Raw genomic sequence first — 71489 nt, 5'->3', positions numbered from 1 at the left:
ACTCAAGATGAAGGAATAACATTACATTTATTTATGGACCAATGCTTTTTTCTCTAACATCATTTTGTTTTTCACCAAAAAGAATATTAAAGTAACTCCTGTTTCATTTTTCTATTTATGTGCATTTATGTCCTCAATGCAACGGGAGAATTTAGTTGATGCATTTTTTTACCTTTATAAATAAAATATTTGTCTTCATTTGAACTGTCAGTATGCCATATTATTCAACCCTGTCTTTTCTCTGTTTCAAACTGAAACTTAATTAATCTTGTCATGTTTAGTTATGTCTTTTTCATTGTCTTCACTTTAATTTTGAGCATTGCAACCAAAAGTCTCCCATTTATTTTTATTATATTAGGGTATTTTTTCAATTCAGCTCAATTCAGCTTGCTTATACAGCAAATGTCACCTCAACACAAATTCAATTTAATTTGATAAGGCCACATATCCAGAAATATGTGCTCAAATCATATGCAATTCAAGATCCATTTATTACAGAAGATGCCAGGTGTTTTGTTTAAGAAGAAAACTGTCACTTTTACAACCAAACTGGTTCTTTGATTCGTCTTTTCTTTGTTTGTTTTCACTATCTGAGATAGATCTTATCACCAGCTGTGTATTAGCATTCTGTGTAGAATAAGTGTGAAAACAGCGACTTAGAATATTGTTTGCTTTAGAGTCAGGAGATTTTCACTAACTCTATGTAAAGATTTTAGGATCTTCTTACCTCCAAACATCTGTTTATGGTTTGAAACATTTGTAGAAACTGGTCTTACAAGCACCCATATATTAACACATGCAGATATAGTGAATATGTGACACAAAAGATGTCAAAACTTAATATTATAGCCATGAGATCTCGGATGTCAATGAGTTTCCAAAAAGATTTCTTCTCAAACATACATCAGCCTTCTGTTAAAGTAACATAAATTAAAAGTTACAAACTGATTAAAGATGTGGAGCGTAACTGAAGCCCAAAACAGCAGCTGAACCTGTAAAAAAGTGATATATTATTTAAGCATAAGGAAAAGGAGTACGCTTGGGAGCACCCTGTGCCCTCTCTGTCTCCAGCTAGTCTACTCCAACATCTGGAGCTCACATCAGTTCTCTTCAGAGACTGGCACTGCTGGAGTCGAGGATAAGAGAAACGAAAGAGAAGCAGCACCTTCTAAACAAGAAAAAAGAAGAAGAACAGAGCAGTTTAGTGTTGTTTTCATCAGATTACTGGTGTTTTTTCATCCAAAAAGAAACGTAACTTTACAAATTAAGCATGAATTCAACAGCAGGCTGAACAGTAACTGTGTTTGTGTTCATGCAGCTGTGTGTGTGATGTGTTTGCTGTGCTGATGATTTTCCAGTGATCAGCTTCACTGCAGAGCAAAGAGCACATGAAGGCTGGTTAACTTCTGTGGTGAAACACGCAGCATGGCAGGAAACAGAACAACCTGTGATCTCTGCAAAAAACGCTAATGGAAAACCTCGCTCAGATAGACAACACTGGTGTGTGTGTGTGTGTGCGTGCGTGCGTGCGTGCGTGTGTGTGTGTGTGTGTGTGTGTGTGTGTGAGAGAGAGAGAGAGAGAGTGCATGATAGCACAAGCTTAAGTGAGTGAGCTTCAAAAATTCAATCAAATGAATTGAATTTTAATTTAATTGATGCTTCCCCAAGGGAAATTAGATGATGGAGGAGTTTTCATTATCAAAGTTTCTTCAAGGGGTAAATGATGGACGTTTGAAGCTGTTCGGAGGGAGACACCGATTTTTAAAAACATGTTTCATAGACTGCTCCTACCATGTGTCTCTTAAGCTGTCTAAAAATGAGATTGGACACAAAGTGAAGCTGCTTTTACAGCATTTCATGTGTGAACCACAGCCTTTCCTTTACAGATAACAAGTGAGGCTGTGCAAACTGCGCAGGCTTGGTTGCAAACCCTAACCTTTAAATAACATTTTAGTGGGAGTTGAAGAAAAAAAAGAGACGAGACGCCTCATGCCACTGTTTACACAGCGTGTTGCAAAAATATTCACACTCCTTGAACTTCTTCTAATTTTTGCCGTGTTACAACTTCTGAGACAGTTTGTTTTGTTGGGATTTTATGTGACAGAGCAAGACAAGTTGTGCATCATTGTGAAGATGAACGTAGTTTTTTTTTTGCTACTTAAAATTCAGAAAAGTGTGGAGTGCATGTCTCTACCCCATTTTAATATAAATAAAACACTAGAAAAAAAAACAAGTTTCTAGTGCAAAAATCTTATTACAGTTTAATTAAGACAAAACTAACTTGCGAGTAACTTTTCAGGATGATATTTACTTGTTTTAAGTAAATAATTCCTTAATATTGTTGAGAAAATACTGGATCTACTGGCAGATTATGAAGATATTTTAAGTGAAATAATCTACCAGTGGAACCAGTACTGTATCAATCAACTCAAATCAGTTTTTCTTTGTATAGTGAAAATGATATCCAATTTTAAGAAGCTATAAAATTGTAACCGTTTCATAGTTAGTTTTATTAATACTCTCCACCACTTTGAGAACATTCATGATCCTGGTGTAGCCAGAAATTAAAATAATCCCCATTCTAATCCCTGATAACACAGTAAACAAATCAGGGCTGTTAAAAGCTATGTTTTCATTAAAATCCCGATTTCTGCTCAGTTTGTTTTTTACTCTCCTTAAAGTGAATCCTGTCTTCTTTACGCTCCTTTACTGCCATCGCTGCATCATCTGAGACAAGATGTTTTCTGGTGTTCAAACAATCACAGGAAACACTTCAGCTTATCACCAGTAACACAAATATTCAAAAATGTTGCCCTGAGATATGAGTAGACATTCTTTTCTTTCTTTTTATTTTTTTTACCATGGTTATTATATTAAGTGCAAGATAACTTTTTTATATGAATTAACTTCTGCTCACTAGTGTTGGTGTCAGAGCGTTCACAGGAACTGATCTGACATTTTTTGTCATTTTGCTAAATTGAAAATAATTTTTAATAACTGAATGTCTACAGCCACAGCCTGACTGACTTATTTGTCTTTCCTTAGAGTTTTAGTTGGGTCAGCAGTTAAAATATCACGCTCATATGTACTAATCTAGCCATGTAAGCGGTGGCAGTATGTGAATGCCTGGGTGTGTGTGTGTGTGTGTGTGTGTGTGTGTGTGTGTGTGTGTGTGTGTGTGTGTGTGTGTGTGTGTGTGTGTGTGTGTGTGTGTGTGTGTGTGTGTGTGTGTGTGTGTACAGGGGTGGGAGGTCACAGGGATGTTCTTGACTGTGTCATCTCCAGCAGCTGTTTCCCTCAAACCCTGCCTCGCCCACTCCTCCCCCTCCTACTCCATCGTCTCACAATGAAACCAATACAAAGGGACAGGAAGTGCCTCCCGTTAACTGGGGCCCAATCAAAGCCATCATTATTCCTGTGTCAGAATTTTTACAGGAAATAGCTTCTCAGAAAATATGCCAGCTGTGCAGAGAGTGTGGGATTATTGTCTTTTAGGTCTTCTCTGTTTTTTGTTTTTTTTCTCCTCATCTCCTCAGTCAGTGCTAACAAAAGGACACATAGGCCTGCAGGAACCACGTGCACGGCACACTGCCACAGTGTGCGCTCGCTCCGGCACCAGGTTCTCCGGGCCGGGTGGGTATTGTGCGCCGTGTGAAAAGGGCTTCCCTGCGGTGCACGCTCAAACTTCTCTGGTTCCTAATTGTCTCTCGATGCTCTTGAAAAAGCAGACAGCAGAACCTTTGCAGGCAGGCAGACATGCATGATCACACACAAACACACACATACACACACACTGGAACGCGCACGCCTTGTCGAGCCGCATCTGTAAGCGTCCTGCTCAGGTTACAGCGTAAACGGCGGGTTCAGGTGAAGCCTAACATTTGCCAGATGCTGCGGTTAAGTCACCAGGAGGTTAGCCCAACATTGGGGTGTTGTTGTTGGTAGGGGAGGGGGCGGGGGATTATCTGCCTCCCCAACCGGAGGGGCACACATCTGGCATGAAAAGAAACTAAACAGAGTGTGGATGATAATGATATAAAAATCACACTAGTAGCTCCGAGGGCATGTGTGATGTAGAAAATATTATATCACAAATAATGTGTAATCCTTTGAGATAGAAGGGCATTTTATTCTAGTATGTATTTATTTGACACAATATATCTAAATTAACATCTTAGTTCTATTTCTGTCACATTGAGAACATTTTCTGAATGACAAATTGTCCCAAAAATTATTGCAATAAGCAATAATATTGTCGTTTTGATACCAGCTTCAACTGATATAATGGTGATGGTATAATTTATGCACGTTTGACCTCCCAAAGACAAAGGTTGTGTTCAGACTGCAGCCTGACCCCAATCAGACTTTTTTGACTTATTGTGACCTGTATCTGATCTTTTCAGTCTGAAAAACACGAGCCAGGCTGCTTATCTGATCTTTTAAAATGTGACCTGCGTCTGTGCGGCCAGGATGTCACTGATACTCGACAAATGCCACAATTCTGCATCCTGGTGCACTGAAGCAAGAACAAAACAACAACAATTACGTTTGTAATGTGCTGGATCCAGTTGGACAACAACTTTAACAGAAATGCTCCACCTTTAGCATCCATGTTTACTTCTGTTAACGCTGAGCTGAGCGCACTCACTACGCTGAAACTGTGTCCTCTACTGCGCACGCGTGAGACTTTCAGGTTTTTTGCAGTTCGCACAAGAGATCACACACACCTTGCATACAATTGGAAATGTGAACGCAAGGTGAATGTAGCCTAATAAACTTTAACTTTTTACAGAACACTCATTGCAGGAACTGGAAGACATTTTAAATATCCAAAGCAAACAATAAATAAAACTGAAAAACCACCTACAACTACACCCACAAAAATGGATTATGAAGTCTTTTCAAACTAAATTCACCTTTAAAAAATATTATTAATCACAGTGGAAATAACTGAGGTCATTTTAATTCATAATGTGTATAACTGATTATTTACTTACTGCAGTAGGCTTACATATGAGGATAGTTCTTTGATGTCTTCTTTCTTGAATGAATGATGTGAAACATTTGTTTTCATGCTAGTCTGCTAGTCTAGACAGATAACTGTTTGTCCCAGCCTTGGTTACATTGAACTCAGTCTGTATGAAACTCCCGGCCTGGATTATTGTCCCGGTCCGCCCCTGGTGATGGCAGTGATGCTCCTGCTGATGAGCCTGAGACTGAGAAGAGCGAGCTTCTCTGTTTATCTCCTCCTCGGTTTGTCTTCTGTAATCTCTCTGTCTCTCTGAGGAATTGCAGACGTCTGGAGGCCAATAATTAACTCACTCAACACGTTGACACAGGTGAGCTCTACTCCACTTGTTAAACAGTCATTATGAGGGCTGTTGTGATGTGAATGTACACACACACACGCACGCGTGCACACACACACAAATTGAATGACCTCCAACGTTATCATCGCTTGTCTGTCACGTTAGGCTGAATCCCATTCAGTTACAAAATGCCACTGTTTTCAGTCCTTGCACTGATTAGATAAAGGTGAGTTTCCATCAGCCACAAACCTTTAAAGCTCTTATCCTCTCCTGGCATTCAGGAGAAGAGCTTCAAGCTCCTGTGAATACAATCCAGAGACGGGGATGTTCACTCATGCCGCGTAAACCGGGCCTGTCGAGCCTATCTCCTGTTTTGACCTGAGGAGCTGCTCTGTGTCCTTCACAGAGAAGATTATCTGCTGTGTTTGAAGCGCCTGTCCTTATCTGAGAGCTCTGTGTTGAGGTCATCGGCCTGGATACCTTCCCCGCGCATCCGTCCTTTCTCCATTTAATCTTAGAAAATGTGGGCTAATTCAGTTCAGCAACAAATTGCGACAAATGGCGTCTCAAGATACAAAGAATATCTGGTCGAAATTCAAGCAAGCCAGTTCATTTGAATACAGCCCAAATGTATTCTCTGTATCAAAATGCAGATCTGATTCTAAGTGCAGTATGCAATCAAGCTCAATTAGCATTTAATCTCAATTTAGATCTAAATATTTATTTTACATTAATTTTAATGTTCTTTTATATGAAATATGCTGCTTTTTTATTGCAAACATACTTATGGATTCAATGTAATTCTCTAGAAAAATACTTTATCCCAAAGGAAAGCTAAATGGTTTCATAACTCCCGTCATTTATGGTCAAAGAGTCAATTAGATGGTGATGCTGTGGGCAGAGAGGATTTCTGTTAGCAGTCAGTCATGCAATGAAACTGAAGAAACCTTTGGCTGAAAGCTGTTGCTGTATGACTGTCTCCTGTCTGTCACAACATGCTAACGTCTCAATATCCAGCCAGCAGAGAAAATATTTCACAGCAACATATCCTGGATGACACCATCAGTTGTTGGCAAATACTGCTAATCCACCTCGCTTGCTTTTGCCGCTCCTCTTTAAGTCTCTGTCTGGCGCTGGAGTCAAGGATATGATCATAATTCATGTGTTATTTGAGCTTTTGAGATGCTAGTTATTAGCTCACGTTTGTAAAAACAACACCTTGCTGCCACGGTTACGCATAAAAACAACTGTCCAAAAGTTTTAAAAAAATATATGAGAGCAACAATCATTCCAGCAACAACAAAACAGACAAATCAGAATTGATGTTGTTTACTATCTTTATTCTTACGTGGAAAGAAAAGGCATTCATTTTCACAGACATGAAAACTAAACTAACTTTTTAAATAAAATGATAAAAATGTTAAAAATTAGAGCAACTTAGGCTCACAGACGATCAGCTGAAGCAACAAAAGGAAATTCTTTTTGCTTGTTAAGTTTTAAGCGTTCTTGTTAAAGGAAATTTGGTCATGACTATGTTCCTGACCTTTGACCTCATCCAGAAATCAGAAGTGGACCTTTGAACATGGAGTTCATGAATCTGCAATCTACAGAATGAAAGCAAAGAGTTCAACAGCGATAATAGCAGCAGCAGCAACTATAGACAGAAAAAAAGAGTGAGAGCATAAAGTTAACAGGAGGAATGGTTCAGTCAAAGTCTCAATCCAAAAACGAGAGGCGTAAACACAGAAAGCACAAAGTGTAGCTTCTAAAGAGGGAGAAAAACAGACAGATCAAAACAAAAGCAAGGAAGTGATCTTCACTTGCCAAATGTTTCCTGAGTTTAGAGATGTGTGGGTGTTCCCAAGCCAAACCCAAAAGGTTGTAGGTGTCATGTGGTTGATGAAACTGAAAATAGCTCTATGTTTTTAAAAAAAAAAGTTTAAAAGTAGCTGCTATATCGGTGTGGTGTTATACGCAAGTTATGAGAGAAATAAATATGGTCCTAGCATTCAAGTTAAATCTGCACATCGTTATAATGTGGTCAGAATCCTGAAAAAAAAATAGCTGACTGAAGGTTTTTCCTGTTGCTGTGAATACACACTCAAAAAAGTGAACTATTGTTGAATTACATAAATGGAGCCAAAATAACTTAAATATTTGACTTGTTAAGGAACACATTGCGAATGCTCAGAAGCTCACTCTGTGAAGTAACTTAAGTGTACAACCACACTTTTATGGACAATTTTGGTGCAGACGTACTTGTGGCTTGTAACTGAAACGTTGAAATTGTAGAGAAAAATCCCATAGTTTAGGGTTGCAAGCCTTGCCACTGAAGGTCAGGGTACCATACTTGTTTCTGGGGAGTAGAAGAAGATCAGAGAGAATGGCTTTATGACCCTTAAAAACTTATTTTTAGGGCCACACATAGATATGTGCTCAGTGACATATATCTTAACACCAGATGCAATAATAAGTTTATTATCACATTATAAAAGACAGCAAATACTGAATATAAACCATCACAGCGATCATTTTGGTGTGTAGTTCACTGCATACCAGAGATTTATGATTGATTTTCAGCTCTTCTCAACAAGGAAAACAACTGAAGAAAAAAAGCTTCATATATCTGAAAATAAAACCCGATCTCTGAGAACTTGCTTCCATTGGTCATTTTTCTATTTTGGCCTCTTTGAGAGACCAGAGGAAGGAGTTTTTTTAGACTTCTTGAGTGGCTTGAGCTTCACTGGAGAAAGGATATTTTCAGTAATTACAGAGTAACCAGGGAATGTTAGCAGGAAATGTCCGTAGTACAATGTGCAGGCCAAGCGTGGTCCAGCAGATAGAACTTCCTGCTGGTTTTCCTCTCTTTGGGGGCGACTCTTGCTTGTGTTTCTATTTTTCTCTGGAATCATAATGGAGATTTTGAGGCAATTTTCTTTTCATTTACAAGAAACTGATACACCAAAGCTTGAGGATTAAAGCAGACTTACCCAAGTCTGGTCTTTGAGAGCTGCCACCCTGCAGAGGCCAAGTAACAAACAGCTAATTTGATTCAGGTGTGTTCGAGCAGAAACGCTTCTAAAAGTCTCTGAAGGAATATGGACTTGGACACTTTTGGACTAAAAAGTGGAAGGAAGATCTGTCAAATTCTGAGATGACATCCAGAACATTGTTCTTATTTTGACACATCACTAGAACAAATTTAAAGTGTATTGGGATTTATGCAGTATATCAACACACATGGAACTTTATGAGGAGGAAGGAAAAGGATTTTCCAGAAAAGTGAATTTATCCATTATTAGCTAGACAAGGTTATGTTTTTATGATGTAAAAAAAAACATTCTAAACATTAGAATGCAGAAGTCCAGCAGATAACATTAGAAATGATTAATTCATTTTATAAAACATTCTCAGAGCAAATAAATCTCTCCCAGTGGAGAAAAACACAGACTTTGAAGTGTATATATGAGAATGATGAGAGTCCAGCAGGAAGCACGGAGTGTGTTTCAGTGTGTGACTCGTCTCAGAGCTTCGTCATGAGTAGACGGGCTTTTATTCAGGTCACCTCTTTGCTGTCACTCTGCCCTCTTCGTCTGGAGGGGTGACCAAGACGGACACTGCTGACCCAGATTAACAAAGGGTAAGTGTGTGTGTGTGTGTGTGTGTGTGTGTGTGTGTGTGTGTGTGTGTGTGTGTGTGTGTGTGTGTGTGTGTGTGTGTGTGTGTGTGTGTGTGTGTAAATGTGTGTGTGTGGGAGAGGTGGGGGGATATCAGCTGTGTATCATGTCTCAGTCTACACCATTTTAATTCATTAGCAGCATAAGGAACAGACAAGAGAGATGGGAGAGTGTGTGTGTAGGGGTGAGCATGGGTGTGTGTGTATGCGTGTCTGAGCGTGTGTGTGTGTGTGTGTGTGTTGGGGGTTGGGGGCAAGAAAAGAAGAATACAATGTCAGTGACAGACGGAGAAAGTCACTCGGTTTCTGGGATGTACTTGACCTAGAAAGCTTTGACACAGACACACACAGGTGCACGAATACTCACCAGGGACTTAGCAGCCCCCGTGTGTGTGTGTGTGTGAAGTCCGACCAGCTGATCCCCTCGCAGCAGCCACCACCGTGGCAGACCCCCTCTGCAGTTTTCTTCCCTTCAACCCGTCTCTTTATTCTGTCACTGTCCGTGCGTTACTTTCTCCCCTCTGATGCCAGACGCACAGCATCAGATTCAGACATTTTCCACCTCAGTTTTCTTTGCTCTGGTCTCTTCGAGATCATTTCCACCTACTGAAATTTACATCCACTTATTGAGGCACATGCATGGTCTTGTGTGTGAGAAAACACAGATGTATATTTGGCTTTGTCTTCGAAAATGGCAGCTCTGGACTCTCTAACTTTTTCACCACACATCTTGGACTGCAACATGATATGTTGTCGGACCAAATGAAAAATAGTGGGATTAGTTTGTTTCCATTTTAGTTACCCATACATGTATCTTCTCCAACTTGGATGTCTTGAAGCAAGCAGATCCAGCTGTGTTTTAAAAGCCATTGGAACGTCCAGGATCAGATCTGGATGGCAAATTCAAAGACTCGTTATTAACAACCCGCAGTGTGTGGGATTCCAGTGTGCAAGCTTATCCTAAAAGCAGGGTCAAAAATCTAGCTTAGAGGAGTTTAAAGTGTTTTCACCGCAAAGCAAAAGCTTTGCAAATCTGCAGAAGGAGCTGCCGTGACACAAGAGCGTCTGTTACAAAAAAAATAATTACATGGCCATCATCTGGTTGTAATCTGCAAAATGTTTCATCCATCGTGATTTTGGTTGAAGTTGAGAATGCAGCTCCACAACAAATGAGACCAAAAAACGAGCTGTGGAGAAAACAGTTGGCCACTCTGTCCTGTCTGGAGGCCCAGTTCTAAGAGCAGGGAAGCTGCTTTAGGGGACGATTTCAGGCCAGCAGTTCAACCCATTTTCTGATGATCGTCTAATTATTGGTGCGGTAATTCAGTTCACGGCATGCTGGAGCCGAAGGATCCAGCTTTCTTTCTATGAACCGATAAAAAGTTCTTGTCCAAAATGACCAAATGAAATTCAGAGTTTTCTCCAAGCTGCACCAGTGGAATGATAGAAGGCGTTGTGACTGATCAGCTCACGCTCTCCTACATTTAGTGAAGTGCCAGCTACCACAATAACCATGTCTAGCCTTCCTTGCACAACCCCAGATGTTTGTCCTTTTCAGATGGCCACAGCACAGACCAACTGTTCCAGTAAGTTGACGAAAACGACAAAACAATGGTGTGACCAGCACCTGGCGTCCTCTGTCTCCTGAACAGTAAATTCAGCTTGTTTTGCCCCTATGTGGCACCTGTGGGCTTTATGACTTTCTGTGGGTCGTTTTCCACCTGCTCACACAGAGAGAGAGAGGGAGAGAGAGAGGGAGAGAGAGAGAGAGAGAGAGAGAGAGAGAGAGAGAGAGAGAGAGAGAGAGAAAGGCGGGTAAAATCTTCACTTCAAGGATATAGATGGGCCACCTCAAAATCAGAAAGATTAGGGGCTTAATCTGTCAAATATCAAATTTTAAAGATAAAGTTTCATGTTTCTGTGCTGTAATTGCTGCCTATTTATCTAAAAGTATCATTTGTATTTTATTCTTTTAATATTTTATCATGTTACAGCTGGAGCAATTTTTATGTATTCAATGGGTCTTCACTTGATGGACCCAAACAAAGCAGTCCATTATTATATTTGCATTCAGGTATCCTCAGTCAATACTCGTAGAAGAGACTTTTTCTCTACAATTAGAGCTGCAGTATTTGGCTCTAAAACTTTTTACTTTGTAAAACACCTCAAGCTCACTCGGATTCGATGGTGGGAATCTGTTAAAGTCAATCTTCTACTAGATTGTTCGGTTTTTAGCTTTATTTAAGATTTATTTTCTGTCTCATGAAATCCCAATTAATTGGCTTGTTCACAGATTCTCCCACCTGAGCTGCTAATTTCTGCTGCTCCTCCAGACTTCACATGAATCTTTTCACAGATGATAGACTAAACAACATTTAGGATACTGTTTTAGAACCTAATCCTGCTTTAATCTTCACAACCTCTGCTGTGTCCCTTTGTCTTCTTGATGCTGCTTGTTCATTAACATTCTCTAAAGATCCTCTGAGGCCCTCAGAGAACGGCTAAATTTACTGAGATTAAATATCTGCAGAGTTAAGGGGACTGGACACTTTCCCAAATAAATTTAAAACATTTCTTCACATGCACTATTGTACTTTAGACTACCACATGAAATCCCAGTGAAAAACACTGAGCGCTGTGGTTTTTACATGGATGTAAGTCATTTTGCAAGACATTGCATATAATAAGACGCTTAATGTCATAACTTCCCAGAAAAGTCTCCATGATTAGATGGAAAAGGAAATCTTTGTGAATAAATTCCCCCCCACAGCTCCTCTCAGCCACATAGGTCACAGAGTGGGTTGCTCTTGGACTGAATGAAATAATGTGATACACAACAGTTAATTTCCTCAGAGATTAGGTGCTCTCTTTCTCCCATTCTCTGTCTTTCTTTCTCTCTCTCATCTAAAATTCCTGCAAAATCACCGTCATGCATAAACTTGAACAAGAGACTAAGGCTCTTAACAAGCGGCCGATACAAGACGACAATGTGCAGAAAATGTCATGTCACCGCTCGGGTCACAAGGGAGAAAAGCTGGGGATGTGTAGGCCGTTCAAAGCCGGCGAAGAAGACTGAAGAGTCTTTGATGAAGCACAGACAGAAAACCCTGAGCAGAGGATGACAAGGAATCCTGCATGACACACACAAAGCACACTTCACACTCGAAAAGTGTAAGTTTTGGTACCTTTCTTGCCTCCTAATTATCCAACAACAGTACAATATAGCAGTACATTAGACACGCCTTTTAATCTGATCTCACAAGATGACTCCCATTTCTCTACACTCTTTCCTGTTGAGTAAAAAGAGACACTCTGTTTGTCTTGAAACACGCTGTTTGGGTCATAAAGATGAACGGTGAGAATATGAGCAGCTCAGCAGCTGTGGAAACACCTACATTCATGAGTTCCTCTCTTGTTCAAGGAATATCACTGTTTTCTTTTTCTCTTTGAAGTAAGTGGTAATAAATAAAATACAATGGTCTGAAATTTAATTGAGAGGCAGATAAAGAGTGAGATAAAAGGGAGGGGAGGGGGAGGGGGGGCTAATTATGCGTGACGATTGTTGATGGCTTGATTGTCTGCGTCCAGCTGCACAGAGGAGCAGGGAGAGGCGAGGGGAGGGAGAGGGAGAGGCAGACTCACTGACGCCGGCCTCGGAATTCTCCCATCCATTGAAAGAGAGACCCGATTGTGTCCGCTGCCTTTCCAGCAAGCACCTGATCTTTGCCCAGACACACTGCTGCGTGTGTGAGTGTGTGCTTCCCACAGATGTACCCAGACTCTTGCAATGGGCAGGCAGGGGTATGCAAAAAAAAAAAAAAGAGAGAGAGAGAGAGAGGGGGGCAGGGGGAAAAACAAACAGAAAAAAGTTTGGTCTTTCTAAATAAAATGACCGCAATTTGATGAATTGACCTCAGACCAGATCGTTTCCTTGGTAGCTTCATTCCCTGAATTCACCTCCAGCGGTTATTTTCCCATCAGATCTGGGAAATGTGAAGCGATATCCCCCCCTCTCCACCCACCGCTTCTCTCTTGACATATTTAAGAAAGCTATTTAAGGTCAAAGTTTTGTTTGCACAACCAGCGCCGCTCACATGATGCCTCTTTAAAACAGCGCCCGGATCGAAGTCTTGTCTCACGGTTCAATATTATGGTTTGCTCTGAAGTGAGGTCGTTGAGTGACTTGTCACAGAGGGTCAGTGGTTGTGAGGAGGGGGAGCAGGAGGAAGGCAGTTTTAGCTTTAACATCTGGAGGGATATCTCCAACCGTGGGTTTTTACGCACACATGCGAGTCTGAAGATAAGAGGTTAATGATCTTCTTAATCGCCCATTCCCATCTCCTCATCCAATAACAAGTTCTTTGAATGATTATCATTACTGTTATAGCTAGAAAAAATCTTGAAGAACGTGTTATTGTGCGTGATTTCCAAAAATAGTGATAATAAAATTAATAACAACAACAAGCAGAGTGTTACACTTATTAAACGATGCCACTTTTCTTATTTATTGTGTTTACTTACATCTTATAAACCTAATTGTCTTAAAGTTCTACCACGTAATTCAGCTGAATACAACTTCAGATCCAAAGAAGAAGAGTGTGGAGCGGCGGTTCCATCCAGGACTGGCAGCTCCTCTCAGCCAATCAGATCTCTGAGCGCCTCTTCGCCTCTCCGCTCCGATGGGTTCTTGAGGGAGGGCGGGCCGTCTGCCAGAGAGGGGAGTGTGCGTCGGGGTGAATGGATGACGTCGGGAGGCTGGCGCCAGCATGTCTGGGACTGGCGCGTTAGATCAACACAGCTGGGCCGGGATAGGACACACAGCTGGCTCAGGCCTGCATTCCTCCACAAAACAGGATTGTGAGAAAAGGGGAAAATAAGACCCAAATAGGAGCAGAACGGGACGTGCTTCGGTGTAAACTTAAAGGGGGCAACATATAAATCTGCTCCAAAGCAACATTTATGACAGTTTCACTCAGAGGGTGACAGACTTTATCATCTCAAAAGTCCTGATAATATATGGAAATGAATTCTTAATAAGCAACAAGAAGGCAGAAGATGCTTATGATGCAAGATCATAACGGGAAACCAACTGAAACTGATTGCTTCTTCCAAATTACATAACTTGATTTGTGTTGAAACATTCTGGTTTCACTGACCCTTTCCCCATATTACATCAGTTTGGGGTCACACAGTCCAAATATCTTTTAAAACAATTTTGAATGTGATGTGCACAATATCTATCTATCTATAGATAGACCATATCTATCTATCTATAGATAGATAGATTTGGTCTATCTATCTATCTATCTATCTATCTATCTATCTATCTATCTATCTATCTATCTATCTATCTATCTATCTATCTATCTATCTATCTATCTATCTATCTATCTATCTATCTATCTATGCAGTAAACCTTCAGGCAGCTCTACATTTGTTGAAACTAGTCAGAAGCAGGGATCGTGTTATTTACTTTGTAATTTTATCCGTATCAAATAAAGAAAGCACCTGAAGAAGATCGCTAACACACACAGAGTGACAAACCCCTTCAGGCATCTCATCCAAATTTCCTCATTCCTGCTTCTCCATCCACTAGGTACGATCAACCAATCAGCGCGCACCTCTTTTTCTCGCTCTCCAATCACAACGCGATGCGAAAAGTGGGCGGTCCGTAGATGTCCGAGACGTATAAAAACCTAACTGTACGCCGCTGTCACGTCTTTGTAGCTGATCCGAACGCGAACCCGAAGGAAAGTACCCGAAACTCACAGCAAGGACAAGCAGCCGCGGAGTCTCCCCATCGCTCTATCGTCCAGCATGAAGGCCATCAGTCCCGTCCGCTCGGTGAGGAGCTGCTACAAGGCCGTGTGCTGCATCTCGGAGCAGAGCCTGGCCATCGGCCGGAATAAACACCCGTACGTGGATGAGTCTGTGAGCGCGCTGTGCGACATGAACGACTGCTACTCCAAGCTGAAGGAGCTGGTGTGCATCCCGCAGAACAAGTCGGTGAGCCAGGTGGAGATCCTCCAGCACGTCATCGACTACATCTTCGACCTGCAGATCGCGCTGGAGGCGGAGGACGCGTCTGCGCCGGAGATGGTTTTATCCATAAAGGTGAGGGTTAGACGGAGTAGATGGTGGGCTGCAGGGTGGGCTTCTCATTCAACATCCCCAACAAAACGCACATGGAGCCTCAGTGTGGAGCTTAAGCTTCTGTTTGCACAGGATGGAGCTTTTCTCTGCTTCTGCTCTATTTTAAACTGTTTGTGGTCCAGAGGCTGATAGTGATCTTTTGTGATTACACCTCATCTCTAACATCTAAGCTATTCTTGTATCAATTTGTCACGTGCTGTCAGCTGCTAAAACTCTTTGTTTTCTTTCTGCTTCTCATTCAGGCTGCAGATATTACTCGCAATTTCTCCAAAGAAGAAGAACGATTGTGCCATTAGGATGTGGATGGAACAATACTGGTACGCATCATACATCTCCATAAAGAAACTTGTTTTAAATAAATCAGTCATAGGGGAGCACAAGTTGTGATTTTAATGCAAAAGGAAATAAATCCAGCTCAAACTGTGTGCTAAATCTGTACATTCAATGTGCAGCCAATTAAACAGGCCAGTGAACGTGGAGTGGATTCATTGCTATCTGCCTGGGGTTAATGAAAGTTCCATGCTAGGCGCCAGTCTGTCTGCTCCCCTCTGCAGGGAGGGAGGGAGGCAGAGATCTGACTTCACTTTTCTTCCTTTCTCTCCATGCAGGTGCAGGGAAACACATGTCTCCACTTCACTCCGGGCAAGAGGACAAGAGGGGCAGAAAAAAAAGAAAGAAAAAGGAAAGGGGGGGGTAGGTATTTGGAAGAGAGGGAGAAGACAGAAGAGGAGGCGGAGGATTTAAAGACAGAGGAAAGAAAGAAGAAAACATTGAACTGTTTCTGGGATGAGTGGGGATCAACAGCAGCAGTGCATGAGCGAGAAAACAGAGACTCATTCTTTGGCTCCTGGACAGACAGAATCAACACACCAAAGCAGAGGAATTGGAAACTGAAAGCGATGTGTATGTCTTCCCTTCATAAATGCAGTTTCTTTTAGAAGAACTGAAAAATTTATCCTCTTTTTTTTGTTTTACATTTTTAATGCATTCCAAGCATCACTTCCCATCTGAAATAATCTGCACCAAGTCCTCACCTCATTTAAGAACCCCCTCCCTCAACTTCCAAAACAGATTGTCTGTTAAAGCATGTGTACATATCTGCTGTGGGTTTGTAAGACGTGAGTCATTTTGGATGTTTTTTTTGTTTGTTGTTGTTTTATTTTTTAACGGGACTTTTAGCTGATATATTCTAAACTCTATACTAGAGTTTATTATAAACGTTTGTAGGGATTGTCTTATTTCTACAGACAACATGCTGTGAGTTTCATAAACTCTTTATTTTAAAATTTAATTTGTATCTATGTTATGAAATAAAAAAAAACATGATGTGAAACACTTTGTGTGGTGAATTTACCATTTAAAAAATGAATGAGTCGTCTCTTTCGTGACTTCTGGGCTTTGAATGACAACGAAGGGCTGATACAACAGGATGTGTTCAGATGAATCTTGAGGTTGGGTGGTTGGAAATCAAGCAAAGGGAGTTTCCTGTGAATGCTTTTTATTTTTCCATTGAAGGAGTAACGGCCAGCGTCAGCAGCTTCTAACGCGGTGAAGATCACAACTGAGCTCCTTACGCCAAAAAAAAAAAAAACATAAAAAGAGTGCCCCCTTTTGTGACCTTGCAGGTGTAAAACAGGTTTCATCCATGACAACAAAAAAGTGTGGTGAGAACTTTATTTCTTGCAATAAATGCTTAAGGTTTTATTTAAAAAAAAAAGAGATAATTTTGTGCACATTGTCCTATAAATTATCACTTCATGTGAGATTTCTAATATATCTCTAGGTCTTAGCAGCGTAATGATCTGACTTTGAAAACAACTGAATTTGAAAATGGAGGCTCTGACCTCAGTGGAACCTCTGAATAATTACACAGAAGAGTAGATTTTATGTTTATACTATTTTTACGCGCTTACAAACCTACGAAAAAGACAAATATTTGTTGTACTGAAAACATGAACACGGTGACCTACTTCTTACCTTTACTCTACTTGCCGTTAGAAAAGTTACAGCTCCCTCTAGTGGTAATTAGAAGTTATTGTCTAGAATCTTTGTCAAGCAAGTCAACATTTCTGCTACATGGATAAATATATATATATATTTATATATACTGTATATACAGATGTTTTGCAGAGATTATCAGAATAAAATATATAAGAGATTTTTTATATAAGAGTTTTATAAAGTATATTTATAAAGTACATACATAAAGTACATTTAAAGAAAACCAGGTTTGAATACATTTAAATTAAATTTAAGTGAAACTATATCAGTTGATTACTTCAAATAAGACTGAATTGGATAAAATAATAATAATAATAATAATAATAATTTCAATCAGGAGAGACTCAGATGAGAATGAAAGCGATTAGAAAAGTTAGTTAAGTCTTTGGCGCTCGGGCCCCGGCTAAGGACATCGAGCTGACGCGATAAGCTCGGATGAGCGTTCCCGATGCTGATAGGAATGACATCCCCCCGGGACCGGCCTGGTGGTGGAGGTCAGTGAATGAGTATGCCTGGGAGCCTGGACGATGGAGGTGGAGAAGGGGTGGAGGTGGGCTGAGCGCAGACTCGGGAGCGTCTGATGGGGAAGGAAGGGTCGAGAACACGGCAAAGCAGCTGTACGCAAGGAATCACCAAGAAAGGGATCCGCTGGGATGGTTTGCTGGGAAGCTGGGACGTGCGACTGAACGTGTTGAGCGCAGCAGCGAAACGGGAGGCACTTTGGATGGACGTCCTTATGAACTGAGGCGTGGTCGGTGATTGGCTGCGATATGGCTAAGTCTAGCGATGATAGGTCGTCAGTGATTAGCGGGAAGCGCCTATTGAAAGCTGCGTGAGGGGCTAAAGAGTCTTCCAGATTGAATTTACGCCTAGGCTTCATAATAATAATAATAATAATAATAATAATAATAATAACTTTTGACAATTCTATATTAGTTAGATGTATAAATGTATATATAAATCTTGAATTTATAAATTACATTTTGTTACTTGTATTTATATGGTTAGTTATTTAATTATTCCTGTCACATAGTTTATGGTCAAAATGAATCAAACTGTCACTGTGGCTCATGAAAAACATCCCAGCATTTTATTGTTATTCAGAACAGACGGTTCATTTCTGATCCATGATATTGAAAAAAGCGATGGTCCCACACATACTGACAGATCAGAAAGGGTTCAATGGAATGAGTTTGTGATAAATTCAACTCCCCAAATTCACTACATAAATAGGAAAATACTCGCAGATGCTTTTAGTATATGAAATGGGCATTTAAATTATCATAAGCATTAAATTATACATGTACCTATTTTACCATTTTATTAACATATTTAAGCCATGATTTGATGTTTATTATCACAAAATATATGTATATGTATATTGATTCAAAACATTCTTTTTTCTTGTATTTTCAGTGCAAATGGTAAAAAAAAGGTGTTTCTAAATATCTTGTAATAGTTTCATAATCATGAGAAACTTTTCATCACCCAAAGAAAGCAATTCATCAAAAGCAAACTAGGGGGAGCAGTGACACAATCTTTGGCTGCAGTTTACTTAGTGAATGAAAATGAAGACAGGATTTTTTTATGTACTTCTCAGTTCTTTAGCAGTCAGTAAAAACCTGTGGTAAAAGTTTACAGCACAAGATGGGGGTGTTGGACAAGAATGCACCAAAATGAGTACAAGTAAATATATCAAAAAATAATTTTTTCCTGCCTATTGAACAGTTTTACCACACAAAAGAAGCAAAGAGATTCTTCTACATTTGTCAGGGTTAAGATTTAATAGCGATAAACAGCAAAGTTAAGATTTAAATCACTGATTATAAATAAATCCTGTTTGTAATAAACAAAACTAAGAATTTATTTTACTATTTTATTTTACTAAACACTAATGTTTATCTGCAAATGATTAAACGTGCAAAACTATTGATAAAAGGGAGAATGGCTGCGATTAAGTTCTACAAAGGCCTGCTAATGATCTACTGATTTGACACATCCAACCATCCAGGACTACAGTTTGAGACTCCTGGTTTAGATGCACATAGCAAAGCAGACAATGCAAACAAAAACATTTATTCCCACCAAACATGAAAGTTTAATCAGATATATTTCAGTTGGGAAAGATGCATGATAAAAAATATATTTTATATTCTTTACTTTTTCTCGGTCTGCTACTTTCTTCTTCTCCAGTTATTGCTTTTTTGCAGTTATTTCAAGTGTTAACTTTGTTTCCACTCAGTTCTTTTTAAAGATCTTTCTGAATAAGATCATTCATGTAAGAGAAACTTTGACGTACACTGAGGTTCTCAGACAAACCCTGAAAGCATAACAATGTCAAAGCAATAACCTACTCTTGTAGGTTATGTCTTTGTGTATATATTCTATATATTAGTAGTTAAAAGTTTATTTGAAGTTTAATTCAAGTCACCCAAGCCCAGATATAATTTAACAACATGTGTGTATGCCCTCCTTTATTTGCTGGATCACTCCAGTTTATGCAATCTGTAAAAGAAAGTGAAATCCCACATCTGCACATTTCACAACATAGGATCTTTGCACCAGTTTGCCTCATTAAAGATGAAGAAACAGAAAGTGGAGATAAAATAAGATCTAGTTATAATCTCTTTATTTTATACAGTTTATGATTCCTTTTTACTGTTGTAAGTGTTTCATGCATTGGACAGTGGACAGCTATCTAAAAGCCATGTTCTTGTGCTTCTTGTAGATTTGTATGTTATAAATACACACAGACCACTGAAATGGACACTAATCATCATAAAATACACTATCAACTACTGGCCATCAGCTGCAAATGCAAGAAATTATTTTTGTTAAATCCAATATGGCCGACAGACAAAAAAGCATGACAACAGACCCCGTTCCTCCTTCTACTGTAGACGACTCTTGTAGGTAAAATAAATATTGTGACATCAGATAACCCCTAAAGAACAATATTACTGATGCATTTTTCAAATAACAACATTTTATTTGGAGAAAATTACAATTGATCACCTAAAATTATTTTCCCTACCTTTTTTTTAATGCCTTAAAATAAAAATAAAATAAAAATAATAAATTCATGCATGAAAGGGTTAAATTCCCTAATAAGCTAAACACACAAAACATATTTCTGAAAACTTTCACAAACATATTTTTTCTAAAATTCAGCCCTGATCCAGTCATGACAATAGTCTTGCTGTGATAATGAGTTTACTTTGTCTAGGCCAGTGGGGGTCAGGTCATGTGGCTTGGGTTTGGTCGCTGTGAATGGGGGCGGGCTGTTTTCTTTCAATATCTCTTGTGAGCCAATAAGCAAGAGTTCAGCTGACTGAGTTATCATTTACAGACTTCCCTCTGCATCTCTGAGCCACACCCACTAGGCACTTTATCACAGGGAAACGAGAAGTACAGTATAAAGAATATTTAAAAAAACACATGATGGAAGACATCCTCATTCAAAAAAAAAGAATTTAAAAATTGCAATATATATAAGAATGAGAAGAGAAATAAATTAAACTGTAAATATGTTATTACAACATATTACAACATGTTATTCCCACTTTTTCTTCTATCAAAGATAATAATAAGCGGTCATGTGAAGCAAAATAACTCAACACAGTCCAGGGAACAATTAGAAATCTTTTCCTTTCACCAGGAATTAGGTTATTTCCATAATTCATAATAATAAATTTCCAATCTTTAAATCTTTGAGTCTTTATACACCGTTATAAAGATGTTTTTCTTAAATGCTCGTTTATCATAGCTTTAAAGATGTACATATAGTTAACCTAACACACTTCTATTGTCTTCATCCAGCCCAGCAATAAACAACCTGATGTCAAACTGAGCTACTGTCCCTTTAAGGGCTCCAGTTCCAGCCCTGCACAAACTGTTTCATACAAAAGTGACAAGCCGAGCGTGCCGCCAGCCAATCAGAGGCGAGATCTAACCGCGGGAGATCTGAATTTCGCGGGATCGAGTTTGGCGCTAAAAAGACTCTTCTTCTGTTGTATGGAGAGAGCTGCTCTGCTCCGCGCTGTACGGACAGTAGGCTTGGATTGGTTCCGACTCCGTTTCAGAGGCAGACTCTCTAACCTGGATCCAAACTCATAGAACCCGAACTACATTTGTTCCCCTTTTTACTGCTGGACATTTAAATGTTTGTTTAGGGAGCCGCTTTTAGTGACCGGTAAGGGAACTTTTCTTTAAACTATCCTGCAGAACAAAGGATCATAACACTGAGTGCAATCTGAATATCCTAATAATATATTAAAAAGAACGTATTCTGCATGTTTACGTTTTCTATTGATCATATTGTAGGTTAATTGCATTGTTGTTCAGCATTTAATTTCTGTGCTCGGCTCACGACAAGCTTCTCCCTCCGCTGCACCAATCCGGTTAAATTTAGTTTACTCAGGAAAATGATGCGGATGCCCAGAGGCGTCTCTCCCGCACCGGCCCGGCCGGCCGCGGGGCTCTCCTGCGCCCCGCACAAGATGAAGGTTTTATCCGGCGGCGGAGGGAAGACCGAGCTGTTCAGCAGCGGACTGTCCAGCCCGCCGATGAGCTCGGTACCGATCGGATACTTCACCCAGATCGGCAACACGACAGCGGCCGAACAAAGAGCCCACAGTCTGTACTCGACCCCCCACGGACCGGACGCGAAGCCCATCAGATCATCCTCCGGGCGCCTGCCGGTACGCATTCGCACTTTCTCCGCGAACACAATGTTTCACTCACGGTTCGATAGTTGCTGCTGTGGGAGGAATAATTCTTAATTTGCATTGGCATCCATGTTTTAAGCAGGGCGCCCTCGGTTATGTTCTGACGCGATAAGCCACAGAGGGGCCTTTATGCTGCTGCACTGCTGCTGCTGCTGTGCATGAATGTTTGCTCTCTTTCCTGTAAAGATTGGGGACATCTTTCCACCAGTGACCCAGCTGTAGCTGGAGGATACCAGACGCCATGCTTGCATTGATGCTTTGGATGAGAAAGAGGAAAGGGGGGGGGAGGTTGTTGGTAGGATTTTGGGCCTCTTTTCTTGTGGTAAAAGTAGGATGAGTGGCCCCCTCTGTGATGCACAGACAGTGCAGAGAGGGGTGTTGGAACCCAAAACAGTTTTTGAACACTTGGTTTTGGTGATTCTGCCCAGAGACAGCTGCTCCATCTGCTCCACTCATTAGGCGACACGCAACCTGTAGAACCTGTTCATGCAACTGAAGCTGGTGGAGGTCATAACTGAACAACTGCTGTCCTGGAGGAAGACATTTTCTGTTTCCATATTGGGAAAAGGTAGAAATGAGATTCCCATGGTATGATTGGAGGATGAATATCACACATTCGCTGTATTTAAATGACCTGAAACAAAAATGTCTGACATGGTCTTTGCTGTTTAAAATAGAAAAACATACCGAGCTACTTAATATTTTTATCTAAATTTCAGTTTTTGATAACAGAGAAACAAACAAACCTGACAGTATGACTGGAAATGTTATTTTTACAATTTTCTCTCATGTCTGTTGATGCTTCATGGAGCATTCATAGACATCAGTAAATTAAAAAAATATGATTAAATATGTGTGCAAGTTAGTGATATAAATCACACGTTTTCAAGCGAGTTGTGTCTTGAAGCCCATTTCAAATAGATTTCTGTTTGGGTAGCTGTGAATGCTATGTCTTGCAACCACAGACGTACAGTTACCAAAAAATAAAAGTACAAATCATTGGCCCCGACCTGAACTACTATCTATTCGTCAGCAACAGGTGGGGGAGGGGTCAGTGCATCACTCTATGCTCCAAAGTGCAATTTTTATGCCTTGATAAAGCTGCCCCATCCCTAACCTGCACATAAAAGTAGTGTGTTAATATAGAAAAAATATTGATGATAGTTATTATAATATCTGCTTTTAACTGTTGGATTGTTTTGCTTCACTGAGGTTGGGGGTTAAAGTGTGAGCAGGCTCTTTAAATCTCATTTAACCCCCCTGCCTCCTCTAATATTCCTTACAAGAGGATTATAAGGATGGTGGGAGACAAACTACCACCTGGCTCGTCATACGCCCGCGTTCGTAGATTTGTGCATCACATTGCAGAAATTTTACGCCTCCTTCTCTAATCCGATATTAGAACCGGGTCATGTGACAGATATTTTAATTTAAACCAACCGTGGATGCAATGTGTGGACACACAATAATCCACACGCAGAAACGAGGAGACAAGAATCTAATGTCTGCACACATTATGTTCCTGAAGTATAATATGGACGAAGCTTTGTATCACAATATTTTGATGTATTTATTAACAGTAACAATAAAAAGTTTTTAATTTTTTAAAAAGTTAAAAACAAAGCCTCGTAGGCATATTTTAAAATAAAAGTATTATCAGCACGTCACAAAAGCCTCATCTACTATAAATTTGTAGTGCAGCTCTGAAGCTGAACCGTATTGCACTCAGTTATATTTTAAAATGTTAATACAGCAACAATATAACAAGAAGTTCAAACAACAAAGCTAGAAAGTCCTGAATCGTACCATCAGTTTATAGATTTCACAAATATGATTGTTTAAGAGTTTAAAGTTATTATAAAAAGATGTCTAATTCTCCTGGTTAAAGGATCTAAAGATAGTTTTTTGTTGTTGTTAAATTGTCTTCTGCCCTCTTTAGTAAAGTGAGAAAACACTATTTGTCGAAGGAAAAGCACCTTGGCATTTAACCCTAACCCTACCCTAACCCTAACCCCACGTTTGGGTGGGGCATGGACCGAAACATGTCTGACTTGTTCATGGTGGTACGGCCTGACTAAACACCACATTCCTTAAAATGGATGTGAAATGTATCCAAACATAAAACACATTTGTCAATTTAAAGTATATTTCAGTTGGAGTTTATGTATTTTATTGTTGTTCTCAAAGGCAGTTTTGCGAGATCACAGACTCTCTGATTTTGCAGCTTTTATGGTTGTTGATGATTACAGGAAATGTTGCCTATTGGTGCTCGGCTCACTTCCTTTAACTTAAACAACAGAATAACCACTGCTTTTTAAGTTTCAGGGCAGGTAAAACCGGATGCTAAAGCAAGGCAAACATGTCTGCAAACTGTATGAAGTTGACATAAAGCTTGTTCTTGAGAACAGGTTGGTTTTTAATCCTTCACCTGTAGCTGCAGAGATCTCAGGTTTACTTATTAGTCATGTTGACTGGAGTAAAAGGCAGCAATCAGTGGCGAGCACGTGAGGTTAAAACCTGGGTGTGTTGACTGTTGATAATGTTGGGACATGCTGTGAATGTGTTACAGTGTTCATGCTTTCAGAGTTCAGGGGCGTCCGTTTGCCATCCACTTAACTGCACAATTCAGAGTAGGGGGTTTCTTATGAGGACTTGCCCCTGTGGTTAACTCCATATTCAGAGTGATGCCTGAGTGTGACATTTACCATCCTACCACCTGTATGCATTGCGCTCTTCCGATCATTTGCTTTGTCTTACCACACCCTGAGGCAAACCCTGGAGCTTTCTGCTCTCTGTAGGGGGAGCTTTGCATTTCAAAGCAGCCTTCTCCCCCACCCCTATTAGCAACCCAAATGGGAAGACTCACCCTTTACCTGTTAGAGATTATGTTGACGATAAACAGAAGGATTTATTCCTCTTCCACTTTACGGCATTTGAGGCTCCACACAGATAGTAGATATTTTCAGCCGTACTGTAACTCACCTTTGAATAAGTTGGAATCTGAGTCCTGTGCAGCCTGGGTTTGTTGACTTGAGGCCTTCACGTCACTAGATTAGTTTGGGAATTTCACAACATCAGTGGGAACTCAGTGCCTGGGTGCTTCTAGAGTAAGGTTATAGCAAAAGAGTCAGAAGATATGGCAGTCAACAAGGAGATAACACTGAGCCAATAAAACAAGTCAAACAAGTAAGTACATTTTATTTACAGAGCTACTTTCAAGATAAAGTCCACATGGTGCCTTGTGGTAAAAAACAGAAAGGAGGCAAAGATAAATATGTCAAGTTAAGATAAAGTTGATAAAAAGCAAAATAAACTGTAAAATTGGGAAAAGAAAGTGATTTTAAGAGGCTACTACTGCAAGGGCTCTGTCGCTTTTAGCCTTTATTAAGGGTTAGAAAACTGGCCCCGATCAACGTAAGTTTGGATTCTAGTGGTGAAATAGGGCCAGAGAACATTGGAAATGTATGAAGGAGTGTCATCGTGCTATGGTTTATAAGTCCAAACCAGAACTAAAGTATATTCTGCCTTTTAAGATATTAGTATGAAGGTAAATAAGGCACAAATAAAATGGGACTGAGAGCTGAACCCTGTGGAGCTCCTTTTGCAAAAATAACTGGGGATGATTTGAAGTTAAAACTTTCGTAACAGCAATACTTGTTAATAAATTCCAGGGTCACTGTGTGAAATTATGAATTTGTTATCTGAATTAGAGTGGCTTCTACCTGCATCCACTTAAAAAAATATCTGGAGAACATCCTTTGAGCGTGTTTTTCAGAAAAGACTGACCAGCAGGTTGAGCAGGAGTAAACCAGGAATAGTGTCAAACATCAGTTTTGCACACCATCATTTGTTGAGAACCATCATAGAGAAATAATTAGCTCATACATTCTTAACAATCTGTCAAAAAAAAAAAAACTGTCAGAGAAACAAGTTGATTTCCACAAAGAGAAAAAGCTGCCACAGAGAAATGAAATGTCAAAATTAAAATGCAAGAACTGGAACACTCACAGTTAAAGTGTAAATTAAATAAAGCACAACAGTGATCAGAAAAACAAATAGCAGTGAAAGTAGCTTGTGACACATTTAAAGTGGCTTTCTTGTAACAGTCCACATGCAGTATTTTCTGAGGTACGATAACCAATACCTCGTTTCTGAGCGGTACGCCACGGGTTGGTGTGATTCGGTACGCCTTTTGGTCTGACTCCTCATAGAACCGACCTGTACAGCACCATTCCAGGACCCGCTTCAGTTATCGGTCCAAAGGACAATGGTACCGTATGGCTCTGGTGAACCTGCTGGTGTGTCATCCGCTTTTTTTAAAGTCGCAGTGCTTGCGTCATTGTCCCTCGAGCTTGACGCAAGCATGAAGTATAGTAGTGTGTTACGTTTGTCATCATATGAGTGCGATGATATGATGGCCATTTGGGTTAGTGAGGACCCAAACGGTCCTCACTAACCGTTAGTTAGTTCTACAGTACCGAAGCGCACTGACCCATGCTGAACTGCTCATTGGAAACAAGCATGAGGGACTGAGCTAACACATTTCCCCCACATGAAATGTAAAGTGTGTCATAGAGACGAGTCACCAGAAAAATCCCTCATGCAAAAAAGGAGGTTCTAATTTCCCCATCCTTACACAGGCACACTCACACACACACATGCCGATACGCATCCACACACACACACGCCGATACGCATCCACACACACACACACACACTCTCACAGCTGCAGTGTGAAACCGTTGGTCCCTTTCCTACAACACGTCAGGGTGTCTGTCTTTGACTGGAACTGTTGCATTTTTTAAAAACTTGGTGTGGTTGGATTCACACAGAGAGTCACAAGCAGGTTGAGCAGGAGTAAAGCAGGAATTTATCAACTTACATAAATCTTACATAAAAGTTTTTCTTCGTTTGGTTCTGGTTGGCTGTGTGATTCAGAGATTTGAGGTCACCCTTCAGCGGCGCCTTCGCTGGCTGCCCCGCTCCAGATGTCGCCAGGCGACAGGTGGACACATCGGGGAAGCGCGTCTGAACAACGGCGCGCTCTGTTGTCTCATCTCTCACATGAGCACAGCCGCCCACACGTGGTAGAGGACTCACATTCTGTCATATATGAAAAAAGATGTTGTCCAGTTATATTCTACTACCAAAATCAGTGTGTATTGTGGTGACAGAGAGATCTTCGTCGTTGGTAGGTAGGTGGGAGAGTAAACAGTTAGGTGAAGACCCAGACAGTTGGAACAGATTAACTCGTGGTTTCAGGGACTGAGCTGAAGTCCCACACCTCACCAGTTTTGTCCCTTCTGTTTTCTGTGAGGCTGCACAGTGTGACTGGGCCAATGATTACTGATTGACACACATCCACATCCACAGTGAAGGTTTATTGGTCTCCTTTATTCTCATTTAGTTGTGTGTGGCTCAGAAGTAATACTCCAATAAAGTTTAGTCGAGGTTAAGATTACAAAGTAGAGATGCACCAGGTGATCAGTCAGCGATTTGATTCAAACTGTTTGACTCTGATTAGTGACCAGCTGGTCAAATCCAGGAACAGCTGGAAAATATTCAATTTTGATACTTTTGCTGAAAATTTCATTGCAGATTCTTCCTACCACTCAACATGAACTCTAGCATCTCGGTCACTAAATACACAGAGTCTGTGTTGCTGGTAAGGGCAGTTAAAGTTTATCCAATTTGGCAAATTTAGTATCAACATGCACAACATGAGTTATGGCTGCGCAATATAATGTAATATCGTTGCAACAAACTGGAGTGCAGTAAATGTTGGTTAATATATTCCAAATGTTATAAACCTCCATTTTTCATGCTAACGTAATATTTGTCCATTCAAAAAATGTTTATAACTGTATTTCAGTAGTTCATAACAACAAATATGCATTTATACACTGTCTTAACAGAAAGAATATCTACAGTCTTTATCATCAACTTTGCAAACATCAACCAATAATGTTCAAAGTGACATTGTACCAAAGCATTCCAGCTTCCCAAACTGCATTTTTGTTTCTATATATTAGAGATGCTCTGGAAAAAGCAGCAAATAGGCAATTTTCCACATACTTTTATTTACCTTTACATACTTTCATTTTGAAGGCTTTTTAGTAAGCTTTACGTAGAAAAAAAACAAATTATAAATGCAAAAATGAAGGAACTGAACAAGGAAAAGTATGATCATAAAAAAACAAAACAGATTAGATTTATTTGAAAGATTGAAGACAAATTTGTGTTGATGGTGAGCTGGTGATGCTTGAGACAGACCAGTGTAACAAATAGTAGAAAAGGAGCAAAAAATGAAAATAAGCTATTAAAATTGAAGTTAGCTTTAACTTAAATTTAACTTAAACAACTTATATGCAATTTTAAAAATACAAACATAGTATGTATTTTTTAAAATTGCCATTAAAGAGCAGGAAGACTGTAAATATATTTAATTGTTGGTAAAGGTAAACTGGAATTAAATAATCTTAATATTTAACATTCCCTTCATACAGACTTTGTGGTTGAGGAAACAGTAAAGATATTAGGAAGTATGAACGAGGTTTAAAAGTCAGCTTGCTAAGCAACAATTATAGTTTTTAGTGTTGATTTGGACTAAAAATCTGAATCTGAAGAAATGTTTGATGGGTTCATATCTATTCCAAAGAAATGCGTGATTCTGATTCAAACTCGATTCTTTGGCATGTTTGTACATCCTGTGTGTGAGCAGAGGGTTTGTGCAGCGTCAGGCTGAGGGGAGGGGCTTGGCGAGAGCCTGGGAGGTCAGTGAGGGTTTCCAGAGACCTGCTGGCACTTAGGAGGAGTTGGGTCAAGAAGCAATCACCCCTCCCCAAAGCTTTTTTGACCTCCACACAATGGGCCCCTCTTCATGCTTGGGATTGTGTGAGGGGAGCACTTTGTTGGTGCTGCTGAGGGCTGTTGGCACATTTATGACTCTTAACAAAACCGTATTTAGTCCCTTTTCTTTGCATTTGTTTCATGGTTTAGAGCTACTCATTACATCTGAATAAGCCAAATATTAAACATTTAAAATGGGGAATTTTTCTCCCCAGATGACCTTTCCAGCTGAAACTAGAACTCTTTAAGAGTTTTGTTGTGTTAAATTTTATTTTCTAATGTGCACAAAATCTTTTCTGTGCAGGCGAAAAGGAAGCTGGACCTGGAGGACCCTCTTTACCTGCCAGAGTTTTGCACACCTAAAGGGAAATGCAACGTTGCAGCAGGCCTGCAGAGCCCACGAAGTGAGTCAACCTCATGGTGCAAATCAGGACAGAGTGCTGCTCATATCAGCAGTAGGTTCATTTAGACTTGATCAGTTCGTTGGACTGGTTTTTTTGTATAATTTTTGATTGAATAATGTCTTCTTATTCTTAATAGTTTGTATTTAAACCAATCAAGGCGGGAAAGTTTCAATTCGCATGCAGAACTAATCACTAGCCAAATTTCCTGTGTCTCTGTGCAAACGGCAGAATGAGCCACATCAAGGCATAAATAATAATCAGCTGCACATTTATGTAGCACCCTATAGCTCCATGTTGGCTAAATCAGCAATCCGTTAAATAAAAAAGTAACTGATGGACATAAATGAGCTAAGAGAAGCTCGAAGGATCTGGTGAAAATGTCATATTCTGGTTTTCTAAATGGTAATTATTTTATATGAATTCTTTAAGCTCCAAAGTCTCCAGGCGAGCGGACGCGGTACGACACTTCGTTGGGCCTGCTGACAAAGAAGTTTGTGGGACTCATCGCAGAATCTGCTGATGGAGTTCTGGACCTTAACTGGGCCACTGAAGTTCTGGAGGTCCAGAAGAGGCGGATCTATGACATCACCAACGTCCTGGAAGGCGTGCAGCTCATCCGAAAGAAGTCCAAAAACAACATCCAGTGGCTGTAAGTGTGAATGCAGAGCTGAAAAATATATGTTTTTTTTTTGTTGTTGTTGTAGAAATGTGTCATCATGTGACGTTCTTCACAAATATCCAGTTTTCTGAAAGACCAAAGTATTTTATTGGGATTTTATACAAATAATGCTGAGGACAAATTCTAAGTGTTTTTTGTTTGTTTTTTTACCAATAAAAAAATCCTTAAAATGTTGTTTTTATTTGTATTCAGTACCATAAAAAGTCTCTGCAGAGAACGTTGTTCTGTCTCTCAGAGCTGCAAGAATGAAATTACTTTACTCTGTTTTTACAGCTTGTTCTTTACACTGTTTTCTGACAACTGTTACATAAATGGTGCAGTGGGAAAGACACATTTATGGAGTTCTGCACTTCAGTTTTTATGAAGCAGAAAATGTCCTCGCCTGAAAAAAACTTGGGTCTTTTCTTGCCGCCTTGAAAAAAACATCAAATTTCTCTGTTCCTATAAAGTACATATTGGCCTTTACTGTGAAAGTCTTACATTATATTGAGTTTCAGTTTTTGGCATCCGCACAGTAAAACATGGTGGTGGTTTAGTTATGAGTCCTTCCAGCAGAATCAGAGAAGCAGATGAGTGGATCCTCACACCTTCAGGATTTTATTTAAATTTTACCTCTGCTTCATTTGCATTTCCCCATAACAGTTTGTGTTTAGTTTATCTCAGAAACTTCAAAGTACATTATAGTTTGTGGTTACAATGGGGGAAAACGACTTTACTTACTTATTCTGTAAAATAAGTGGAGCCTATATGCAGCTTCAACCAGGAGGTAACGTTGCACATGTGAACATTAACTGGCCTGATGTTACTGTAAGTGATGTTGCACCATTGATTCTTGCACAAGTGGAGCTTCAAGCTGCCTCAGAAATTTTCTGTTGAAACCAAAGTTTCTGTTTCCCATTGTGAAACATGGATGCCAAGAAAAATAATTTACAGTACCAGCAGTTTTGAATGAGAACAGAACAAAAAAAACTTCAGCTGAATTCAAACTGTTTTTAGAAGTAATGTAATTTAATCAAACAGTAAATAAACTTTCGTTACATGTCACCTTTTTGCATGTCAGAAACCACAAAGTGTTTTACAAAATATAAGAAGCACAACAAAAAAAAAACATCAAAGGGATAAAGCACTTTTATCCTGTTCAACTGTTCAAGGATGTGCTAATGATGGATTTTAAAGTAGACCAGCTTGTTTATGTTCCTGTTTTTTATGTGTGTGTTTTTCAGGATGGGGAATGTTTTTGAAGGCGGTGTTGCTGGAGGAGAAAAGGCCTTTGCTCTGAGGAGAGAGCTGGGGGATCTGGAGAGAGCGGAGCGATCTTTGGATGACTTGATTCAATCCAGCACCACTCAGCTCAAACAGCTCACAGAGTTCAAAGACAGCCAGAGATATCCTTTCCACAAAGCTCCGTCAGGTTTATCAGATGTGTCCAGTCACACACGCACTCACCTTTTATTGCTGCTATTACCCTTGACGCACCGTTGCACTCTGGGATACGTGACGTACCAGGACATCCGCTCCATCGGCAGCCTCCGAGACCAGACGGTGATCGCAGTCAAAGCTCCGGCTGAGACCAAGCTGGAGGTGCCGGACACTGCAGGGGTGAGACCGAATATGAGACTTTGACTGTGTGTGCACGTTGTGTAAATGTGACATGTTGATTGTTGGTTTTCCTTTGTCTCCTTGCAGCAGGGCTCATTACAGATCTATTTAAAAAGTCGGAATGGGCCTATAGAGGTGTACCTGTGTCCTGAGGAAGGCCTTGAAGATGCCAGCCCTGTTAAGAGCTTAGCCACCCCTAGAAAGGAAGACCTGAAGAAACCGGTGACGACCAGCATAACGCCACAGAGCCAGGCTGTCAAAGACGAACCTGTTGAAGGTGAGTCAGGGTGCTGGGATCATTTCTGCGATTGCCATGTTTCCATTATAAAAGAAATGCAACAAAAATCACATGTGAATAAGTTTGTTCTCCTAATAAGTCATTAAAAAAGCAGCGCCATGATTCTCCAACTACTTCCTGTCGTCTTCTTTATAGTTTGCGCCAATGGCAACGTCCGGTTAGTGATCATGTGACTTGTGGTGTATTTCCATCACAGTTTTGTGAAATTAAATCAGTTTTGACACTGCCAGAAAACCACCTCATCCTAGCACCAGAATGTTTTTTTTTAAATGGTGTTTTTCCATTAAGCAAATTTATTTTCAAATGTAAAATTGCCCCATTATATGGTCAGTGGAAGCACAGCTTGTGACATCTGCAGCTGCCGTAGCTTCATATAGAAACTGAAAACAGGGAATGAATCAGTTATTTCATCTGCAGGTTTTCAGTAAAGCTCCTTTGTTTCCTGTGTTTTATCTCTGTTTTCCTCACAGTGAGCATATCCACTTCATCCCCAGCTTCAGCTTCAGCTTCTGCCCCCTCCTCAGCCGCTACCTCTGCTTCCTCTCTTCTCGACGTGGAGGGGCTGCTGGGTTTGCCTCCCAGTCTGCTCCAGATCACAGAGGACCAGCTGCCCGGTGCCTCCTTCACCTCAGACCCCAGCACTCCCTTCGTCAGCTTTTCTCCACCGTTAGACCACAGCGACTACCTCTGGAGCCTGGAGGATAGCGAAGGGGTGTCGGATTTCTTCGACACCTATGATCTTGGAGATTTACTGAAGAGCTGAGGAAGATGGGGCAATGATTTAAGAAAAAATTTATGAAATATTTAAAGGAATGCTTGATTGGGGCAAATGATATTATACTATGAAGCCATTGCTTGTTTTTATTTCTTTAGAGCCATTGTTGGTTTTATAGCCATTCGGACTTACTGTGTCATGACTGAGCGGGCATGAAGTCAAGAGTCGTAAATGCAGGGATTTTTGTGGGTTTGTAGGAACATTTCCAGGTTGTGCTGAGGAGATTAGAAACTATCAGATCAAAAGAGGAGCAGCTTTTGGTGCACACCATTACATGTGGAGAAAATGTAATGCATGTTCGTTGTGACCAACTCAGGGTTTTTTTTCTCCAAAGCCTACAAAGATTTGACCTGTAGGGGGCAGTGTTGCATTATGTCAGCTTTAAATCTAGTTCAGCTTTACAGGATTTAATCACTGGACAAAAGTAAGCTGTAGCTGCACGGGGTTCTGATTCAGGTGTTTTAAGAGTGTCTTGTACACCTGTATCACAAAAAGCTGTGATTAAGTCCAGCCTCTGTCTCAGTTCTTATAAAGAGGTCTGTGAAATCTGTGCAGAGATATTGAATGCACTGTATCAGGTTCACTTTTTCCCTGTTTAACATGTAGTATCAGGTTCTGTATGTGTCCGGTGCCAAACGGTGCCGACAGAGACCCAAAGCACTGTTTGATGGTGGAAACGATGGCCCCTGCTGAGAAGCAATCACTGACTCTCTGGTTTGGCAGCTTTGATTCTAATCTGGTACCTCCCTGTCAATCTGACTCTGACTGCAGATGTAATATAATATTTCTGTATTTAGTAGTTCGAGACCATTATTGTATTTCCAAGGAAATAATCTGAAATCCATTAAAAATAGCACCTGTGTTACAGGTGAGGTGGGTATTGGGGGTTTGTTATTGTTGTTTCATTTTATTTTTTAAAGTTTTCTAGAGATTTGAATATTTGAATTTTTTGCTGAAGTTTATTATTTTTTTGGCTTTCCCTCTACACTGCAGAGATAAGCTACCTGTCCTGTCCTAACAAAACTTGAAAATTGTGTTTGTGTGTTTGGCAGATTGGTAAATGGGTGTCATGATGTGTTTGCGTGTGAGTTTTTTATTAAATAGAATAGAGAATATAATTTGAAAATTTGTAGAATATTTTTTTTTCCAATGAGCATTATTTTTTTGGTATTTGTACATAAATCTCACTTGTATTTATACCATGTTTTCAGGATTTTTTGACTGTTTTATAAGACATGCAGCACTTAATATTTTTTTATATTGTGTGTTCTGTTTTGGAGTTGTTGAATAAATACTTTGTTTACAGCTTGAGTGAGCTTATTTGAACAAAATAGCCTCTAAAACACCTTAAAATGATGTTGTTTTCTGTTTTAAAGAAAACAACATCCCAATAAGTTCAAATATAAATTTATTTCAACTGATGTTTTGGAAAGCTGAGTCCAGCTACTCTATCCCTGCTCTAGGTTGATGAACAGTACCGCCTTTAGAATTGAAATATTATTACAAAAACATTTCTAACATAAAGTTGGCTGTAAGACCTCAAAATGTTACACTATGATATGAGGTATTTAAAAAACAGATGAGAAAGTCTTGGAAAGTGTTGAGTTTATTTGACCTCCATTATATCTCAATGATGGAATAATGCTGCCCTTGTCTAGTGGTGTGTTTTCACCACTTAATTATTGCATTTATTTAGATTTAATACACTTGATTTTGACATTTTATCTCATTAAATTGATTTAAATCAAAATATGTAACTTGACATGACTAGATGATTTTTCAAAAAAAACTAACAAAGTATTTAAAAATGAGATAAAACATTTTGCCTTACATCATGTGGACAAAAATCTGATGTATCAGAATAAAACGCAGTGTTTACTGTGACCAGCAAAGGAAATATTTCCAATCTTAAAGGTGGTGCCGCAGTTTTGCCTGTAGAGGGCAGTATTATGTCATAACAGCTGTAACTTGCATATGATTCAGCTGAAGCTGTGATCCAATCTCTCTCACAAACTAAACGTTCATGTTTGTTTGAAAAATTACCAACTTTATTTTTTATCAATAATTGCTAATAACCGAGTGAGTTTTCAATGACTTCAGGCACAAGTTTATATTATAAAAGCCTAATCGGCTGTCATGTTGCCAAAATGTTTGTATCCAGTGAGTTTGCCAGAAAGAATGAGCCTCTAATTTACTTTTCAAAACAAAAAGAAGGATCCGGAAGTATTTCTGGTGTTGAAACGGTGAGACTTTGGCCTCTAATGATGCTGACCTAATGAAAAGCGACATACCCAGCTGAGACACAATAACCTGACAAGAAGAGCGACAATGAAGCGGAATGCTTTATAAACACATCCAGACATGTTGACATCATTGCCTCTGAGCTGGTTGCTTTGGAAACAAGAACTGAAAAGGAACCTCACAATAGGGGGTCAGAGGTCAGCGGGCTATAACGCAAGAGTGCAAAGGCATCATGGGAGAAAAGACATTTGCAAGAGAATCGGTCACAACTTTGGAGATCTAAATGTGTAAGTTTCTTTGCTATCTTCCAAAAATGTTGCAGCAATTTCAGATGAAATATGATGTCAAAATGCAGTGCCTTCCAAAATAACTTATACTTTTTCATATTTTGTCACATGAAGATAGTTAAATTAGCTTGGTGTCCTTTTGCACTAACCCCCAATACTTTGTAAAGTCACATTTTGTTCTAGAGTATCAACACATCTCAAAACTCAACTTTTTCCAACTCATCTCTGCAAAAAGGCAAAGGCTCAGTCAGATTTGATAAAGAATGTCTGTACACAACAATTCTCAGCTTTTACCACAACTTCTCAGATGGATTTAAGTTTGGACTTTGATCAATGGGTGAAACTCCATCCCTGCCTCAATTCTCTTAGGAGTGTCCTGGATTTAACTCATTTTGTCTCCCCTTTAGCTCTAACCTGCTCCCAGCATGTTACAGCCACCACTGTGTTTCACCATTGCAGTGGTGTGTTCAGGGACATTTGCAGGGTTTGTTTGCCACAACAGATAATGTTTTACACATCGCCCATAAAGTAAAATGTGGGCTGAATGCAAAGGCATGTCAAGCTTCTCAAATTTGGAAGCCATGTATTGTATTCCTTTCATTTCAACAATGTTTTGTTTTTCAGACTCTTTGACATTAAAGTTTGTGAATATAATGAGACAAAATGCGAGCCTGTGTATTCATGTTCACTTGTTTTCTTTTGTTGCTTACTGTTGCAAGCTCAGCAACCTTGTTCAGTTCCTCCTTGTGTGACGTCACACAGCCTGAGGTTTATGGGCGCTGGGAGTGTTTGGAGGAATAATAAACACCCTCATACGTTCAGCCATAGCAGTTCTCTCTGGTGTCTGCTTGTCTGACCCAAGTACAGGTGTCTGTTAAGTGTCTATTAACACATGCTGCCCAGGGCGGCTGCTGTGTTTAACAAGAAGCAGTGAACCGAGGTGTCAGGCGCTGCATACAGACAAAGCATTGACAATGAGGTTTATATGCTCCTCAAAGACCCGAGCAGCTCACTGCAGTTACGCCTCAGCCTGACACAAATGGCTGCAGCAGCTGGACGCGAACGTACCTGTGGCTGGCTGAAATTCTGCCCTCACACTCCTGGAAAACAGCAACACTTGTGTGAGGATGCTGTTTTCGTCCACACACACACACACACACACCGTTCAAACACTGAGCAACTTGTGCCTTAGCAGTTCACCTGGATACTGGACTACTGGACTTTCTCTTTAACAAACCTCACAATGTCAGGATGGGAAAGTACATTTCCTCCACTCTCGTTCTGAACACAGGAACACCACAGGGGTGTGTTCTCCGCCCTCTCTTCTACTGTCTGCTCTCCTTACACAATCATAAAATTAGCTGACAACACAACCATTGTAGGACTAATTACAGACAACAATGCCTATTGGGAGGAGGTTCAGCATGGCTGCAGTTTTTGAGTTTGGAAGGCCTTTTGCCATCACCCTCATCACTAATTTCTTGTGTGATTAAGGAGTTCTACAGGGCTCCGTTTTAGGCCCCTCCTCTTCATGCTGTACCTGTTCCTTCTTGGAAAATATGGGATCCCTTTTCATTGTTAAAGCCTATTATGTAATAATAGTCTGCTTTTATATGAATGACATTTCCCCACAATTTGCTCAGCTTTGCAGGTAACCAGTGGCTTACTGGGAGGGAAAAAATGTGTTTTGATGAAATGTCCATTCTTCGTCACTATGTTGTGAAAATGTATGTGTCATAAAAGGTTTATATGAATCACAAAACAAGTTTTTCCAGTTTCAACAAGTTTTAGTTGCCATACCAGGTGAGGTAGCAGACAATATTTCTGTTTGCCGCTGTCTGGTCGACACGGGTGGAGTTTTATATTCAGGTATTTTCACCTGGAGCATGGATGGCACTAGACTAAAGGGAGGCTCCTCATTTATTTAGTGAGGAATAAATTTTAACAAGGCAAAACATGAATCTGTGAATCAGACCCCATGCTATGCTGAAAGCACCACAAAGTCTTTTTTTTTTTTTTTTTTTTTTTTTGCAGCGAGCTGAAATACTCCAGCTGAACAATAAATTTCCTCTCCCCATTTTTCTCCTTCTTCCCTCCTGTTTTCAGTAATCTGCGCTGCCCGGGTGAGGGGGTGTGTTACGGTAAGCCTGGGCCCCTTTCCTTGACATTGGTTGTAAATTGATAACAGGACTTGTAGAGCTGAGGCAACAAGCAAAACAATCTGGGCTGGAGAGTGGAACCCAGTGCTGCTGCCCCGGGGCTGCTGGGAAGCATGCAGCACGGAAATCCTGTAACCGTCCCTCACTAAAAGATGTTTGTATTGTAGAGAAAAAGAAAAGTTGTGAAGAATACCTAACAGAGATATTAGTGATTTATTAGGTGGAAATGGAAAGGAAGAGTAAAGTCACTGTAAGTAGTGTTAGCGGAGAGTTTGTTGACATGGGAAATGACAATGTAGGTGAAGCATGGGGTTATTAAGAAAAGGGTGGAGAGAAGCAGGGAAAACATTAAATGAGTCACTTCAGTTTATGACCACAGCCAGCGCAGCTTGTTTTCAACTCTTTCATTCTCTCACTCCACCTTTTCTTCACGTGTGGTTCACCTTCCCAGCGCTAAGCTCTTCTTGTCCCTGAAAAAAAAAAAAAAAATCCCTCAACAGCCTGTCACTTTCTTCTATTGCCTCTAAATCCATGGGTTTACTTCATTCACAGCCTGAGCAGAGCAATTTGCACAACTTTACAATGAGCTCCAGGCTGAAAATCTGGCAAACACACAAAGACATAGCTTCTTCACATGAGGCCACCAAGGAGATGAAGGAGCGTTTTGTTGGGACGCTGTGAGCCTCTGCATGTGTGCATGCATAAATGGAAATGTCGACACAAATATTTAGCACTCGCATCACAGCGGTGATAAATGCATCAGTGCAAAGTGCTCGGATCTAACCCATCCATTTGTCTTTCTCTTCTCCCAAATGAATATTCAAACACACACACAGCAAACAAATGAGGAGTTAAAAGTGGGTCACCAGATCTACGTATGCTGCTGTTTACGACATGGCCTCACTTCCATAACTGAATGAGCTTTTGCATAATGATTAATAGGTTAAAGAGGAAGTTTTACAGCTTTCACTTTGTAGACTTTACTCTGTTTGCTCAAAAAAAAAAACTGCTGGGGGGAAGTGAGGCAGCTGGTTGTTTGCACTCAGATGGACATTTTAGCACTTCCAGAGAAAAGTGTTTCTGGACACTTTCAGTTTTATATCTAATGCATGTTTGTTTGTGCAACGTCACAGGGAATAAAATACTAGACATTTTTATGTCTAGTATCAGTTATTTAGTGAAGAAATCATTTGTGCTAACAGCAGATCCACTGAAAGGCCACATAGTTTAGCCACAAGATGAGAGGCTTACAAAAGTATTCACATCTCATGACTTTTTCCACATTTTTGCTCATTCCAACTATGAACTTCAGTGTAGCTCTGTAGAGCATGTGACTAAAGGCTGTCCTGCCAACTGATTCCCTCACCTGAGCGACTGATCTTATAAGCTCCTCCAGAGTAACAGCGTGCCGCTCAGGTACTTCTCTGATGTCGTCTGAAGGTAAATGGTTGAGTTTTACTTTGGGGTTTCAGAGTAAAGATGCCGTCTGGCACCCTGCACTTTTTCAGATTGCTATTCATCAAAACATTGTAAAAGTCATGTATATTTTTACCTTAATGTCACAAGATTTTTTTTTATAAAGCAAGATACAATACATTAATGTTTGTGGATGTGGTAGTAAATTTATTTTTACATAGATGAACACAGAGAAACAAGAATATTATTTCCCACAGCTGGAACTGTGTCTCTGTATATCTTATAGCAGATTTTGCGGTTGGCGACAGAAAAATAATGCAGCTTCCTCCTATCATGTCTACTTTAAAATATGATATCTCTGCTCACCCTGAGGCAATGATCACTGATACACCTCCTTTCTTTGAGCAGACAGGGTTGACAACTTCAGGCATGCAGGATTTGTATCACATATTCTTGCAGTTTTTTTTTTCAACTTCTCTCCCAGTTTTGTATTCTCTGGTTGTTTTCTGAATATTTCAGGAAATGTCAGTGCAGGAGCAGCAAGGGAGGGAGGAACTTTAGCAACTCTGCTTCAATGAAAAGCGTCTCTTTTGTGGAGCATGAATAAGGAACTTCAGTCTTAGCCAAGATAAGAAGCATGTCCAGAACTCTGCATGCAAACCTCCATACAGCCAGGTTTTTTGCAACAAATTTGCGTTTCATGGAGCTTAAATTAAAAGAGAAACTCAGTGTTGATGAACAATGTTTATTCCCCGGGTTTTTAATTCCTTCACTTTATTTATGCAAATTCCTGCAGCTCACATCGTGAAAGGGGCTTCTGCTTATCCATGGCGACCGCTCTTGAAGCTCTGAGGAGTTTGCATAGAAATGAGAGGTATTAATGAAAGGGACACCCTTGCTTCTTCCACTGCGCCAGAAAGTTTCCCCACGTGATTCCCCGGAGATCCCTCCTCCCTCCCGGAACGCGCAGAAGGAGCCCAAGGCGTTCACATCTGCTAAGTGGAGCGCACGTTCAGTCCGACCTCAGCTCTGCCTATAGGTGACTTTACTGTGTGAAACCGATTCTTTGAAGGACTTTACATTTTTTTCGAGCTTGTCTATTTCAACGCAAGCGAAGCAAACAGACTCCACGTCTTTTTCCAATGGGAATTACATGCGCGCGTAAAACTTTGGCACACTCTTTCGCTCGGTGAATTTCGGAGCCCCTGTCTTTCTAGAAACATGCCGGAGCGAATAAGTATTTCAGATTTTGTCGAGTTGACAAACGAGGATTTGTCTTCGCCCGGGACTTCCAGCTTCCAGTCCAAGATGAGCGACTGCAAGAACACCGTGTCAGCCGTGGAAGAGGTAGGAACAATGGTGCTGTGGGAGGCGGTTCACCTCCCTGTTGTCTGTTTACCTGCTCCGCTTTCTTAGCGGTTCCGCTGCAGCTAATGGGCCGAACACACTCACCTGTGAAACGCCTTCTAGATCCATACCCACTTCAGGTTTCTGATCGGTTTCATCTTCCATAAACAAATCAGTTAATGATCTATTCTAGAGGTAAAGCAGTGGTGTCACCAGGAGGGGGCCATTAGTCTTAAATGCATCATGTTTTTATTTGTATAAATTTAAGAGAAAACTAAATTTGAATAGAGAGGAACTTTTATAGACTTATTTTTTAATGTTTGTGTCATTTTAATGCCACTTAGAGATACAGTTTTTTTTACTTTGACATGAGTATAACCGATCTCCATTACATGTTGATTTTTTTTCTTTTTGGATGATTGTTGAAGCCATTATTGCTTTTCCCCCCTCAATTCACATGATGAAAATGACACAATCATAACAGGATAAATAAAAAAAAAATCAATGTTTGATTAAAATAAGTTACAGTAAACAAAAAAATTGATAAACACAGAATGTAGAAAACATAATTACATTAAATGTCACAGCAAATAAAAATTGCATTAAATAAATTCTGAATGTGACAAAAAACAATAACTGATAAAGAAAATTAATTAAAAAAAGAAAAAATAATGAATGCATTTGAAACCTATACCTTTTTACTCTCCCTTTTTTGAATCCATCCCAGACATTTACTGCTACCTATATATTTTTTGCTGATTGTTATTGTAAATTTTAAACAAGCAAAGTAAAGGAGTCTCATTTGGAAATAAAGTCAACCACATCTTAATTTTACCTCTTCTGTAGGTTTACAGACAAATGTTATAGCAATACTGAATGGAACAACTTTAAAACATTTTACTGTTGAGGTAGAGGCTGCTGAGACCTGGAGCCAGTCAGAAGTTATTTGGTAATAACTCCATTCTTTATAGATGTTATCCTTCCATCCCTCTATTGTCTATACTCGTTTATCCTGGCAGAGTCTGGAGGTGGGGGGTGGTGCTTATCACCAAGAGTTGGAGGGTGAGAGGCGGGAGATACCCCCAAAAGGTCACAAGTCCATCACAGGGCAACATCCTGCAGACAACCATGCACACACACACACACACACACACACACACACACACACACACACACACACACACACACACACACACACACACACACACACACACACACACACACACACACATACCTCAGGGCAGTTAGTTGGGGCAATTCACAGAAATGTTTTTGGACAGAGGCAAACAGCTGGAGTGCCCAGAGAGAACCTGTGCATGCATTGGGAGAACACAAAAGGTCCATGTAGGAAGACCTCAGGTGGGGATTTGAACCCAGGACCTTCTTGCTGCAAGGTAACCATGCTGCCCACAATTCCACTGTACAGCCTAGAGATATCTTCTGCTATGCAGAAGAACAACTGAAAGTAAAATGTAAGATAAAAAAAGAGTTCCCCAGATTTTACTGTAACATATTGGGTTTTTTTTTACCTTGCCAATAACATACATGACTCCAGTATTTATTTGTAAAGTACTGCCTAATGTGTTTATCTTTTTGTTTAACTTTGAAATGTGAAGAAAAAACATGAAAATCAACATAAATTAGTTTTCTATCAGAAAAAATTAGGTTAATACACCTTTAGGCTATCTGACATCAGTGGAAACGATGTCATGTGTTCTGTCATCAAAACATGAAATGGACGTTTGAGGGGTTACATGAAAATCTGTTTGCTGAATAATAGTTCAGATACCCGTTTAACATGATATAATTAATAATAATTAGTCAAGCTACATTATCAGCTGCTTAGTAGACATGTTAATTTCCACTTTACTTTTTGTAGAAGGTTGAGGTTACTTCTGAGCACTTCTTTAATTTTCAAGTCAGTTCTTGTTTTTGTCACTGTAAAGATTTCCCAGCAGCTGAGTTTGTCTTTCTAGGAAGAAGAGAAAAGGTGGGGGAGCTTTCTTGATTCAAAGTGTGCAGAAACATGTGGGGGAAGGGCAGCAATACATTTTAGACCAGTGTTTCCCCAGCCCTGGTCCTCAATGCTCACTGGCCTGCTGCATGTTTTAGGTGTCTCCTTGCTTCAGCCCAGGTGATTTCAGTTGACAGGTGTTTGCTGAACTGCATTCAGCTGAATCACTCGTAATAAAGCAGGGAAACATCTAAAACATGGGCAGTGCGCAGGGTGGGAAACTCTGCCTTACACTACAATCAGAATATTTTACTTTATTATACTTTAATTACTGGATGAATCAAAGACTCATCATTTTGCCTCTAAACATGTTGATGCACTGTTTTAAATGCAATAAATCTTAGACAAAGCTGTATACTTTGATGGCTAAATGGGGATAAACATGTAAATCCTCAATTTATGTTAGTTTTAAAACTACTGTCTATTATTTTTTCACTTTTGTGTGCTGAAAAGTTGTCAAAAAAATCCCCCAAAAATGGAGAAATCAGACTCTAAAAATACAAATTTGATTTAAAAAGTTATACATTTCATAAACCGTATGAATCTTATTTTCAAATGCTAACTTTTAAAAACCTTGCTATTGTTGTAATGACAGAAACCAGGCCATGCTGTTGGTTTGTTATTGCCTCTGCCTGTTTTTCTGCTCTTCCTCAACTCTTACATTGTTGAGGAAAAAATGGGCTGAATGTTGTTTCTCTGTAGCAGTCAGTGTAGACTGACTTGCATCATCAGGACAGTAAAAGTTACATAAACTAATGTTGCCTTTCAGGAATGAACTGGACGTCCTCAATCGAGCAGGAATGAGACAAACACTGGCCACATGTCACAAAAAGTGTCACCTGTTGACAGAGTGCTGTGCCTGTGGCTTTAATCATGCACGGCTGTGTTTGTCCTAGTTGGGAAGCATGGTGGTGAAGGCCAGTTTTTGTTTTTTCTTTGTTTATTTTGTTTTTGTTTATTTAGTTCGTTATTTTTTGGGGTTGTTTGCACTGCAGGACTTGCCTCAGGCTTGTTTGAGGCCTCTGTGTGAAATTCTGTTTATTTGAAATGTCTCCTCCCAAAAATCCTCAGGCAAAGGAGGAAACGGAGAGAGAATTTGCCATGAACCCTGCCAGAAAGCAAATAATTCAAGTGTGCACAAACACACACAAGCCCATCCTTTCTCATCTTGTGACAAAACATTACAGATCATTAGGGATCTCATCAACGAGAGTCATCCAGATTGTTTTGTTTTGTAAAAAGAGGATTTCAAATTTTTGTTGAAAAGTGATTCATGTCAAGCAAAACTCCCTAAAATAATGCATGCAGTGCAGATATCCTAATAAGACTGAACACATTTTTAAGGTTTTCTTGAGGAGTTCTTTAGTCTAGAACCATAACAATGAAGCAAAGCTGGACTGGAGAATTCAGCTTTTTGCTGCTGTCTGATACATTATGCTGGGTTTTGGTTTCTTACTTTATGGACATGATCTATTGGAAAATACATAACAGAAATAGCTCAGTGGGGAGAGTCATGCTGGAATCCTACATGTGTGCACACAGACGCACAGATGTAAGGGAAACACACTTTTTATAACTGGATATGGAAATTATGTTTAGTCTGCCCAAGAAGCAGAAGCTTGATTAATGACGAGGATGAATGTGTGGGCATGTTTGTGGTTTAGGGCACAGATGCTATTTAACCCTCCCAACCACACACACACACACACCCCCCCCCCCCCCCCCCCCCCCACACACACACACACACACACACACACACACACACGATCTGGCTGCTACTTATCTGTCCTGATTAGATGCAAAGACTAAGAGAGATCATAGCAAAAAATGAAAATATTTTTTTGTCCCATAAAGGGATATAAAGAGATTGAAAAGTTTCTCTTGGGATTAAACTTCTGGCATAGAGTTCTGTAAGTAATGTAGGAAGTAGAGGATCACATGTCAGCTACATGCAGAGTCGCTCTCAGGCAGACTTTGTAGCTTTTAAAGTTTAATCACATCAGACGCCCTGAGCTCCTTATCTGTTGCAGAAAAGCCTGGATTTCTGGTCACCTTGACTTTTCTGATGCATGGAGGGAAAGCAGAGATGCACCAGTTGTGCAAACAGTCTGGAATTGACAGAATTTCCCTTGACTAACTCATAGATTGAAATATATAAAGCATTTGCAGGTCATTGACTTTAATAAAACTAAAATCTCCCACAATTTTGATGCACTTTTCTTAGTTTTAATAAAGTCAGATAACGGTTAAGGATTTCAGCACAGCCTTAAATCTATGAAGTTTGTCAAAAAATATCTCCAAACCTTTGCACATCCACCACCAGTCTTAAAAGCTGATATAGAACAAGATGGATCCGTGTTTTTATGGTGCGTCTGAGCGACGACGGAAAAACTGACTATTTTTGCCTGGAGACATTTTTCCTCCTTTTGTCATTGTTTGATAAGTCTGCGTGAATTGTTCCCTCAGTTTCCTGTTCTTAACTGACAGAAACGACAAAAAGCATGGCCGTCTGCTGCTGTAGCAGGTCTTCTTCAAGATGTTGTCCTCGCATGTGTTCTAGATAAATAGTCTTCAAACCTTGGTTGTAGTGAGAAGTTGTTTATCTGAGTCTTTTTTATCTTAAACCAGTCTGCTCTTCTTATCTCACAGCAGCAAGACATTTGTAATCCGCCAAACTCTATTCCTTGAGTATTTTCTATTTGTCCAGACCATTCTCCAGAGAAATGGTTTTTTGAAATCCATGCAAATCAACAGCCTTTGAAATGCTAGTCTGGCACAAACACCTATGTCATGTTTAGTCTCACTTAAGTTCCTGTCTTCTCTGTTTTGACGTTGGTTTGAACTTCAGTATGTCATCTTTACCGTGACTGGAGGTAAATGTGATCAGTTGCTGCCATGTGAATTGAACAGATTCACCTTTTGATGAAAGAAAATGCAGTTTCTTTGTGTCCAGTTTATGAAGCAAAGTGAGCTCAAATGAGGCAGCAGCTTTCACTAAACCATTTTCCATTCTCCAACTGGAGCTTTCCATAAATGCACCCAACATTTGCGCTTTTTATGAATAAATCAACACACAAGGACAAGGAGAGTTCTTAACGATGAAGGGCAGGGCTGGGGGAACAACAACAACATGGAACAAGACATGTTCTCAGTCAAATAGAAATTACTGTCTCCTTTGAGCTATTTGTGGTGCCTCTTGGGTGGAGTCTCAACACTAGCTTACTGCAACAAGTGGCCTGTGTGAGGAGAATAAACTAAATAAACAGGTTCAATCCTCATGGTTTGAACAAGGTTTACTGCTCATTCAAAGTGGAGCCAGGTAGGAACCTGCCTCTGGTCTGCGTCCAAGCACAGCCTAAACCTGAAACGCTGCAAGTGACACAACTGCACTTGCATCATCTGGGGCTGTGAATGGCAAGCCAAGACAGTTGTCTGGATAAAACCTGTCTGCCTTAGTCACACACTGTGAGAAGTTTAGGCAGACACGGTTTCTCAAATGTCTCTCTGGTAATATGTAGATTAGTCAGTTGTTTGATTTCTGTGAGTGTAAATGTTATTTCTGTGTGTGTTGCAGTGTCTGGAGATGGACAACTCGACTCTGCAGAGGATGAAGAAGACGATTAAATCTATTCACACGTCTGGACTCTGTAAGCACCTTAAGAGTATATAAATCAGCATGGAGGGGGGCGGTGGAGGAGGGGTACCCTGGTTGCAGCCGCTCTTTGTGGCAATGATAGGGTGGAGCAACCGAGCATCAATTTTACACAAACAGCAGTAAAGAATCACATCATGGAAATCTTAAAATAGCTATCTTTGGGCAATAACACTTAGCAATGATGTTTATGATTCACTTAATCTTAACCTAATTGTAGTTGACGCTCAAATATGTGATTTCTTTGGCTTTTCCTCTTGCACTCCAAAAACTTGGGGATCAAGTTTGACTTTTTTTTTTTGACATCAAAGAGTTGATTCTTGTCTTAGACTTGGTCCTCAAAACTCGTCCCTGAAAGATACGCAGCCCATTTTGTACCTGTACCAAAGACATACGACTTGACTTTGATTTGTCCCTCAAAGTGCTGGGACTTGACTTATTCTTGAAAGAGGATTTTAACTTCCATCTCAAGGATTGTAGACTTGACAAACCCTCAAAAAAGTGTAACTCAGTTTGGACATTGTTTGATATGTTATTGACTTCTCTCGCCCCTGACAGAGTTGATATTTGTCTTGGAGTTTCCCTTCAAGTCTTGAAAGTTGACTTGGGGTTGGAAAAAATAACCTCTCAGCACCTTTGGCAACGTGTGACTTCACAAGTGTGAATACTAGCAGCAGACAAGTTTGAAACAAAATCTAAAATAGTATTGTAAGAAGTTTCAGTCTTTTTATAACACACCCTTGGTATTGAGGAAGAAGATGTTGTGAAATAACATAATTTGGCACCATTTGCCAAAATTAAAGGTTCTCATTTGCATGTTTAGACCTAAGAGCACTAAAGCACTGCTTGCCTACGGTACTCTTTCCAAAACAAGTTAAGCATCCCTACCTAGTAGCTTGTTTTGGGATAAATGTCAGCCTCTATTATTGCAAAATAAACACCTTAGTGCTTTGGGAATATTTTATCTTACTATGCCATTTGAGGATGTGTTGTGTGCATTACGATGATTGTAATTGTTTTTATATTAAAAAGAGGGAGTGTGGTTTGGAAGTGTCTGTGTGAAAGTAAATGGCACGTGAAGCTTTGGCAACAATCCGCTGCTCAGTTCAGTGACCTTGAAGTCCAGCAGCCCAGGTTGCTCTCCTACTGAGAGTGTGACATGCAGACTGTTGGCAGCGTAATTCAGCAGAAATATGTCAGATGTGAGCACTTTCTCAAAAATGTTCAAAACAACTGAGTAACGCATTCAGAAAACCGTTTTCTCTGGTTAACATCCTGCTTCCTATTTCAGTCATCCAACGTTTTTTTTTTTTGCCAGAACCAGGCAGCTGCACTGAATTAGGCAACCCGATACAGTCAGCGTCTTTCCCGTATGTGCAGAGTAGAAGTCCATCATTACTTCCATCTTCTTCCTGTTTATCTAAGTAAATTCAAATGGAGGAGTTCCGGTAATGTGATGATTGTACGATTTAGTACATCTACATAAATGGGTTATGCTGTGCAGCCTCCCCTCCCCCATGTGCAGGTCAGATGACCCCTTACCTTGTCACAAATGCAATAACATTGTGTGGTACGCCTTCGTTTCATTCACATTAACTCTAAGTACACATTTTCTTCCACATTGCTGCGGTTTGTGACTCTGTGTGTGTTCTTGCAGACCAGTGAGTGTCGAGTTTCTCTGGCGGTATTTAACTTTTAAAGGTCGGCTGAAAAATCACCCTCAGGCCTTTTGGTGATTCAGCTGTTTGCTTTGTGAGTTTCATAAATTTATTTATAAAATCAAAGTTTCTTGGCATTTATGTTTGCCCTGATTTACCTGTTTTATAATTCCCTGTTGACATCCTTTCTCTTTTGGGGATAGTTAGAATAACTGAGGTGAAAGCCTATTTTGCCCTAGCTAGGGGTTTTTTTGTCGGTTTTCACACTCTGTTTATTGAAATTACGTCAGCTGACAGAGAGAACGTCATGTCCCCTTCGCTCAGTGTGACGGAGAATGGAAACATACTCCTGTTTCAAAAATAAAAAGCCTTTATTTTCAGCAGTAAAACTATAAATGATGGTTTTATGGAGAACGAACTTCATGAAAACATTTAACAAACTTTGAATACATTTAGCTGATGCAGAGCTTTGTGTTCTTGCTTTCTGAGGACAGGAAACGAGAGAGAAGTGTGTAGTTTAGAACCTCCATGAAACCTTTAAAATTAGTCTTTAACATCCTGTTGAAATTTCATCGCAGGAAACTGGAACATTGGGAGGAGGTTAGGTTGTTCCAACCTCCAGAAAATGAAGGAGGTTTTGTGATACATTAACCTCAGTTGTTTTCTTTAACTTATGTGGGACATTTCGGATTCGCTCCCATTGTAAATGGTTCATATTTACTTTAGATCAATGAGGGGAAATGTACAGTGTTCTGCACCGTTAGGCCTGGAAATGTTATTTTTATGTCACATTAGCGAATCATTTTATTTATTCATTCTGAAGTGATTTTTAACACTGTTTCATGATGTTTGTAGGTAAAACAATGGGATTTAGTCCTGAAAATAGCATATCTTTCTTCTCTCTTTTAGCCCTAAAAGTGATTTAACTCAAAAATCTGCTGTGAATTTTCAAATATACACATGTGCAATGCAAGTGGAAAATGTTCCATGTCTCACAGTTGGAATCACAGTTTGAACTGGGAATATCTGAAGTCAGTCAGTTAGTAAGAATTAGAAATCCTCCCACTTAAAAACTCCCCTTCATGGTTCAGGTTAAAGATGCTTCCTCCCTACCAGATTTATAAAACTCAAGTAAAAAGCTTTTTCTTGTCTGTTTTGAGCCCTCGTAGTTAATTACTGCTGCAAAACCCAGAAGCTTCTCCACTAAGAACAGAATTATTATTATTTATTTTTTAATTAACAATTACTTTCTTTGTTTGCAATTAAACCTTTCTTTAAGATGAAACATTTGAAGAGACAGTATGAGCCAAACTGGTATTTATGTTGTTTTTCATTAAGTTATTTTAGCACTGGGAAATTTTAGATATAAAGTATGAGCACATAAAGGCCGCTAAGAAATAACATACCGTTATATTAAAACATGGAGCTGCAGGTGTGTTGCTTTTTAGGCCTCTCTAACAAAATATCAAATTGGTAAAATGTAACATTTGTTTTTTTTCACATTGGACAAAAGAGATGATGAGGATAATTTTGCTGACAGCATCATAAATGTCTCACGTAATTGTAAACAAACATTTGCCAATGACAAACCAATTTATGCTCATGAAGATTCAAGTCTTTAATCTGCCCAAGGTCATGACCTTAGAGCCATGCAAACCACAGAAACATGGATCTTTGTGTGTCTGCTGCTCTAATCTGTACCACATGTTTGTCAAACTGTCTGCCACCATCAGGTTTTCTCAACTTGTAGTGCAAGTTTGAGTAATTTGTTTTCCTTTGTCTGGATCAATCTTCATGCTCTGCGTGTCTGTCTTTTTTTTTTTTTAGCACACGTGGAAAACAAAGAGCAGTACATTGAGGTGATGGAGAACTTGGGGAACAGCCATCTGAGTCAGGACAACAACGAAATCTCCACAGGCTTCCTGAACTTGGCCGTTTTCACCAGAGAGGTCACGTCCCTCTTCAAAAATCTGGTGAGTGGAAGAAAGTGCAAATGGGAACTTGAACTACAGACAATAGACAAAACAAAGATGAAAAGAATGGTGTAACCTGAACACAAACGGTGTGTGAAGAAAGGGATTTTTATTAGCTGCACCTTTTGCCTGGGACTGTCCAGAACCCTCCCACTGATCTCTCTCTGTCTCTGTAGTGTTGATAATTTATCCCAGGCCTCAATGGGTGAGGCGTGAGTCAGAACCAGCACACATTCACCAAACCCCCTCCCCAAATTGTGTCAGTCAGGGCCTCTCGGTGAAGACGATGCCTAACAGATGTTAAAAGTGGATCTGAATGATTAAAATGAGTGATTTAAGGCAAACATTGATCTTCTGTCACATCTTCACAGTGTTTTCCTGTGTCAGATTAACTTATGAACTTGCTTGCCTCAGCTTCTGGAAACCACCCAACGCTTTCCTTCTGGAGTCCAGGCCGCTGTGTCAACAGCAAGGTTAGCCGTGGAGTCAACTCACGGAAGTGACTGGACATTATCTGTCTTAAGGAAGATCAGTTCACCAGAAAAGCAACACAAGAAGCCTGAGGATGGTCAATGGAGGTTGTGGATGTGTAGCTATGCTGTGGGCCAAAAAACAATTTGATTCACTATAATATAAATTAATATAAAAACTACAATGACAGGATTTAGACTTCTTGGGTAAATGTTTTGAGCCTACCTCATTCTGACTTTACTATAACTTGCAAAAATGAGTTGGATGTAAAGTGGAACCACTTTTTGGTTTTTAGATCTACTGCGATGTTGCATTCCACATCTTAAGCCTTCTTGCAGAACTCTGAACGTTTGGGACTCTTGTGAATTTCATTCACGTTCTCCCCAAAACGCAAGCCCAGATTTTAATCATTTGTGGCGAAATGTCCTTTTCCAAAAGTTTACCAAAAGATTCTACTTGGTTTCCTCAGACCTAATTCAGCAAAGTTTGGGGAAATTTTACATATTCCTCAATAATCTTTGGAAGACAAGACTCTGATATCTATACTACAACTTATCCAGACATACAGAAAATACAGGAGGTTTCTTTTTTATTTGTTGATATTATGTAACCGTATCAACCAGAATCTTTGGCTCCTCTTTAACTTTGCATTACATTATGATTTTAGCTTAAAGATGCAAATGAACATTTTCTAAGAAAATCAGGTGAACCAGATTCACTATTTATGATGTTTGGTCTGAATCTCAGAAGATTGTAGAAATTAAAAGTGAATGAAAGAATTTAAGTTACATTTACATGACGGTTCTTGAGCCCTCATCTATTTTTTTTTTAAATCTTTCCATTAAGCAGATTTGATTGTTTTTTAGTTAGTTGTTCACATGAACCATGGAAAAGGTTTAGAAATTTCTTGTAGATTGATTTTTGTTTCTGTAGTTTGTGACTGTTTGGTAACCTGCTTGTTGCTTTGTGATTCATTCCTCCTCAATTCATCTCCAAAATATTGTGACCTCCCAAATCTGAATTTAATTACAACCCACTCTTTACCGTTACCAAACCCCTACCATCGCAGTTGCATCACAAGGAGCCTCGCGTCGTTCATTGGGTGACTCACCAGTTCGAAATGAGTGCGCCTCATTTTCTCGTTCCCAGAAATGCAGGCCTATTGGGAAATATAGTAAATATACTGAGTGAATGTTTTGAGCATGTATAAGGGAGTGTGTGTGTGTATGCGTTGATCCATGTTTCCTTTGATTGGTGCCATGTGTGATGTTGTAAAGGAAACTTAAACTCTCTTTAGTCATTTGCTGTTTGATTTAATCTTTTAGGTCCAAAACCTCAACAACATCATGGCGTTTCCTCTGGAAAATGTGCTGAAGTCTGAACTCCGGGACAGCAGATTAGTGAGTATGAACACATGACAAATAACACTTCAGCAAAAACAACCTTTATAGTTTTTAAATGGCATTAGCAGACATGAAGAGATTCTAATATTGCAGCTTTAAATTAATTGTAACCTCGGCAGCTTTATCAATGGATTTATTATAGTTACTGTAGCTCTTTGAAAAGTATTTTTATGCTATCCAAAGTAATCATTTCAGTCTACAGCATGAGGCCTTTTTATTAAAATGATTGCAAATGCACAATTTAAATCTAAAAGAATCAGTTTCACTTTTTCCAGAAATAATAAATTTGTAAGTGATATCTTACTGATTTGGCTGCAGTGTGCTCTTCTCATCTTTTGTGTTTTGCACAAAGACAGTAATATTCTTGTTTTTATTCTCTATAGTTAAATATTCAGTGAGTGACAAGATGCAGCTCTTTGGAAACAAAATAACTGAACTCGTTTTGAAATATTTTTTGTGGATCATTTGCAGTAAAGACAAAAAACACTTCTATAATCAATATGAGAAAAGCTCAGAACTTTCTGCTTGACTTAACATCAATACAGTGAAGGGTTGATATGATGATTATTTTTCTTGGATTAACTCATTAATTGGACAGCAAAAACTGCAAAAGGCAAAAGATGAGATTATTTATTTTTGCATAATTTTAACCAGTTGAAGCTAAAACTTTTCAGGAGTTTCGGGTAAAACATATTTACAGACTCAGGTTTTTCTGTCTTGAATTCAAAACATATATTCTTGGACAGTTAGGCTTAATTACTACTCTGAGTATGTTGTTTTCTGTAGGCATGTATCTGAGTCCGTTGTTGATCAAATGATTACTAAATTACTTCAAAATTGATTAATCATAATTAATTCGACTAATCATTTCAGCCCTGGTTTGCATCTTTGGACTCTACCAAAAATTTTAAATCGGTGCTTTAAGGGTAAAATTATTTTTAAGAAAATGGTGCATGAAATGATATTAAGAAAAAGCATAATTTTATGACGGATAATAAAATCAGAATGAGCTTTATTGGCTACGATTTTGTGCACAAACAAAACATTTTACTTAGGTTCATTTGCACAAATTATACAGACGTTAAGCTATAACTGTACAATCTTTACAGGAAATAAAATAATGGACAAAAACAGCAATTCATACATACATATGTTACCCACTATGGGTGATAATTTATGAGGTTATTAATATATAACGTTCCTTCTTAGGGACAATAAATGCTATCCTATTTTGTCCAGATTATGTAAGCTTGAGTAAAGCCTGGCTCTGCCTCAGTGTTGCTTTTCTTGCTCAGTATTTTAGTCCTCCTGATTCACCGTGCCAACAAGCCAGTGAGTAATGCAGATGAATGCTTAGGTAAGCTCTGGTCCCTGCCCTGTCTATGAACAGCTGACTCCATGACTGGACTTTGTTTCTCCGTCACCGTGGCGGATGGCAAATTGCCACAGAAATCCTGCTCAGCGAGACGGCGTGCAGGTTGACGCAACCGAAGGAATTACGTCTCTTTTCTGAAACCATTCTCCTCTCTTACAGGAGCTCAAGAAACACATGGAGAAGAGTTGGAAGGATTATGACATAAAATTGTAATTACACTCATCTCTTTGCTCATGCTGCAACATTCTTGATATTCACTCTGAGAAAAAGCTGTTTGAATGAAAGGGACATTTTTTCAAGCTGTGATCTATCACAATGACCTGCTGGGCTACACAGAAAAGAAATGCATATTTTATTATAAAGGTTTCTTTAATCTCATATACTAAAAGAATGATAGTGTAACAGATTGACTTCAAAATGTTGTAAAAATGACAACATTTGGAGGAGCTGCACACATTCAAAGCTCAGGTGAGAGAATCTGTTGACTGGACACCTATCAGATGCTCCAGTCAGAGGAGTTAAGAGTTTAAGCCTTTGGGCCTAAATTCATTGAACATATCCCCGCCAGAGGAGGCAGCATTTTGCTTTGGGGATGCTTTTCTTCTCTAGGGACAGAGGAACTCATCAAAGTTGAACAGAATATGAATAGAGCCACATCTAGTGAAAACCCTACCTAACCCTAACCCTAACAATTAATTAAATAGCAGAGCAGAACAGAAAGCTTGATCTACCAGCAGGATAGAAACACAAACATACAGCCACATATTTAGATCAAGCAATGTTCAAGTGTTAGAATGGGCTAGTTAAAGTCCAGACCTAAATCCAATCAACGATTGATGCTCACAGAAGCTGTACATCTTATCTGGGGAAATTTGAGCTATTTTGCAAACAAGGAAACATTTCAGTTCTGGGTCTGCAACGCTTCTGGAAAACCTGAAGTTTTAAACAGTCTGAACACAAATCCACTCCACAGCTCTTGGATTTTTATGTGCAATATATTAAAAACCACGCACCACTTTTTCCATTTTCACTACTCTGTCCTCAGTCATATAAAATCCCAGTGAAATATTGAAGTTGTGGGTTTAACTGGAGCAAATGTGGCAAAGTTCAGTGACTATAAAGCACATTTGAAAGCACAGAACAATATGTTGTACATTTGGTTATTTCCCATTACTCTGCAGTGAGATGAAGCCCAGACACCTTAAAGCATGCAGCATCTGTGCTGTCAAAAAATTTTCTACTGATATAACCATGCTTTACCTTTTCTGACTTTCCTTCATCTTTTCAGATGAGTTAGTTAAAAAGAATCATTCTTTCACACGATGACACAACAATGTCTCTTCGGAAAACAGACTTTTAAACATGTGACGGTGGTAAATGATTAAGAACGATCCTCTATTTCTGTTGCCTCAAATTCTGCTTTCTTCTTCCCTTTTTTAGAGGGAAGCTGGAGAAGGAAAGAAGGGAGAAGACGCGGCAGCTGGGGGTGATCAGGAGAGACGGATCAGATGGAGGGGAGGACATGGAGAGGGAGAGGAGGATTTTCCAGCTGCAGATGTGTGAGGTGAGAGAAGGCAGGGATCAGGGCCAGTTCAAACATTAAAACCTAGACTCTTGCTTACCTGTGGTGGCTTTTATTTATTTTTACGCTGGTGGTCCGCCTTGTGCGTTGTATTTTCCATCTGGCATTGACATTTTCCTCTCACAGTTATGTGATTCTTTGTGTTGGCCCATCAGATGAAACCCCAACAATTCAGGTTTGTGGCTGCAAAGCAACAAAATGTGAAAAGGTTGGAGATGTGAATACTTTGCTAATACAATGCTATTAACAAACTGGCTGGTGTTTCCTGTCTGACATCCTGCTGGTTTTCTCCCAGCTCTTAGAGCCTCATCGTAGGAAACAGTTGGCCTCCTACTGCAAAGAACAATTCATTAAACAGCAGAGCAGAACAGAAAGCAAAACATAATAGTTAAATCTCAATATCTACTCATTCTTTCTGTTTAGAAGCAAGCAATAACACTGCAGTACAATTTGCTGATAAAAGAAGCAGGGTCATTGTGAAAAAGCAATTGCTTCAGAAGTCTTGGGATTTTTGATGATTAATTTTTGTTGCTGATATTTATTGCAATAACTACCGTATTGAATTGCTGATAGCAGTTGGTAATAAGCAGCATATGGTACCAAAGCTGTGGGAAGCTAAAGCAGCTGCTTCATGCTGGTGATGTTCATATTCATTCATTCATTCATTCATTCCAGGGTTTTTAACTTTGTGTCGGTGTAAAAGTTCCACCAATCAGGATTTTGTGACCACTATCTAATATTTGACTTTTCCGTAACCTTTGACCTGCTAACACCTGTTTGAACCCATTCCACTTCCTCTAAAAGGATAATAATAAACAGTATTCATTGTCTGTTGATCATTAATTACTTACAACTTTGTCGTTGTAAACAACGACAAAGTTGTTTGAAACAACTACAACAGAACCATTTTATGCTGTTTTTAGCTTCTCATATTAGCATTTAGCATCCTTAGCGTTGCTGAAGTACAGTCTCCCTGTGTATTCCCTGGAGAATGTTGAGATTCATCTTAACCATCAGACTTTTGGAAAGACTAAAAATATTTCCAACTTTTAGATGTTTCGTGACAGGCAGACCTTAGAAGTTTGGAAAGGTTAAAAGGAGAGACTTTGCTGTCTTGCGTTTAGCCTTCCTATTATGCTAAAAGTCTGATTGTCTGATCATATGTCTGATTACCAACATGTAATCAGACATATGCCACTGCCCAAAACGAGGGAAATTTTACTGAAGGTGTTTGCTTCAGATGAGAATGTAGCTCATGTAGAAGTAGCTCGGGAAAATTTGGAGGTCTGTAATTTTGACGTCGACCAGCTGAACACCAATGGAAGAGGCAGGGGAAAGGAATTTCCATTTCAGCCTTTCCTCCTCCCTCCCTCCCTGTTCATACACACATCCAGGAAAACTCAAAGAAACAGGCATGAGTATAAACATAACAGAAAACAGGTCACTGAGTTGCGTCAACTACAGGAAGACAGATGGTTTCTTATGCTGTTTAATGACGCTCACAGTGCAGTTCTTCTACTCGCAGCTTTCTGTTTCTCTGAAGCCTTTCGAATCCAATGACCTACTAAAGTGTTGTAAAATGTAACCTTTGAAGAGGCATAAAGATATATCGGAAAGAATGCAGCACTAACAACAAGAGCAAAGTTGCTTGTAAAGTATTTTGTCAAAATGCTCTGCAGCTCAGTTTTATGAAGCAGTTTTAAACCAAATGTGTTTTTATGTTTTTAGTATCTGTTGAAGATCCAAGAGCTGAAGGTGCGTCAGGGACCCGATCTTCTCCAAAGCCTTATCAAATATTTCCAGGCCCAGCTCAGGTTAGTCTGTCAACAGTTATCAGCTCCACCATTTTAACTGTAGACCATCATTTTATTTAATTCTTAGAAATGTTTTTACTTGCATACTGAACTACTTTTGCAGCCGCAGCATGTCATGCTTGTTTGCCGGAAACCGAGGTATTCAGAGTCGGATACCAGTCATGACTTTCTGATTTCAGTTTTTTTCAGGATGGGCTGAAAGCTGCAGAGAATCTCACTCCATTCATTGAGAAACTTGCTTCTTCTATTCACACGGTAAACAGAAACAGTTTTTTCCTGTTGTCTTTTTTTTTTACATTCAGTCAGTAAAGCAGGACCTGAAACTTGGAAAACTGAGGAAGTCCCTCCCAACTTCCTTAACTTTTGGAAAGTTAAGGAGTTAGACTCAACATTAAGTCTGTGCAGATTGTTTATGGTGGCTTATTTTTACCTCAAATTAAATTGCAGAGTCATCCTGTTTACAGTCGCACATTGATAGAGCCGCCTTAGCCTCACTGAATTGCGACTCATAAACAGTATTTATCAACTATTGTAATCTAAATAAGATCCTTTTCCAGTCCTAATCACATCATGCCAGCATCTTTACATCTCATTTCTGTTATAAGTTTTAATTGCCTCTATTACAATTGGAAACCAGATGTGACGGTGTCCTGCTTGTATCTGAAATCTCATTATTTCAGTCTAACAGCACCTGGATTACAAATGACATCTTTATCAATTTATCCGTCTCTTGTTCTTTCCTTCTAAATGACTCACTGAGATACTCGAGGTCCTTCACTAGAGTCTTGTGGCAGGTGGAGCAATGCACCTTTTTCTTTTGAGAGCCATATCTTCTCCTGAATCCAGGGTTCAACAATCAGCTGGAGCCTCTTTTTACATGGAGTGAACTGCTGAAAACTGAGAACCTTCAGTAGTAAAAACAAACTCTCAGGTTCCTTGTTTTTAAAAAGTTGGGTGGTCTGCAAGTCCTCTATTGCTCATTTAGTTACTAGGCGATATAAACATGATAATGACGTTTGATCTTTCTTGTATTTTTAGTTAACCATTCTCACTTTGCACTGCTGTCTCAGTCACACGTAGCCTCTGTAGTTCCAGTAATGTTTTATGCTTCCTATATTAAACATAAAAACTAGAACTTAGTGGCTCCAGAACATCAGACCCAGTGAAGAAGAGATGAAATCTGTGCATGTTTCTGGCAGAATGCCTCAACGGCTCCCAGCCTCGTAAAGACGGGGCTGAGCCGACTGTTTGGGACGGGGATCGATCCATCCCACAGCCTTCCTGTGGATTTAATGTGTGTTTAATAACCAGCATTACCGTAAACTCCCTGTTACTGGAAATGCATGAGGCAGTTGTGTTTTTATTGTATTATACCTCCGGATTCAAAAGTCAGAAGAACTAAATCATGTCTGTGTTGTTTCTGATGTTATGCCAGAAGATAACGTGCCATCTAACCCTCAGTTTATACACTCCCTCTGCACCTATTTCCTTCAGTTGTAATGAGTCACCAAACGGATATTTTTTGACTCCTAGAAAAGATTTGACTTTTCTGTTTCAGTTTCATTTTAAGTCAGTTGCAAAAACCAAAGCCTCTCTTCCCACAGGTGATGACTGCTCCTCTCCCCTCCAAGTTCAGCTTACAGTATTGCACTTTGTCTGAAAGATTCCCTTATTTCCATATTTTCTTGATGCAAAATAAATTTCTCCAACCACTGGTCTTCAGTGGTTGGAGACCAGTCTGCAACCACTTCATCTGCAAAGATGAAGCTTTATGCACAGCTGCTAGCAGCGGCACTGGGAGCGTTAGATGTTTTTCTGGTTCTCTGTGGGCAGAAGCAGAACACTGACCTGTTCAGACATGCCAGACCTCAGCCTCGAGAAGGAAGTAAAAAATCAAAAACGTATTATGGGTCCCAGGAAGAAAATGCAGAAAAAGGCTTTGCTAACCCAAATACTTTCTTAAAGGAAAAAGGCTTTTTTAAAATAAGTATTAAGACCAAATCTGCAACATTTCATGCCATTTCAAAAAGTTCTAATTTAACTTTATGATGGTAAAAATACAAATTATCTAATGAACCGTCAGAACACATAACTTGTTTCTCTTCCAGTTAATTTCATTTTGCATTTCTCAGGTTGAGTAAAACACTTTTATGTGTTGCAGATGCGACTTGAGCAGGATGAGGAGGTAAAAAAACTCCTTCAGCTGAGGGATTCTCTGAAGTTACTTCTGCAGGTCGAGGGAAAAGAGGTAAGCAGAGTTCAGATTTGTTTTATTCAATTCTTTGATACCGTACTGAATGTCTTCTGCCCAATATCTCAGCCAGTATCTCATACACTTAATTTAAAACTGCATTTAAAGGAATTATTGTGTAAACAGCCAATTTCATGTAAAATATATCATTATAGTTAACAACCAATAAGAATGTGTTCTGGACTCATCTTTTTTTTCTAGCAGCCAAACAAACAAGCAAAAAATTCAATGAAAATAAAAACACAATCCTCACCAAATGAGTTCAGTCTAATGTTGCAAAGGCTAAGTTATTAGTTAACAACAGGTAAGAATCAAAATATTTTGTTCTTTTAAATAAAATGTCCATTTTAATTTGCGTTATTTACACAAATTCACATTGCATCCTATTGACCTGTTGCAAAATACAAGAACTACACACAGTACATGTTAGATCCCACAACCACCAACTGGTTTAATGTTGTGAGTGAAGTTCTTAAGCTGTCTTTGTATCCCAGGAGTATTTGAACCGGAAGAATTCTGGAAATGGCTACAGCATCCACCAGCCACAAGGAAACAAGAAATACGGGACTGAGAAATCCGGCTTCCTCCAAAAGAAGAGCGACGGGTACATAAACTCATCAGGGTTCAATAAATAAATAATCGATTTTTAGTAGGATTGCACATACAGCTTTTATCAAAAGTTCACATCCATTTTATTTTATCCCAAAATTGATTTAACCAGTTTAAATGAACTCATTAAAGAGCAGTGGTGTGTGATTTCTTCTGATTTTTGAATCAGTCGTCTTACAATTACTTACAACTTAAGAATCCATCTCTGGTTTTTGAAATCCATTGATGGATTTGGATAATAATTTGGTCTTGGGGAAAAAAAAGCAAATGACTGATAGCACTTTCTGATGAAGAAATCTTAATTGTCCTGTTTGGATACTTTTGCGTTTGCAGTGCCTTTTCATGCTTTTTTTCAAAGCTATAAATGCAACTTAAAACAATCAAAAGACATTGGAGCCTGTTGAAAAGGCATGCAGGGAGAGGGGCGAAGTCGAGCTTTGTCTGGACCATGTGGTTTTTGTTATTATGGGATGAAGAGTTGAGCAGGGGCCCCTCCTTTGGAGTTTATTGGCGAACCGGCAGATCCAACTTTTGCAGCATTTACACACACGCATGCACACACATTCACACACAACTAGATTATCCTGAGATAGGAGAGTGGATGTGGTTCAGTTGAATAAATGACAGACCAGAGGAAAGTAAAACCTCCTCAGGCCAGTGACAAGAAACAAAATATATTCTCTGCTTCTTTTTTTTTTTCTTAACTTGAGCCAGTTGAGTTGATGAAAACAGGAATGAAGTTATAAAATTTGATAGCACTTTGTTTAGATCTACCCAAACCAGAGGAACAGGTTGGCTCAGGATCTCACTTTGCTGTTCACCACAAATCACACCTGCTAATAATGTAATATCACTGATAAAACAGATGATTTTTTTTTCTTTTACACTCTTAACCGTCTAGGATCAGGAAAGTTTGGCAGAGGAGAAAATGTGGAGTCAAATTTGGATACTTGACTATTTCCCACAGTACGGTGAGGAATAAAAGCTTTCACTTTGTTCATTCAAATGAGAAAATAAAGCTTAAGTCTGAAAAGTCCTTCAACTGAAAGTTTTGTTTTTTTTATTCAGATCAATCGACCTCCAGCCAAACTGAACCTTCTGACCTGTCAGGTGCGGCCCAACCTGGAGGACAAGAAGACATTTGATTTGGTCACTCGTATGTCTATTTTTTACCTAAAATGTATCCCTAAAATATGAAATGAAATCTAAATGTGTTTTAAATGAGTTGGAAATTAATTTAATATAGGTTCCAACAAGTTTACCAGCTGTTTGACTTTTTATTTTTTATTTATTCCAGATAATCGGACATATCATTTCCAAGCAGACGATGAGCAGGAATGTCTCATGTAAGTGCTGATGACATTGCAGCTTAGTGTTGTTCAGTTCTTATCTTATATTTTACTATCTTAGAAACGAGTCGTGACAAGTGAAGGAAGGCTCTTGAATACAGAGCGTAGGTTTGTGTAAGGAGGATGTTTTGCAGACTTCACTGAAAAAAAATTCTGCCTGAACTGGATAAGTTAAAACAGAAAGTGTGGGTGATTTTTGCATTTTTTTTGACAAAACAGCATTCCAGATATGGCATTATGGGAAGGCAAGCATGGACACTAATCCACTTCTTCCAAATCGCAGCACAGTCTGGGCTTTCTCCCATTCACTTGGATTCTTCCAATAGATTTTCCATGAGGTCAATCAGAGAACAGATGGAGCAGTTGTGAAAAGGACATGGCTTTTCTGCTCTTTTACAATTATTGTCTGCCTTTAGTTTTAGCAATGGCAGCGAAGGAGGCGAACAAAGTCACTCAGTCCGTTTTAGCCACACTTTTAGGATCATGTTCCACGACAGACAGCGGGTAACAACTTCCACACAGAGGACTCTCGTTTGCTAGCGCAACAGTTTAGTGCAAAATGATGGTGCTTCAGCTTATTGAGTTTCTGGCAGGCCAATCCTGTAACTTCTCTCTTGTAAAAATGATGCTTAAAAGCAAAACCTTACCTTTTTATAGCTCAGATTAAGTGAAGCATACGGTGTACTAGTTGAGAGGCTCACTGGTCCCAGCTGGTTCTGGGTGGGACGTCTTTAGTGAGGAATCTGAGTGTGTTCTGATGTGGTTTTGGATGAGGGTGTGTAAATGTCCCCTGCTTTTCTTTCATCTATGGGCGTCTTGACAGGTTCTTTTTTTTGTGGGGTCACAGAGAGATGAAAACAGTTTGTAGCAAAGACGTTCCGAAGCTCTCAAAGTTGCAGATGTGGCTCAGTATGGGTCTTGTTACTAATAAAGCTGAGAAAGTAAAAGTGGTGCTGACTGATCATTAAACGAAGTGCAAGCACATGCACAAGACACGCTGTAAAACGTCTGATGTTTTGGACACAGAGATTTCCCACTGTCTCACTGTGAAACGTGGCATTTTGTGTGGTTTTGCTTTCAGCTGGGTGTCGGTGCTGCAGAACAGTAAGGAGCAGGCCCTGAACACGGCATTGGGAGGAGATCAGCTCCACGTGCAGGACAGCGGCCTGCAGGAACTTTCCCAGTCCATCATCGCAGATCTGCGACACATGCCAGGAAATGAGGCGTGTGCAGACTGCGGGGCGCCAGGTCAGCTGGTCCCTCATCAAAAATATTTTAACAATTCATTATTTGCTTTGTTTATTTTGTGCAAGCTTCTTTAATTGCAATATTTTTATTTGTAGGGGGAAATATTTGTGTGGTTTTTTTTTGTAAAGAAAATATCTTTAAAAAAATATTTATTTAGATTCAAAATATAAAATTAATTTTGAATTTTTCAATTCAAAAATGGTACAAACATGTTTTCCTGTAGCACTGGCCTTTTGTGCAGATGGACACAACTCGTCTTTTGTCTTTTACATAAAAATCTTAGTAGATTTTTAAAATCTTCCTAGAAAACATTTTTTAAAGAAATAATGACTCCCTAATTCATTCACAATCACAGAATATTTTTGTTTTTAATCAACTATACTTGGAATTAAATTTGGTCTCGATGGCCAAATATTTGGACCCACTGGTTTATTTGCAATGCCTGTAGTTTTAATTGAAGTGCTTTTCTGTTTTGCATCAGACCCAACATGGCTGTCCACCAACCTGGGCATCCTCACATGCATCGAATGCTCTGGCATCCACAGGGATTTGGGAGTCCATTACTCCAGGATTCAGTCGCTCACTCTGGATTTGCTCAGTACCTCAGAGTTACTGGTACGAGAAAAACCCACCTCAGAATATTATAATTTATACCTATGGATTATCCAGATGAAAACATTAAATACCAGCGTTTCCCAGACGTGCCTTCATTTTGCTCTTTTTTTCCCGTGTGTTTCCCCAGTTGGCCGTCAGCATCGGAAACACCAGGTTTAATGACATCATGGAAGCAGGGCTTCCTAATGACTCTGTCAAACCGTTACCACAGAGCGACATGTGAGTTCCTGATGTCTCTTCAGTCAAACATCTGATTAGTATAAAGTCAGATCTTTAATGAGCCTCCCTCACCATACAGGAATGCCAGGAAGGAGTACATAGTGGCAAAGTATGCCGAACGTCGGTACGTCCTCCGCAGGGAAGAGTCGGATCCGGGTCGCCTGTACGACGCGGTGAGGAGCCGGGACCTTGTTTCGCTTCTGCAGCTCTATGCCGAGGGAACAGACCTGGCCAAACCGCTGGTGCTCCCTGAAGGACAGGTGAAGATCATTTATTGTTCCTGAGAGAGCAGGGGGGTCCAACTCATTTTCATTTTAGGCCACATCAAGTTCATGATTGTTCACAAGGGCTAGTTGTGTCAGAATGTATTGATAAAACCCATCGACAAAATGTTAAAATATTAATAAATAGCAAAAAGTTCTTCTTAAACTTAAATAATGCTGAACATCTTTTCACACTGATCAGCTTCTCCAGAATTTTGTGATTGTTTATAATGTTTTGCCTGGATTTTGTGATGCTAATTTCGAAACATTTGTAAGGAATTTTACAAAATGTTCATTTATGTATGACAGTAAAAGTGACATTTTGTAACTTGCCATATCAATAACAGACTATAACTTTATATCAAATAAAACTGAGACACCAGGATAGTAAAAATAAGAAATTATGCCATCCACAAATGGGAGAAAACAGTCACTTAAACCCAATGTTTTGCAGAAAACATTTGCACCAAAAAATGTGGGGATCTGTTGATTTAGCATGAATTTCCACAATTGCGGAATCCAGAGAAACTGGGACTTATTTATGTAATTTGGCAGATAAAAAATGCTTTGATTTGATTGATAAAATAATATCTGGACACATAAGTTATCTTGAAGATTGTGTTTATGCCTCTGTCTGGAGTCTAGAGGGCCACACCAGAAGCTATCGTGGGCTGGATTTTGCCCCTGAGCCTCGAGTTGAACACTTATCTCAAATTCGTGTCATGAAGCCGAAATGTCTTGCATTTGATATAAATAAACAAAAAGTTGGTAAACTTGGTAACCTTTTTCAGAAAGTTTTTACTTCTTTTTCTTTATAACTGGTGTTGAAATTGAAGTAAAATCTAATTCCTTCTCATATAACATTGTAAAAAAGTGAGTCAAGTTTTGGGAAACTTCGGAGTGGTTTCCAAACGCCTCCCATCTTTTTTAGCCTCTAATCCATGTTTTTTTCTTCCTCATCTCTTCATCTATTATTTCCTCTGCCATCCCCCCATCTGCCTTTTCTTCTTCTCTTTAATCACGCTCTAAACTTTTGTCAGGGGCTTCCTGGCCGGCTGCAGCAGCATGTGGAGTGTGATTTACTTTGTGGTTGAGAGGTTGTTTGTTTGTGTTGGTTGGCTTTTATTATTTCAGCTTGTAGGTCAAAGCTTGTGTCTCTGGAGAGAAAATGAGACGAGCTTATTGAATTAGGGAGGCAGTGCCGCCACTCCCTTAGCTCTTCATGTAAACAGATGAAACTGCAGGAGAGTTTTCACTTTTTAGCATGAAAATACAAGAGTTGCTGCGAATTGAGCTCTAATTTAAGCTTCATTGAGAGAATATCAAGATCAGTGGTGCAGCTAAACCAGACTGGACAGATGGCTTATATTCTGTCATTTAAAAAAAAGCGTGTAAATATACAGTCGTGGTTAACAGTTTACTGGCCGCTTCAGTTTTTATGGGGATAGTTTGCATTGAGTTTTTCAAAATGAATTCAAGCACAAAACAAATGTCTTAAATCAGATTATATTTTTGTGAGATTTAATGATCCTCTGGTCAGATCAGGAGAAAGTGTTACAAATAATGCTGCAGGTGCAGTAATATCACTTCTTACTAAAACACAATTACCTCTAAAACCATGCTTTCATGATTGCTTTTCATGAAATATATTTTGCAAGCATAAAACAGTTACATTTTAAAAATCCAGAACCTAATGGGGAGAAGATTAACTGTTGTAAATAAAGCAGGGGCATCTGTGAAGAACCATTACTGAATCAGAACTGTTTTCTTCCTCCTGTAGGGAGTCAGAGAAACGGCTCTTCACCTCTCTGTTCGTCTGGAGGAGAGAAGCTCTCTTGCGCTGGTGGACTTCCTCTGTCAGAACAGGTTAGACCCAGACACAGATCTGTTGTTCACAGAGGCTGTAAAAGCAGTGAGGTGAAGCTTCGGATGAACTGTGTGTTTGGTTTGTTTATTATGCAGCAACTGTCTGGAGAAGAAAACAACCGAAGGGAACACGGCTCTTCACTACAGCGTCCTGCACCACAATCCTGAGTCACTGAAGCTGCTTCTCAAAGCAAAGGCTTCTATTCATGCAGGTACATTTTACTGGACCACAGAACCTCCCAAACATTTCCATAGCTCCCAAACTTTCTCACATTTTGTCACATTAAAACTATGGACTGTAGTGGGTTTTCTTACCGTTATGAAATTGGATAAAAGAAGAACCCTGATTTAAACTTCCTCCTAACCTTTTATCTGGTGATTTTTACCTCAGGACATAATCAGCGGTATTTATGCTTTTGCAAGGGACTTTACTAATAGCCTTCTGTTACCATCAGGAAGGAGTGAAACTCATGCATTTACCGTTGTTTTTCCTGTAGTGAACTCAAGCGGAGAAACGGCTCTAGACCTGGCCAAGAAGCTGCAGCACACTCACTGCATCGAGCTGGTGAGCGCACACTTTCCCTCTGTTCTTAAAGATTTTAATAAAATGCTAATAGAATGTCGATTCTCCAAAGTGAGCTCAAATTACATTATTAAAATACCTACCAGAAAACAAAGAGCAGAAACCAAAAAGCACAACGTCCACAGCTGGAAACCCTGCTTAAAGAAAACTCCCCAGCAGGCCTCAGTGTACATCATTTATAAACCGCTTTTATTTTCTTACCGGCCATCAGCCCCCACTAAAGTGGATTAACTTCAGTCACATCCTGTCTGACGTGAATAACCTTGGATTACAGGATGGAGTGTTAGTGTTAATAGTTGAACTTGATGTGAACAGGAAGCCTCCCTTTGGAGGTTGGTTTTCTAGTCACATCCTAACGGATGAAGACCCCAGGTCAAAACCAGAACATGCAGGGAGGACTTCACAGCTGACCTGAGAACAGCTTTGAGTCATCCAGAATAAACTAAAGCGTGTGACCTGAGAGCAGGATGCCTCCAGGTCCCCTTTATAAAACTGAATCTGAATGATGAGTTCAGTTTTTTAAAGGAGTTTCTGCTACAGAGCCCCCTAGAGGCCTGCTGGGAAATATTTTATTTTATGTTACTTCGCAGTAAATTGCAAATGTCTAATTAATATCTATAAAAAGATCATCAGTGAAATTGGTTGATATCTCACAAATGAGAGACATACATGGAAAAACTTTATATTGTAGCAGAAAGACTTTCAGTTTTCAAGATGCTGCATGAAAAAAAATACCAAAGACATTATTGTGAGGTAACGCAAAGGGGGGGAAAACATTTCTTTTTTCCTCTCGGGGCCTCCGTAGAGTTGAATGTGTCCTTGCAGAATGTCTTTTCTGTTCTACTAATGCATGTTGTGTTTGTTCAGTTGGAGCTGGCCCAAAGCGGGAAGTTCAACTCTCAGATCCATGTGGAGTACATGTGGGAGAGTCAGTCTCAGGAGTTCTATGACAGTGAGGATGACCTGGATGAGAGAGTAAACACACACACACACACACACACACACACACACACACGCACACACACGCACGCACGCACACACACACACACACACACACACTCAAATACTGAGTTACTGAGCTTGACATTTAGCCAAAGAAGATTCCAGAAAGGTGGAGATTTTTATAGCATTCTCCTTCCTTCTACCTTCAGGTGAGTCCGTTACCCAAAAACCGCTCTCCTCCTTCAAACGGAGGTGGTGGATCTGCGTTCGCCCAGTGGACAGCCAACAATGGCACAGGTCCAGGTCTCAGGCCCTGTCAGACCTATGAGAATCTGGACTTCCTGTATAAGAATCCTGCCAACAGCGCCACCACTGGAGCATCTCTGCCGCCACCGCTGCCAGCTAAATCAGTCCTAAGAGGTAGGTCACTGTAGCTGCGTTTCCATTGACGATAAACTTGGTCAAATTGGAATTACAAAACAAATTTGTTTAATGGAAACACGCCAAATAAAGAAAAACACAAATTTTTTTGATAAAGATTTGGATGAGGCGGTTTTTCGCCTACATCAAAATGTATGTATTTTGCAAAACCGTAACCAGCAGAAAATATGAAGAAAACAACAGGAAGTAGTTGGAGTATGCTTTGTAATGACATTGAATGAATAAACACATTCACATGTTAATAATTATTCAATGGAAACATCGCTATTGCAAAATTGCTTTTTCTATTTTTTTTTTTTACATTGGCGGAATATCAACAAAGTTTTGCACACATTTGTAATGAAAACTTGGCTTTTATCGATTATTTTACTGCAATGGCTCAATTTAAGATGATTTTTTTTTCCAGGCGTAAATGATGCAAGATCAGATTTTGATTTATATGAATTTGGGAATAATCTTTACTTAAATAAATGTATTATCTTAATAAAGTCATGATTGCCATAAAGACATTCAGAATTGAATCTGTGTGTTCCTCCACAGGCCGCTCAGACCCGCAGATTTCAGTCACAACAGTCCAGGAAGGAGCCCACATCCTGCGCCGCTGCTCCAACCCGACATCCCACTCTTCCAGTCCTCAGACTCAAACGAAACACGGCTCCTCTTCGTCAAATACAGAAACCCAGAGTCACAGTGGGAGAGCCCAACGGTCCCCACACGGACAAGGAGGTCTGCAAAGATCGCACAGGCAGACCTGGGACGGCCAAACCCCTCCAAGTGTCTCACAGGCGTCCAATCTGAATCATGATGGACCAGTCAGGTGAGAAAAGAGCTCCAGATTATCCTCAGAATAAAAATATTTATTCAATGCCTTGGAGATTTATTTGAACTTTGGATTTAGCTCACAGAAAGGATGTCTGAAATAAAATCAACTTTTGGAAATTGATTGATTGAAGTTGAATTTTAGATGAAAAAATTGTAGATTTTACTTCCAAGCCATGTCGCCCGCCCCAAATTGTACTAGTTGTCAAGCATGGAAGTGGTAGCATCATGCTAAGGGTCTTCTCTACTATCAGTAGTTCTGGAGAATTACACAGAACAAAGAAAAAGAAATGCAAATGTAAAATTCAAGTGTCTCTTCTTGTAATGACTGTCCTCCTGTGTTGTTATCAGTTCAGAGAAGACCACCTCCTACCGGCGCACCAGCACCGGAGGTGGCAGCTTCGGAAAGGGCAGCGTGGGCTCTCTGGCGCCGCCCTGCTTGGGCAGCCAGGAGGAGCTGTACTGCAGCCTGGTGGGGAACGGAAACGCCTCGGCTCCAGCGCCTTCTTCCTCCCCCACTGTGACTTGTGGCCCTCGCTCCCGCAGGAATGCAATGGTACGACCGCACAGACACCTTATTGTGTTTCGCTCAGCCGGCGAAACGCACAACCAGAGAGGTTTTTCTCATGGTGATCCTCGTTTCCCGCAGGTTTCGGTCAGCAGGCCACAGAAACGCGTCAAGGCTTTGGTGGACTGCCGAGCGGTCAGCACCGAGCAACTCTCCTTCTTCAAAGATGAGGTCATTGTGGTCACAGCCACTAATGACCCCCACTGGTGGGTAAGTGCAACTACAATTTTCTTTTTAAGCTTCATTTTTTTTCTCTGCAAAGGTTGAATTTTGTTTTTTATTAAAATAAAATCATACATTAAAAAAGTTGAATTTTTAAGAATAACAATTGTATTCAGTGTTGCTCCCTAATGAATCACTTGCCATGCACCTTGAACTTCTTCACGTTTTGTAGATACAACCACCAGCTTCATTGTATTGTACTGTATTAATGATGATCTGACATAAATTTGTCATAAAAGTATTACTGGTTAAACTTTAGCTACATATTTTTTAAAGTTTAATAATAAATTTAGTGTGAGCTTTTAGTGTGAGGGAAGAATTGACAAAAACATCTAATTAGGCGACTTCACATGGCAGCTAGTTGAACTGGGTTTTATTTAGTGGAATCAGAGTCGGTGGGACTGAAGGCAAATTCGTGTCATACTTTTTAGATTTCAAGGAAATTATAATTTCATTCCATAATTGAGCACTAACTTGTGTCGGTGCGACAAATGAAATCAGAAAAAGTGTTAAGTTTGTGGTTGTAATGTGACAAAATGTGGAGAAGTTCAGGGGATGTGAATACTTTTGCAAAGCACTGCAGACATTTTTCAGCTTTGTGCTACAAAACTATATTTACTGATAGTTTTCACTAACAGCTGATGATTAATGTGCTTATCATAGACATTTCATTCATTATTTTACAAATGTTTTGAAATGACATTCAGTAAATGTCAAATTCTTTATTATAAATTGAGTTATTTATGCAGTGTGAGAGACTTGAACATTGCATTTCTCATTTTCTGACAGGTCGGGCATATTGATGGTGACCCTTCGAGGAGTGGAACCTTTCCTGTCAACTATGTGCACAAAGTAACAGAATGATGCTAGTTTGGACTTCATGACCTCATGTGGGAAAGGAAATACTGTTCTATTCATGGATCCAAGTAATCTGGGAGTATTTTCACATCAGGATCTACTGACCAAAGGACATCTGCATGACTAAATTGTCTTTTTAGGGGATTATTACTCATCTCAGAAAGCAACAAAGAAACTGGAAACTTTTATTTGTTGTCTTAAACCTGCAGGTGCAACGATAAAGGAAAGATATGATTTGCTTTAATGTTCTTTTCAATATTAATAAAACATTTGGGCTGCAGATATATAAGCTGCCTGTATTGATACAAGACTTGTGCATATAGCCAAAATTTCCCTGCAGTACAAAAACCTCTTGAAGGCACTTTAAGTTTCAGAGGAATCCTCCAAAGAGTTGGGAGAGCTGTAAATGTTTAATTAGCCATCTGCTGAAATCGGAGTTAGCTGCTTTATTTCCCTCTGAACGGAAAATGACAAGGATTTTAAATCAGAGGTTAATGAGTCACATGAGGTTCAGTATCTGCCGCACATTGGTCCGCATCGTGCCTGCCAGTCTGTCTCCAGTAAAGCGTCGATATGTCTGCGTAGCCCGATGAGAGATCTGAAACTTTGGTTGAGCCGCGGCGACTCCAGGCCCAGGCTGGCTGCAGACGGAGGCCAGGATCCTGTTTCCCACTGCCTCCAGGCATCAGTCCCCGGAGAACCTGGAATAACAGCAGCGTGTTGGAGGGAAAAATAAATACAAGAAGTCCCTCTGTCCGTCCAGGAAATGGCACTTAAAGTGAACTCGCTAATAATTGCACCTCAGCACAGTAATTTGTTCAAGGTTTTTTCACTGTAAGGCCATATTTTTCATGCCACACATGCACGCTTACTCACGGATCAGCTTCCAGGATTCAGGAAGTTTTTTGTGAGTAAATGACACACATTTCTTTTACACCTTTTTTGTACATATTTGGTCAAACGTAACACTTAATAAACTTAACATGTCCTCTTATATATATAAAAGGAGAACACGTTTGTAATAAAATTCCAAGTATGCAAATAAGAGGAATCATTAAGTTTTTCCACCTTTAATGTGAGCAATATCCTGTACAGTTCAGCTGGAAAATGCATTTATTAGTACGAGATTATGTTACAAACTTACTTGCATAAGTGTAAACATCCTTCACTCCTTCAGACACCTCATCTACTGGAGTGGACATGATACTTTTCTGGGATTAAAGCAATAAAAAAAACTTAAGGAATTAGTTTTTTGCATGATGGATTTTACAAAAAGGTCTCTAATTAAACAAAAAAAAAAAGAAGTTTAGACTCAACCAGATAGTAGTGGACATCAGGAGTTGGTGTATGAATTACAACGCCTAATTATTCAGGGTAACCATGCAAAGAAAGAAGCAGGTATGAGCATTTCATAGCCAGTTTGTGATTTCTAAGTGATTTTATGCTTTATTTTTTGTCAGTGGTGGAGTACAAACGCCTAGACTTTCTTGAACTGACTGTACATCGAAAGATATCTGATCTTGAGTGCTTGGATATAGGAAATTTGCCATGTGAGAACAGGAATTAGATGATGAATTGAGAAGCATAGCAGTCCCAGTTTCTCAAAGTGTCTCATCTCGAGGTGTTCAAACTCTGGATGAGACATAAGGGTGTGTATATTTATGCAACCAGGTCTGTTTGTAGGGTGATTTCTATAAAATGTCAAATTAAAGGTGGAAAACGTTTGAAAGTTATTTATGTTGGTCATCACTGTGCCATGGTTGTGCACACTTTCAACATGCATCCTGAATAATTGTTTTATGTTGCTTGTTTTCCCACGTGATATGAATTTTAAGGGACAGTGTTACTTTTTGTTTTTTAACTTAATATCACATGTTATTGTGCAAAATTTGCTTTGGTTATCCACCTGACTGCTAGAGTCAGAATAATGGTGTTAAAGGAAAATTTAACTTAAAGGGGTAAAAGCATTTAGAAAACTGGTTTGGAGTCTGATTTTTCTGTTCACATTGTCCAATTACTGTGTTGTGATTAGGCAGAGAAACATGGAAGTGTGAGGGAGCAGATGACTGCAGCAGATTGTGACTCTCAGTGGGACTGTATGACATGTAAACAAGAAATGAGCCTGCTTTAGTTTGTAACATATGCATTAAACATGGTTAATGAAGCGCTTTGCTGTAAATAAAGTGATATCTTTGTTTCTATTTACACAACAGATGCTAAAACTAAGAACATTGGTTACATTATTCATTAAGTGGGCATATTTTTTTATTCAATAAGTTTTCCTTCTACATTCTTAAATTCATGCATAGTTCACATTTTCCCAGTGTTAAATATTATTAATTTTAACTTCTGTATTTTTTTTCACCCTGAATATTAATTCTACTTACAATCCAAACTGGTGGTGACAAATTTTTGTCTTAGTGCTTTGGCGTTGAGCCCAGGTTGTTGGCTTCTGTTTCTGAACTCATGGGGTTGAAATCTGAAGATTTCACAATTACAAGAAGTCATAATATTACACCAATGTGGTCTTCCTATGAGAAAGTCATAAAATTATGAGAATAAAGCACGAGAAGAAAGTCAAAGTAAAGTCGTAATCACATGAAAATAGTCATATTTTGAGAACAGCCAGAATTACGAGAATGAAGTCTAAATATTAGAATAAAATCCAAATATTAGAATAACATAATAATAATAATAATATGAGAAGTCATTTTGCGAATAATCATGTTACGACAATAAAATTGTATGAGAATAAAGTTGAAATATACATTTAA

General features: G+C 39.5%; 3 protein-coding genes across 5 annotated transcripts; all 3 read left to right on the top strand.

Annotated features, from left to right (window-relative positions):
* The first annotated feature begins 14698 nt into the window (after positions 1-14698).
* Positions 14699-16507, top strand: id3 (inhibitor of DNA binding 3). Its single transcript, XM_055053125.1, has 3 exons — positions 14699-15099; positions 15381-15455; positions 15747-16507. The coding sequence occupies exons 1-2, from the start codon at positions 14803-14805 to the stop codon at positions 15432-15434; spliced, it is 351 nt and encodes a 116-aa protein (XP_054909100.1). The 5' UTR covers positions 14699-14802; the 3' UTR covers positions 15435-15455; positions 15747-16507.
* A 4665-nt stretch (positions 16508-21172) lies between these two features.
* e2f2 (E2F transcription factor 2) lies at positions 21173-33775 on the top strand. Of its 3 annotated transcripts, XM_055053121.1 has the most exons (8): positions 21173-21331; positions 21551-21839; positions 29020-29119; positions 29549-29768; positions 31022-31183; positions 31283-31397; positions 31485-31674; positions 32166-33775. In XM_055053121.1, the coding sequence occupies exons 2-8, from the start codon at positions 21564-21566 to the stop codon at positions 32456-32458; spliced, it is 1356 nt and encodes a 451-aa protein (XP_054909096.1). In that variant the 5' UTR covers positions 21173-21331; positions 21551-21563; the 3' UTR covers positions 32459-33775. The 3 variants fall into 3 exon arrangements, with proteins under 3 accessions (XP_054909096.1, XP_054909097.1, XP_054909095.1); XM_055053122.1 differs by having other exon boundaries at positions 21173-21839; positions 31488-31674; XM_055053120.1 differs by having other exon boundaries at positions 21173-21839.
* A 5783-nt stretch (positions 33776-39558) lies between these two features.
* On the top strand, positions 39559-70927 carry asap3 (ArfGAP with SH3 domain, ankyrin repeat and PH domain 3). The gene is made up of 26 exons (XM_055053402.1): positions 39559-39920; positions 45509-45581; positions 49072-49217; positions 51014-51088; positions 52626-52675; positions 53907-54030; positions 55777-55862; positions 56042-56117; positions 58024-58110; positions 58608-58717; positions 59624-59693; positions 59791-59878; positions 60020-60068; positions 61153-61319; positions 61801-61934; positions 62062-62153; positions 62233-62413; positions 64197-64282; positions 64379-64494; positions 64780-64847; positions 65733-65840; positions 66017-66227; positions 66789-67065; positions 67419-67623; positions 67717-67845; positions 68647-70927. Exons 1-26 carry the CDS (start codon positions 39795-39797, stop codon positions 68719-68721), a joined length of 3009 nt encoding a protein of 1002 aa, XP_054909377.1. The 5' UTR covers positions 39559-39794; the 3' UTR covers positions 68722-70927.
* Positions 70928-71489: the final 562 nt, after the last annotated feature.

Source organism: Poeciliopsis prolifica, unplaced genomic scaffold, assembly GCF_027474105.1.
Source record: "Poeciliopsis prolifica strain line A6 unplaced genomic scaffold, Auburn_PproV2 SCAFFOLD037, whole genome shotgun sequence".
Classification (NCBI taxonomy): domain Eukaryota; kingdom Metazoa; phylum Chordata; class Actinopteri; order Cyprinodontiformes; family Poeciliidae; genus Poeciliopsis; species Poeciliopsis prolifica.
This window is presented reverse-complemented; position numbering and strand designations above follow the sequence as displayed.

Bases quoted from the DNA above. Each gene is read 5' to 3' on its own strand.
- e2f2 (XM_055053121.1), top strand. From the start codon at position 21,564: ATGATGCGGATGCCCAGAGGCGTCTCTCCCGCACCGGCCCGGCCGGCC. The intron at 21,840-29,019 runs GTACGCATTCGC...TTTTCTGTGCAG, and splicing joins CATCCTCCGGGCGCCTGCCG to GCGAAAAGGAAGCTGGACCT. The intron at 31,675-32,165 runs GTGAGTCAGGGT...TTTTCCTCACAG, and splicing joins CAAAGACGAACCTGTTGAAG to TGAGCATATCCACTTCATCC.
- asap3 (XM_055053402.1), top strand. From the start codon at position 39,795: ATGCCGGAGCGAATAAGTATTTCAGATTTTGTCGAGTTGACAAACGAG. The intron at 39,921-45,508 runs GTAGGAACAATG...TGTGTGTTGCAG, and splicing joins CCGTGTCAGCCGTGGAAGAG to TGTCTGGAGATGGACAACTC. The intron at 61,935-62,061 runs GTACGAGAAAAA...GTGTTTCCCCAG, and splicing joins TCAGTACCTCAGAGTTACTG to TTGGCCGTCAGCATCGGAAA.
- id3 (XM_055053125.1), top strand. From the start codon at position 14,803: ATGAAGGCCATCAGTCCCGTCCGCTCGGTGAGGAGCTGCTACAAGGCC. The intron at 15,100-15,380 runs GTGAGGGTTAGA...CTTCTCATTCAG, and splicing joins AGATGGTTTTATCCATAAAG to GCTGCAGATATTACTCGCAA.